At 32.1% G+C, this 63443-nt stretch overlaps 10 protein-coding genes and 1 pseudogene across 14 annotated transcripts; 9 read left to right on the forward strand and 2 right to left on the reverse strand.

Annotated features, from left to right (window-relative positions):
• The first annotated feature begins 5511 nt into the window (after positions 1-5511).
• On the forward strand, positions 5512-8150 carry LOC7474696 (SPX domain-containing protein 1). Its single transcript, XM_024603023.2, has 3 exons — positions 5512-5902; positions 7098-7224; positions 7316-8150. The coding sequence occupies exons 1-3, from the start codon at positions 5558-5560 to the stop codon at positions 7759-7761; spliced, it is 918 nt and encodes a 305-aa protein (XP_024458791.1). The 5' UTR covers positions 5512-5557; the 3' UTR covers positions 7762-8150.
• A 2552-nt stretch (positions 8151-10702) lies between these two features.
• Positions 10703-12449, forward strand: LOC7474697 (peroxidase 25). The gene is made up of 4 exons (XM_002308046.4): positions 10703-11092; positions 11190-11369; positions 11476-11638; positions 11911-12449. The coding sequence occupies exons 1-4, from the start codon at positions 10892-10894 to the stop codon at positions 12330-12332; spliced, it is 966 nt and encodes a 321-aa protein (XP_002308082.1). The 5' UTR covers positions 10703-10891; the 3' UTR covers positions 12333-12449.
• Positions 12450-14267: 1818 nt separating this feature from the next.
• LOC7474698 (heme oxygenase 1, chloroplastic) lies at positions 14268-17109 on the forward strand. Its single transcript, XM_002308047.4, has 4 exons — positions 14268-15016; positions 15831-16054; positions 16577-16684; positions 16843-17109. Exons 1-4 carry the CDS (start codon positions 14581-14583, stop codon positions 16930-16932), a joined length of 858 nt encoding a protein of 285 aa, XP_002308083.2. The 5' UTR covers positions 14268-14580; the 3' UTR covers positions 16933-17109.
• A 2489-nt stretch (positions 17110-19598) lies between these two features.
• On the forward strand, positions 19599-20791 carry LOC7474699 (embryo-specific protein ATS3A). The gene is made up of 3 exons (XM_002308048.4): positions 19599-19855; positions 19955-20062; positions 20331-20791. The coding sequence occupies exons 1-3, from the start codon at positions 19646-19648 to the stop codon at positions 20598-20600; spliced, it is 588 nt and encodes a 195-aa protein (XP_002308084.3). The 5' UTR covers positions 19599-19645; the 3' UTR covers positions 20601-20791.
• Positions 20792-23039: 2248 nt separating this feature from the next.
• On the forward strand, positions 23040-26039 carry LOC7474700 (uncharacterized). 2 transcript variants are annotated; one of them, XR_002982399.2, is made up of 8 exons: positions 23041-23251; positions 23351-23478; positions 23627-23687; positions 24283-24404; positions 25037-25107; positions 25178-25292; positions 25450-25590; positions 25806-26039. XR_002982399.2 is itself a non-coding variant. In XM_006381071.3 (7 exons), exons 1-7 carry the CDS (start codon positions 23203-23205, stop codon positions 25516-25518), a joined length of 615 nt encoding a protein of 204 aa, XP_006381133.1. In that variant the 5' UTR covers positions 23040-23202; the 3' UTR covers positions 25519-26039. The 2 variants fall into 2 exon arrangements, 1 of the variants encoding a protein (XP_006381133.1); XM_006381071.3 differs by having other exon boundaries at positions 23040-23251; positions 25450-26039.
• A 1248-nt stretch (positions 26040-27287) lies between these two features.
• On the forward strand, positions 27288-29825 carry LOC7474701 (2-alkenal reductase (NADP(+)-dependent)). Of its 4 annotated transcripts, none has more exons than XM_024603521.2 (8): positions 27288-27425; positions 27586-27873; positions 27960-28023; positions 28103-28368; positions 28461-28641; positions 28750-28916; positions 29002-29084; positions 29375-29825. In XM_024603521.2, exons 4-8 carry the CDS (start codon positions 28135-28137, stop codon positions 29751-29753), a joined length of 1044 nt encoding a protein of 347 aa, XP_024459289.1. In that variant the 5' UTR covers positions 27288-27425; positions 27586-27873; positions 27960-28023; positions 28103-28134; the 3' UTR covers positions 29754-29825. The 4 variants fall into 4 exon arrangements, with proteins under 4 accessions (XP_024459289.1, XP_024459292.1, XP_024459293.1 ...); XM_024603524.2 differs by having other exon boundaries at positions 28111-28368; XM_024603525.2 differs by having other exon boundaries at positions 28122-28368.
• Positions 29826-29937: 112 nt separating this feature from the next.
• Positions 29938-33369, forward strand: LOC7474702 (2-alkenal reductase (NADP(+)-dependent)-like; annotated as a pseudogene).
• A 1566-nt stretch (positions 33370-34935) lies between these two features.
• On the forward strand, positions 34936-35857 carry LOC7474703 (uncharacterized). Its single transcript, XM_002308052.4, has 2 exons — positions 34936-35267; positions 35414-35857. The coding sequence occupies exons 1-2, from the start codon at positions 35198-35200 to the stop codon at positions 35731-35733; spliced, it is 390 nt and encodes a 129-aa protein (XP_002308088.3). The 5' UTR covers positions 34936-35197; the 3' UTR covers positions 35734-35857.
• A 4850-nt stretch (positions 35858-40707) lies between these two features.
• Positions 40708-42063, reverse strand: LOC7485480 (phospholipase A2-alpha). The gene is made up of 4 exons (XM_002308953.4): positions 41787-42063; positions 41660-41702; positions 41301-41426; positions 40708-41038 (listed from the first exon to the last, which is right to left on the reverse strand). The coding sequence occupies exons 1-4, from the start codon at positions 41922-41924 to the stop codon at positions 40866-40868; spliced, it is 480 nt and encodes a 159-aa protein (XP_002308989.3). The 5' UTR covers positions 41925-42063; the 3' UTR covers positions 40708-40865.
• A 4082-nt stretch (positions 42064-46145) lies between these two features.
• LOC7485481 (galacturonokinase) lies at positions 46146-55140 on the reverse strand. Its single transcript, XM_024604777.2, has 14 exons — positions 54652-55140; positions 54266-54379; positions 54076-54147; positions 53226-53269; positions 52278-52428; positions 51047-51112; positions 50776-50855; positions 49907-50006; positions 49131-49291; positions 48045-48085; positions 47917-47945; positions 47256-47325; positions 47053-47142; positions 46146-46582 (listed from the first exon to the last, which is right to left on the reverse strand). Exons 1-14 carry the CDS (start codon positions 54682-54684, stop codon positions 46338-46340), a joined length of 1296 nt encoding a protein of 431 aa, XP_024460545.1. The 5' UTR covers positions 54685-55140; the 3' UTR covers positions 46146-46337.
• A 729-nt stretch (positions 55141-55869) lies between these two features.
• LOC7485482 (auxin-responsive protein SAUR23) lies at positions 55870-56319 on the forward strand. Its single transcript, XM_002308053.2, has one exon. The coding sequence runs from the start codon at positions 55870-55872 to the stop codon at positions 56317-56319; it is 450 nt and encodes a 149-aa protein (XP_002308089.1).
• The last annotated feature ends 7124 nt before the right edge of the window (positions 56320-63443 follow it).

Raw genomic sequence — 63443 nt, forward strand, 5'->3', positions numbered from 1 at the left:
TTTTTTGTTGAAGCCTTTATGATTTTTTTTCCTTCCATTTTAATTAAGTTTCATCAAAATAAATTAATTAAAAGTACATTAAGGATAAAATACAGTTCTATTTTTACTTAGTTTTCAAATAAAATTATAGCGTTCTTTTCATAATATTAGCTAACACTATTTTTGTACATCCTTTCATGATTATTTTTTGATTTTTTCTTAAAATTTATTTGTTGTGTTTCCTGCATATGTATTTTCTTATTATTATATAATTATATATAAAAAATAACCTCTAAAAAGTTCTTCACTACATAGCATGAGCAATTTATTATTCTTATATTTTTAATATATTTGCATCAAAATTATTAAAATGCTTTTTTTATTAAAAATTGTTTTTATGATTTTGATATTATTTTTTTTATAAAAGAATAAATATTCTAGTGATAAAAAATTCCCAAAAATCACATTAATAAGATAAAAATGTTTTAATTAAAGAGATACCATTTTTATCCTCATTTCATATTGTCCAAAATTATTCTAATTGCTTTTGGTTTTTATCAAATAAAGAACGTAGCACAAAAAAGCTATATTTTTTTTGTTGAGAAAAATATATTAATAAAAAGAAAGAACTACACCAGCAAAATACTTTATTTAAAATCAAATGACGCAATCAAAATTCATTATAATAAAGTAATTAAAATTATACCTAAGATATTGTTTCATTAGATACCATTCAATTGGGCATTTATTTAATTATAATGTCAGCAATTATAACATTTAAGATATTCTTACATTTTAGTTTAACATTTTATTTTTATCATATTTCAGTCCCTAAATATGAAAAAAAAAGAAAAAGTTATTGAAAAATGATTATAAAAAAAAAGATCGATTGGTCATATTTTGGCAACTAAAATATAGTCGAACTTGTTGTTAATGGGTTGGTTATAGAGAAGAAAATTCAAAAAATGTGGTTTCTCCCTTTGAACATGCAAAAAAAATAGATAATGATTTATTTGTTTGTTTGTTTTTTTGGTTTGACTTTGAGTTTTTAATTGATTAAATGGTGTTTTAGGCCTCAAAATGTATTTATATAGATTTCTAGGATATTTTTTTTATATCTAAATGTCCAGAAAATGACCAGAAAATGCAGAAATGGATGGCACATCGTTTGCCAAGCCAAACGACATTTCATCCATAAAAAAAAAAAAAAATAGAGTGTATGATTCTTTAAAATAAAAAAATCCTAGTGTGTGGACTTAGCTTGCTAGGACCAGTAATGTGTGATCTCTCCTTCTTCTTTTTTAATTGATTTGTTAATTAATATCACATCGGTTATTTATTTTTTATCATTTTTAAAATTGTTTAGTTTAACTTTTTTTTTAAAAAAAAAATTAATCTTTTTGTTTTTTTTTTATATAATTTTATAATATTCTTAAAAGATTATTTTAATTTATCTATGAATTTTTCTCATCTCAAATTTTAAATAAATTAGTTGTATTTGCACTATTTATTTATAAGAACAAAAATCATATATAGCTAACGAGTATAATTATTAACCCTAAAGATAAATAAAAGAAAATGTATAAAATGAAAATATAGCTGGGATAAAATATATGTCGTGCATCTATTTTTTGTTTCTTATAAAGAATATCAATTTTCTTTTTTAATCTTTAAATTATTATTAGCGACTATCTTTCCATTTCTTAAGTAAAAAAAATATGATTCTAGAAAAATGCCTTTAAAAGGTTGTCACCTTCTTTTTATTTTGTGTTATAAATTACTTGAAATTATCAAACCCGCAGCCTAATATGGATGTACCAACTAATATATATATTGGTAATTCAACGGAGAGCATATGTGTTTTGAATCATATAGTGAGAAGTATACCTATCTCAATTCCTGAATTTCAACTTCCATCTTTGACAGAATTTAAACCTAAAATCTTCTCTTGTAAATCTCAAATTTTCTAGAAAGATCACTTACGGGCAATCCATTGTGGACGATGGGTGATTGTGATGAACCGATTGATCTAAGGTATTTAATAAGCAGACAATCTGGTAAAGGAGTGCACTACTGAAAAGTGAAAACATGTAACTGGTCTGTCCTAAATCTCGTGATGAAACATTTTTTATTATTTTAATGTAATGATATTAAAAATAATTTTTAAAAAATAAAATTAATATTAGTTTAATATATTTCTAAATAAAAAATACTTTAAAAAAATAATTACTACCATACTTTTAAATATAATTTAAACAGCGGGGGATGCACATTCAACCCCCAATTATAAATTTCTAATCCAGGAATCATGGGAGCACAAAGGCACCAAAGAAAGAATATGCCATGCTTTCAGCTTTTTCCTCTTCTATTGGCATTTCCTAAGCTTTCAAAATACGTAATAAAAACGTAGTTATTTTTATTCGCTTCACTTTTACCAAGAGATTGATTACTATTAGTCCTATGCATCTAAAGGACTGCAATGAATTCATCTTGATATGGCCTCAAAGTTTGAATAAATAAAAAATTAAACTAATCATAGCATTATTTATTTAGTGTATCAAGTGCATGCATATATTTCATGTCATGTGACAAAAGGGTTTTATTTTATGCTTGTTTGAAATATCTTTCTTTTTATATAATAAAATTGAATCGCACTTGGGATAATTCTTTGAAGAATCTGAGTATTTCTTTATAAATTCCACAGAGAATAGGTGCCTCACTCTGACAACATGTGAGGATCAATGTTGGTCCAGAAGAAGAAAATATTTTTCAAAAATGAACTTTTCCCATTTGTGTGGGCTACTTCCAACCCATTTTGGATTTTCCTTAAAGGTGCAAACTTTCTTTTTCTTTGAGTTTCGATTGGTGTTGGGATTTAATTTTATATATATATATAAACTAAAAGATGCCAAGAGTAGATTCCAAGCCGGGAATATCCCATTAAGAGATCCGAATCCTCTAAAGGGCTAAACGGTCCAGGAACTTAAATTCCACATGTGGCCACATACACAGTCTTCAATTTTAACGTGTATAGAGAGTCCAGTTCATGCTCTGATTTCGGTTTGGCTGCTAAAGAAAAAACCCCATTTTTCCAAGTTATTAAACTCTAATCCAATCACTAATTTCTTGATTTATTAAATTTACATTTCACTAGCCAGGTTATAAAGGTAATTTAAATTTAAACTGAGATGAAACGTATTTAATATAGATATGCCACAATAGTTTTTGAACCTGAGGGCTGATTCGTGGTAAGTTCCGAGTAAAAAAATTAGATTGGTTAATTTTAGTTATTTAAATTTTTTATTTTATAAAAAAATAAAAATAATATCATTTTAAATAAAAAAATACAAGGTTAACGGGGTTTGACCAGGTCTTTCCAAACTGATTGAATTGCGGGTCAACTTGAGTTTTTGATCGAGTCATACCGAGTCAATTCTCTTTTTATTTTTATTGAAACCTGGCCCGGTCTATACCCCGGATCACGGAACAACCTGCCATTTCAGGTTGGATTTAAAAATAGTGATATGCCATTCATTTTAAAAATAGTAATATAATTTTTTTAAATTTAATTATAAATGTATTTTTTATGGCAATTTTTCTTCCAACCATTTCAATAATGCATCTCTTAAAATATAATAAATTCTTATAGCCAATTATCTCAACATTTGAAATAAAAAAAATAAAAACAAATAGCAAAAAACCTTAAAATAGACCAACCATTTAAGATTAAACACAATAGCATACAAGAAAAGTAAAGTCTATCTTGAAATATAATGTCGAACTTACCCTTCCAATTGGTTGAGATTTCCCCACTCTTTTCCACTAAAAAACATCTCATGTAATAGAAGGTGGCAGTTTGTAAGTGATCTGGGCCATGCATATTTTCGCTTTTATTTTATTTTATTTTTGAGCTTTTTAGAGAATATTATCTGTAGTTATTGATAGGGCATGGATATTCTTCAATCCCTTGGAATTATACCATGCGTCGTAAATGAGCAAAGGTCATTAGGCTTAGCTTGGGCACGGTTTCGGCTACTGGCTGGCTAGTAGCCAGCTGCTACAATTTTTTTTATATATATTATTATCTTTCTTCTTTTATCTTCAAAATGAATGATGCGACGAATGGCAGAGAAATGGAATTATTTATTTATTTTCAGCACTCACAAATTACAGTAGATTTTTATGGATTATATATAATCTCGTATATAGAAGAAGCATACATTTTGGACTTTGGAGCAAGCTCTTCACCAACTCAGCCACCCACGATCCATGGTTTACACAAAAGTCTCTGTAATGAAGGTTTAAGAAGAGAATATACTAATTTTTTGTGCGTGTCTGTGCACTCATCCCCCATTATAGTGGTCAAGAAGAATATTTATGTATATCTCATTAGTTTTTACATCTTCAAAATATTTTTTAAAAGTTTAAATATTTTTTTATTTTTTTAAATTAATTTTTTTAATATATTTAAATTATTTTGATATTCTGTATCAAAAATAATTTTAAAAAATAAAAAAAATATTATTTAAAAAATACTTCAAAAAATCACACCTAGTGGTTAGGTGTCACGACCAACCATGAAAAAAGATTGGTGATCAAAATTGAATTTGGGCAAAGCATAGAGTCCTATCTCGTGGAGCATGTCCGAAAACAGGGGTTCTTTAGGCCCTTTCCTGGACCCATAACTTTCACCCTCAATATAAGTACAACGATTATTTTGCAATTTGCATGAACCCATCATTTATTATTATTTTTTTGGGTTTCTTTGGTTTTTTTTGCATGTTTTTTAATATATATGAAAAAATTCACTCCATTTTTTTTTATTATTAAAAAGCAATTCTTTTATCAATAACATCAATCATTCACATTCCTGTTCTCTTTTAACAAATTCTTCATTTTTCAATTTTAACTATTGTCTCTTTTTTTCTTTTATTTTCACTCTTTTAATTAATTAATTCATTTTATTTTAAAGTAGTATTTAATTACTGTTTTGAGATTAAAAAAACAAAAATATTAAAGATACACAAAACATATCTCGTGTATCTTCTATTTTAAAATAATATAAATTTAATCTAGAATTATTTTAAAGATAAAATTATTTTATATTTATGTATGTTGGAGCGAGCACAAAATATTCTTACAAATAAAACTAATTAGATATAAATATGACATCCCTTAAAAAATCTAAAAATAAAGAAATATTAAAAGAAAATGATTAAAACTTATGGCATTCCATTACTTTCTATTGGAAATTACCAATTTGGAATCTTTTGAAAAATCCAGATTTAGCATTGGAAGAATCGGAACAATAAAGGATGAAGTGGGCCATTACTGAAACCTCAGGGACCAACACGTACTTTACACAACTAATAAAATAAACAATTAAATCTAGTGTTTCTGGATAAAGTATAAAACCAGAGATATACCTTTTCTAGAAAATAAATGTAAGCTCAAAATCGGATATTCCAATACTAACCTCTCGAATATTCTTCTCTTTACCGTTATATCTCCCCCCTCCCTCACTTTCTCTCATTCTCCCACTTTCTTTCTTATTTTCTCAGCAACCTCTTCTCTCAAAATGAAATTCGGAAAAAGCTTAAGCAATCAGATTGAAGAAACATTACCTGAATGGAGAGACAAGTTTCTCTCTTACAAAGAACTCAAGAAAAGATTGAAACTCATCGAACCAAACAACAACACAAGCAAGAACAATGGAGAATCCCGGCCAATGAAAAAACCGAGATTGTCTGCCGCCTCTGCTGATGCTGGTGGTGGTGATTGTACGGACGGTGGTGGAGCAGATAGCAAGGAAGTAAGTATGACAAGGGAAGAGATTGATTTTATTAAGCTGTTAGAAGACGAGCTCGAGAAGTTTAACAGTTTTTTTGTTGAGAAAGAAGAAGAGTACATCATCAGATTAAAGGTAACCTTTTATTTTATTTTTTCAATTTTCTTATATGATCTGTTTCGTTTCTGAGAAAACCTTTTATTTTCCGAGTGGATTAGAGAAAATTAAAACTGTTAATGAGGAATTAGTGAACACAACAGCGTTGAATAGTGAAATTCGTTAATGAAACGGTGTCGTTTTTAGCATGGGATCTGTTTATACTGTAACGTACAGTTAAAACCGTAAGTTGCCAGCTGTGGTGGTATCGACAACTGGCGCGCACCCCCTAAATGTGGAGTAGTGGTAGTCAGGGAATTGTGCTTTGGTATATTCTCTGTACCGTCTAATTAATCAACGCTACAAGTTGAAGCAAAAATATATATATATATTAGGACCCATTGGGTTTTTGCTAATGGATCGGATGTCAAGTTGTCAACATTAGTTTAACTAGTAGGAGGGTTACATAACTGTTATTGTTGGTACATAGACTGTGTAGAAATATTGAAGACAGTAGTGATCATTGAATTTTACTTGAAATGAATGTAATTATTAAAGGGTTTACACTTTACATGGTGAAGTGGGTGCATCATAGATGGGGTTCTTGATTTTGATGTGTTGTTGGTAAGAAAATATATTTCAACCAATGAATTCTTATGTTATAATTGTGATGATCAAAATTTGGAAGAATATATCACACTCTACTTATCATGTTGGTGAAGCTTTACACTTGTAGAGCTACATGGCCTGCAAGTGCTAGGAGATATTTTAATGCATTTGTAGCTTTTGATTTGCCCCTGGAAGTAACTTAAATAGTTGTTAATCTTGTCTTCTTGTGGTGATTATAATGACGAACATTTTTTTTCTTTTAATTACCTAATGTATAGATTTTGTGTTGGGCTAGACATTGATGTGAGAAGACATTTGTTTTTGCTAGATGTTCAAGCTATGACTTAGTGTAGAGATTTTAAACAGATTCCTTAGAGAGTCATAGTTGAGGAGTTCGAGGTTGGTTTTTCAAATCTGTGGACTGTATTTATTTAGGATGGTGGGTAGAGATTCTTAAGAATAATAAACTTGGGTTCGCTTTATACTTTGTTTAATCGCTTTGAATGATCACTTGAACAAGAAAGGAATAAGATGCTAAAGTGCCTCCTTAGGTTTTTGTGATCTGTTTTTGGACCTTATTTCAGTTAGCGAAGTAAAAATTGAAAAACTTGTGATTGTGATGCAGGAGTTGCAAGATAGTGTGGCAAAGGCAAAGAATTCCAATGAAGAGATGATAATAATTAGGAAGGAGATCGTAGATTTCCATGGAGAGATGGTTTTGCTGGAGAATTATAGTGCTCTGAACTATACAGGTACTAACATACTTCCTCTTGGCTGTTAAATTTGCTCATATCATATTGGCACAAAAATATATCATGGCTAATCTTTGCTTGCTTTCAACAGGATTGGTAAAAATACTGAAGAAATATGATAAAAGAACTGGTGCTCTCATTCGCTTGCCCTTCATCCAGAGGGTTTTGCGACAGCCTTTCTTCACCACTGATTTGCTCTACAAGCTTGTTAAAGAATGCGAGGCAATGCTAGACCGCCTTTTCCCATTGAGAGAACCACCATCTTCTTTTGAAGCAGCCGACGGGGATGACTCATGTGATCCTTCAACCTCTTCGACTACCACAAATGATAGTACAATCAGTTTCCCCAAGGAACTTGCAGAGATTGAACTTATGGAGAGTTCATATATGAAGAGCACAATATCAGCATTGCGGGTTCTGAAGGAAATTCGAAGCAAAAGTTCCACTGTTAGTGTTTTTTCATTGCCACCACTTCAAATGAGTGGTTTGGAAGATACTTGGAAAAAGGTTCCTATACTGGAACAAGAAGCCAAGTAGCAGCAGGATTTTGAGGAGGGATGCAGGACTGGCCTTGCCCCCCTCCATTTTGTAAAATTTCCTCTCTGTTTTTTTTTTCCCTTTCGTATTTTAAATCCCCTTTGAGTATAAAAAGAAACTGTAGTTTAGTAAAAAGCTCAAGCAACCATGTGTCCAAACTTCAGGAGATGGAAGATGGGAGGGCGGAATTCGATACAGGTGAGAGCTCCAGTTCTGAAGTTAAGCGAAGGAACGAACTCCTTTGCCAAAACACCAGTATATAGCCCCACAAACCACAAGTAGGACTAAAATCCCCAAGATAATGCTACGAGCTGTAATGCTTTAGTGGATGAGGCCAAAATGAGCTTCTCCATGAACATATATAAATATTAAGATCCACTGCTTTTTGACTTTCTGGTTTCTAGAGCATAATAGAGATCCATGCATTCGGATTTCGTTGTCCTTGAAGGTTCTGAGTCATGTGCATAAAGCCATAAACCGTCCACAGTTTTGAGCTTGCCTTGGAAATTGAAAGTACTAAATCATGGACGTAATGGATGAAAGCTTGTGGACCAATTTAGAGTGCGTTTAAACCTTAAAATCCAGAAGAGTTTGCCCAGGAGTGCTTTAGTTTTTTTTTTTTAATTATTTTTTAAGTTAATGTTTTTTATTTTATTTTTTAATATTTATTTAATTAAAAATTGTGCTTTGTTTTTTTTACGCTTTCTATAACCTTGGTTTTATTATTATTTTTTATTTAATTGAGTAACCTCATATCTTTTTATTTATTATTCTTTTTTAAGTCTATTTTTTTTAAATACAATTTATCCTTGAATTAAATAAAATTTATTTATTTAATTTATTGAGTATTGGTTGATACTTAATTCATTTTATTTTGCTTGATTTTTTTTTTTTATATGTTGCTCTAGTAATTCATGTGACTTTTTTTTATGTTGTCCAAAATTTTATGGTCGGATTTGAACCATTTCAGGAAGTTTTTTTTTTTTTTTTTTTTTTTTTTTTTTTTTTTTTTTTGAGTGATGTCTATAATATAGTGATAGTGGGTTATCAACATTTTTTTTTTCATTTAATATATAATATCAGTGACTCATTTATTTGCCATATATATATTTTTTTAATTCACCTGTTATCATCATTACTTGTAGTTTAAATTAAATTATTAGACTACTTATCAAATCCAATCTAGTTAATAACTCGTTATATATATATATATATATATATATATATATATATATATATATATATATATATATATATAGAGAGAGAGAGAGAGAGAGAGAGAGAGAGAGAGAGAGAGAGAGATGTTTGAAAAACAGAGCAGAGGTTGTGGGGTTGAGATTCTGGCCCAGCCTTGTGTTGAGGCTGCTTCAGCTACCTTTTTGGGTTTCTTTGGAAGCAGGTTCTGATGATCAGAGTTGGGCTGAGAGCCTTCTCCTTTGCTTGAGCAAAGTGTATTGGATTTAATGCATGCATGTAATGCTCCATTGGTTTTCGCTACACTTGATCAATCAAAATTCAAATATAATTCTGATTAGGTATGCACCTTTTTCTTTTCTTTTTTTCTTTTTCCTGAAAAAACCATTTTCTCCACGTTTTCCATCCTTTAATTTGTTGTCTTTTTGCCCATTAATTTTATTGTTACTATATGCTTGTACCTAAAGATTGGTTGGGATTAGTAAGTGATTTCCACGTCTTCAAGAACTGGAAATTTCGACTTTGCATCACAAATAATGTTGTTGATATATATATATATATATTCTGCCTCTAAAGGCATGTGAAAACTGCTGAAACCATGGATTAATTCATGGAATATAAATTTGTGGGATGATGGTAGGGTACCTTGCAAGCAAAAAATGGAAATTAGACTGCTGGCCACTAACCTCTCCCAACACCTTCTTGATCTACCCCCAAAAAAGTATTATCAGTTAATTGATGTGTCAATCCAAAGAAAACAATTACAAAGACAATGTGCTTTCCTAGATCATATTTATATTTGTCCAAGACAATAAAAAAACAAAGGAAAACCCTGTGGAGTCTCCCAAATGGTCAAGGATTCGATTAATCGAGCATGAATTAGACGCCCATTTTCGGAAGATTCGTCCAGGCAAAAATGTTTGAATTAATACCTTCGTTGCCAAACAAAGAAAACTCAATGACAAAATACTTACAAGCTGGATGTGCCAAACGTGAGAGTGAACCATGAACCTACTAGTTTAAAAACAATTAAAGAATTTCAACTTCTCATCAAGCTTTGGAAGGAATCAGACAAGTGAAAAGCAAAGACAGTTTTAAGTTTTGCTTTCTATTTTCAAGCAATCTTTTCGGTCTAAATATTTAAGCTATTAGATAAAGTCCCGAGAATAATTTTATATTAATCTCCTTTTAAGTGAAAGCTTTTTAAATTTAAAACCTGTAAAGATACGGACTATTTTTTATAATAAAATTTAAACTCGTGATCATTTAATTATTAAGATTCTAATATCATATTAAAAATCATCTCAACTCAAAAGTTTAAATCGTTAATGAGATTTTAAGAATAATTTTATACTAATCATGTATGAATTCTTAATAACAAATTAATTGGTTGTTTTTATGCATGTATTCGCTTAATAATCATATGCAAGTGCCAGTGGGAATGTCATGATAACACGAAAAAGGTTACCATTGCATGTAAGCTAACCAAAGCTCTCTACCTAATCCATGCAGACACATAATTTGTTCAATGTTGGAATTAAGCTCATGTGAATGCAAAGAAAGAATTATAGGAAAAGAAGGGTATATATATAATAAAGGTGAAAAATACCTACAAGACGCGTTAAAGAATATAAAAAGCAAAAGAATCAAAGATGAAAGATGAGCCCTGTAGCTCCTTCAAAAAATATACAATCACAAGTGAAATCCACCCCACTCCTAACAAACAAGGATGAAAAGGAGAGCAGCACCACTACTATTTCTTTGGTCCCACGCGTCTCCACTAACAAAAGAAGGTAGATCAGCAGCCCAAATTTCAATGAAATGGACGCCAAAGGAAGTGGATTGAAGCATCGAGCAATTATTAATTTGGCTATAAATACCATGTATAATGCAAATTCCGGTGGTAATTAATTAATAAGTGAGAAAGAGTAGAACAATGGAAGGATTATGGCTGGTTGTTTTGGTGATTTTTGTAATGGCTTTGTCTGTGCAAAGCCAATTGAAAACAGGGTTTTATTCTACTTCATGTTCGAAAGCTGAGGCCATTGTTAGGTCCACTGTTGAATCTTACTTCAAAAAAGATCCCACCATTGCAGCTGGATTGCTCAGGCTTCATTTTCATGACTGCTTTGTCCAGGTATATATATATATATATATATTCTCCACCTCCTTTAGCATGTTTGTATAATTGTCAATAATCTACACGGACTAAGAACATTAATGTTCTTTTACAGGGCTGCGATGGTTCAGTATTGATTGCGGGGTCTTCTGCCGAGAGAAATGCCTTGCCGAATCTTGGATTAAGAGGTTTTGAAGTAATTGATGATGCTAAATCACAGATTGAGGCCTTATGCCCTGGGGTGGTCTCATGTGCTGACATACTAGCTTTGGCTGCTCGTGATGCTGTGGACTTGGTAATTCAGATCCCTTCACCCTCAATTTCCAATACTTGAATGAAAGAGTTACATGAATTTGTATGCATGGTTTCCTTAAGGGTTGTGCTTATTGCAATATTTTCAGAGTGATGGTCCAAGTTGGTCAGTCCCAACAGGTAGAAGAGATGGCAGGGTCTCTTTATCATCCCAGGCCTCAAATTTACCTTCACCTCTAGACACCGTAGCTGCCCAGAAGCAAAAATTTTCTGATAAAGGCCTGGACGATCACGATCTCGTAACCCTCGTCGGTACGTATAAATAATCTTTTCTTTCCCATTCTAAGTTAATTCGCAGTACTAAGAGGTTGAGACTAAGCCAATCTCTTCGATCTGGTTCAAGACTTGCTACATATTCATGCCGAGGCCAGAGAACTCATGAAAGTCTTAGTTCTTGTAACCAAGTATGAGATTTAAAGAAAAAACGTATCTTCTTAACCATCAGGCTGGACTTCGGTTTCAAGAAATAATTTTACTGCCGCATGTTTTGTAGCATATTGTTATGGTGCTTGTTTATGTTTCAGGGGCACATACCATTGGCCAAACACACTGTCAATTCATTCGATATCGCCTATACAACTTCACAACAACAGGCAACTCAGACCCGACAATAAACCAATCATTCCTATCACAACTTCAAGCTCTATGTCCCAAAAATGGCGATGGCACAAAACCAGTTCCATTAGACAAAGATAGCCAGACAGATTTTGATACAAGCTTCTTCAAGAACGTACGTGATGGCAATGGAGTTTTGGAGTCGGACCAGAGACTTTGGGATGACGCTGCAACACGTGATGTTGTGAAAAAATATGCTGGCACCATAAGAGGATTACTGGGACTTAGGTTTGATATTGAGTTTAGGCAAGCTATGGTTAAAATGAGTAGCATTGAAGTGAAAACTGGGACTGATGGAGAGATAAGAAAAGTCTGTTCAAAGTTCAATTAATCAATCAAAGGAGTGCTGTGACCTAAACAATTATACACAAAATCAGTGTAACATATACTAGTACTGTATTAAACTGTGAAAATCTAGTAAGAAAAATAATTTTACTTCTTGGTCCAATGAACTGCTTTAAATTGTAGATAAAGGTGTTGGACGTGATTCAGATTTCAATTGCTTTGAACTGCTTTGATAGTAATATTTAATACTTTAATAATTATTTTTTTCAACAGTAAAAAATATGTTGAAAGAGATTGCACTATAATTACTTTTATCCTATAATATTAATTCCGAATCATATCAAAATTGAAGAGTTAGTGAACTATTCAACTCAATAATTATTTAGATTGAAAAAGAAAGAAATGATTAGTGTTTGATCCAAATAGAAAAATATTAGATATGCTTGGGCCGAAGACTAGACCCACCCGCTTGACCTTTTTTTTAAGGGGTAGATAACATGTCCTTTTTTTTTCTTTTGAAAAAAATAAATGTTGTTTTCAAGCTCAGATTCTGATAATTTGAGGTGATTAAAAAATCAAGTTGCGATGTTTCGAGTTTTAAATCTCATTTTTAATTTATTTTGACACAAAACATTTAAGAAACACCTTAGAAACTCCAATAAAGTAACCTCTTAACACAAAACATTACTCTAAAATGGTTTTAAAATACAATTAAAGACTCTTCTCAAGCTCAATTAATCTTTTCAAGCAAGAATGAGGTAAAAAAATCACTATCATTAAACTCCTCTCCTTGAATGGAAATCTTTGATACCAAATTTAACCATTTTAATTGCCAGAATCATAATAATGGATAACTTTGATTCTCTTATGTCATTCTCTAATAATTTTTTCTCTCATCACTTGATTTATAGACTAAAAATTAAAAAAAAATTAGGTTAAAATAAAAATTATCATGAATTTAGGGTTAAACATGTATTTTCTATGTAGTTTACAACTAATTTAAAAATGTTTATCATAATTGTAAATCTAATTTTATTTAATTAGGTTATAAAAGGATTTATTGAAAAAGAGAAAAAGAGTTTGAAAACTAAAAAAAAAGGGTCAACATTCTCCAATATAATAAAGAGCTGTTATGGGTGGGCAGGAAAAATAATTTGTGTTGGTTCTCCAATTCTCCACGGCACGGAGCGCAAACAGCCACAAACAAAAGAGGCCCAAATTCGTTGCTAACCTCAAAACTCGAAGTCTCAAATTAACAATGGGAAAGTGTATTTTGGGTCTTATAGTTTCAGAGACTTTCTCTTTCAATCTCTATTGTTTCAAATTGTCCTGATTTTAACTTTGCACTCTCGAGAAGTTTTAATATTGCCATTTGTTGTTGAATACCTAACGAATCCTCTTTTATTTATTTATTTATTTTAATATAACCCCCTATGCTGAAGTAGTAGCATGTCATCACACACATATAAAATGATTTAGCTTTCCTTTTAATCAAGAGTTTTTTGGGGAAACAAAATCATAAAATGTCCTTTTCTCTCTCTAAATTCCAGGACTAAATGCAATTCTAATTAGAAAATAATTTACAACACTCTTTTCACTATTGGTTTTAATTATCACATTTATTTATTCATGAATAATAATAATACCTATTTATGATCTGGTTTTAATGAAAATACTTATTTTTTATTTGATGTTGTATCTGAACAATAATTAAATAAAAAAAGTGAAACTAAAAACAAAAACATTAGAAGAGCAACACATTAGACTGTTAATTAGACATGTTCTTATGAATTTAAATATTATCTATATTAGATTATTTACTATAAAATATCAAAAACAAAAAAAATCCTTACATTATAAAATTGATGTTAGAAACATTAAAAAAATAGGAGTGAAAGTGAAATATTGCTAAAGCTATAGGTCCCAAAACACACTTTACCGCAGACCATATCTATCAGCACAGGTCCAACAGCATAAAACTCCATAGATGCGCACAACTACAAGGAAAGCTGGAAAGGAGAGGAAACCCATACTCCACTATACAATTCTCCCATTTTTTTTCTTATTCACATAGCCTAGACTCACTCAAATACACAGACAGACAGACAGAGACTACTGTATCCGTGTCTATCCCTTTGTCTTCAAGAGTACTCAAACCTCCATTTGAAGCCAACACACCTTTCTTTTATTGCCCTCTCTTAAACTTTCTTTAATCAAAGAAGGTGCCGTGTACTCTTTCTTTCTTCATAAAATTTACTAACTTTACTGTCAAATTCCAATATTTATTGGCAAACATGGCTTCTCTGATTCCAATCTCTAAAACCCAGTTTTTATTTAACAAGCCCCACCTCAAATCCTCATCTCCTTGTCTTGAAACTTTTTTTCAATCAAGTTTGGTGTCAAAAAGGTTGTCTTTTCAATTTAAAGTTCCATTCTTTGATAGAATGCCTTTGAAAGCTGCTACTGTTGTGTCTGCTACAACAGCTGAGAAGCCTAAGAAGAGGTATCCAGGTGAGGCAAAAGGGTTTGTGGAGGAGATGAGGTTTGTGGCTATGAAGTTGCATACAAGGGAGCAAGCAAAGGAAGGAGAGAAGGAGGTGAAAGAGAAAGAAGAAGAGGCTGTGCGTAAATGGGAGCCTACTATTGACGGGTACCTGAAGTTTTTGGTTGATAGCAAGTTGGTTTATGATACACTTGAAGGGATTGTGGAAAAAGCTGTTTTTCCTTTTTGTAAGTTTGATTCTTTTTTTAAGGTTTTTATTTATGAATTTCTTGATATCCTTTTGTTAGTTTGATTTTGTTTTGGATGATTTGTTTGCCTGTCTTTTAATATTGTTTATGTTTGTCCCTGAGGTGTGGGAATGGTTATCTCGTTTGGTTCAGTGATTGTTATTGAATTGCTTGAAGGATTGTGTTACTGTAGTCTTTTGATTTAGCTTTTATTTGTCTGCACTAGTAATTTTTGCTAGGCAGTATGGAATTCAGAGTTATTGTTGGCAAATCAGCCCTCTATTATGGAAGTTTGACTTTCAATTTGTAATTCATAAATTGCCCTTATGAGGGGTGGGGTATGTTTCTGCTAAAAGTGAGGTTCGGCTTAGTTATGGTAAAGCATAGACTCTCATTTAAGTTTAAGGCTTTGGTTCTAGTGGTTGAGTGCTCCTTTTGCAATGTGGAATAGAAGAACAGCCATATTGCAGGGTTCCTAATCCAACACCCCCACTACTTTCATCTCGAATTGTCCTTATGGAACTTAGAAAGTGAGACTGATGGAAATCTATGTCTGTTGTGGTTAATGATCATAATAATGAACAAAAGTTGGACATGCTTTTACATTTACCACTCCATGTCTGTAAAATGCATGGGGAGGAATCGTTTTGGTGGTGTTTTGGTTTTATTGTTTTATATCAATGCATCCCCAAGTTCCCTTTTGCACTCTTTGTAGCTTGTGCACATTTTTGTAGACCATGGTGTACAATATGTGTAATGACTTTCACATATGAGAGAGCTTAAACTCTAAATCTGGTTTTATCTTTTCCCTTAGATGCTGAGTTCAGAAACACTGGATTGGAAAGATCTGAAAAGTTGGCAAAAGATTTGGAGTGGTTCAAAGAGAAAGGGTATACCATTCCGGAACCTTCTTCTCCTGGTGTTACCTATTCACAGATCCTGCAGGAATTGTCAGAGAAGGATCCTCAAGCATTTATTTGTCACTTCTACAATATATATTTTGCCCACTCTGCTGGTGGTCGAATGATTGGGAGGAAGGTAAGCAAATATTATTAACTTGAAAATGTGCCAAAAATATTTTTCATGCTACATGATATGCGTTTACATGGATGGAGCTGTATTTATAGCTTCATGGTTAGCTGATATTTGGTACTATTTGATGTTTGGGCATGGGCGTGAGGGAATTTTGAAGCCTCTTTTCTTTTTCCTCGAGAGTATTTATCTGTATACTGATTTCTCTGCGACCTAAGCTTTATTTTCTTATGTACCAGAATCCATCTAAGAGATAATTTTTGTTAACACAACAGGATAGCAGTTTTGTAATGAATTAGGAATGTGCTTTTCCTCTTGTCAATTATGGTCTGGTTTGCATAAAGGTTGTCTGGCAGTAGCTATGTGGATATAACCCAGTGCGGTGCCTGATACAGGCACTGGTAACATTTTTCAATGAGCTCAACCTTTTGATTTTTCAGATGTGTCTTGAAATGCAGCTAGATAATATCAATAATATTTTCGTTTGTGAGGTGCTATATTCACTTTTACCATTTTGTTTTGCATCAGGTTGCTGAGCAGTTACTTGAGAAAAAGGAGTTAGAATTCTATAAATGGGATGGTGACCTTTCCCAGCTGTTGCAGAATGTCAGGGACAAATTGAATAAAGTTGCGGAGGTATTTCTTGCTATTCTTGCAAAATTTCCCTGTTAATCTCATTTCATTGCTAATTTCAACCTGGTATCATTAATATGACTCACTTTACTTCTATGAACATTCTGTTATGAGTTCTACAACCTCGTAACTATAATGTGTTAATTGTTGGGATTGCTCAGAGCTGGACCAGAGAGGAGAAGAACCACTGTTTAGAAGAAACAGAGAAATCATTCAAGCATTCAGGGGAGATTCTTCGCCTGATATTATAGTGATGTTATAATTGCTTGACATACTTGTAGTCTTGTGTAAAGGCGCAAGCCTCAAGTATTTGTGCATACGATGAAGTCTTTTCTTTTTCCATTGTAACTTTACTATCAATGAAATCATGTAACTTATGTTGTACTTTATTCAATATAATAAATTCAATCACCTTAACTTTGGCCAAAGCGTAGTGTTGAAACGCAGGAGATCATTTTTGAACTCTCTGGCATTGGGCTACGTTCCCTCACTTTTGAAATTTTGTTACAGAAGAATTCTTTGAAGTGTGGATGGTGTTCATGTTAAAAAAATGGTAGAAGTGATTGATTATCAGATTGTGGAGTAGATGCTCGGGCAATGAATTTTGAGATAGTTGGATTCTGCCGCTGAAAACGGGTCCCGAACCTTGAATGTCATGGGAATGAGATGGTGATGGCATCATGTTGAAGCTGGTCTTATGACCTTTGCACTGCGAGTGTGCCAAGTTACTGAAGCAGGTCTATGCCCTTAGACCATTTCGACCTACCAGTTAGGTGACCTGTAGCACAAATCGGTTTAAATATTTTTTTAACCATGAAAAAAATGCTAAGGTAACATAAATGTTTTTAAGATATCGTAAAAAAAAAAAACTCAACACTTTGATTGAGTTTAATCAATTTAGTTAATTTAATAATACAAATAAAAAAAAATATAATGATAATAAATAAACTGACAAAGAAAAAAACTTAACCTTAGTTTAACTAAGTTAGCATGTCAAATCTATGACATGATCATGATACTAGAGTAACCCTGTTGAAACCAAATCAAATAAGATTTTGATGTTTAATTATCAAACAACTCAATATTGAAGAGAAAAACTGAAAAAAAAAACAATAAAAAAACCTGAGTTAACCACCTAAGCCGTCGACCATAGATATAGAATTGAGATAACACCATATAAAGAAAAATACAAAAAAAAAAAAAAGCATGATAACAAATTCTCAATAAATGCTGAAGAATAAAATTGATAAAAAAAATTAATTTATAAAAAAATTTAAAAAAGATCAAAGTCAACTTATGTTAACTTTCAAAATCCGTGATTTTGGTCATGAGCCCAAGACTAATCTCATGGAAAGAAAAAAAAAATTAACGAAGCAAAATTCTCAATCAAATAAATGTCAAGTGATGAAATTGAAAAATAATAATAATAAAAAGGATCCAAAATCAAATAAATAGCAGTAAAAAGAATGATGATCAAATTTCACATAAAAATAAATTGAAATCAAATATTGAGGAACGAAATTGAAAACAAAATTCAATTAAGAAAAGAAAAAAAACAACAATCGAAAGAATAAGGACCAAACTTAATATAAAAGTTAAATGAAACCAAATGACGAGGGACAAAATTAAAGAAAAAAATCAATAAAAAAAGATAAAAAATAAAATAAATAGTAATAAAAAGAATGAATACCAAATTGAATGAAAAAAATGATAGAATACCTTTATACATTGGCACGTTAGTGCGGAACTCGAGAAGAAAAGAGAGAAGAAATGAGAAGAAAAAATATCCAGTAGATTCCAATTGTTGTGTCGTTGTGTACACATGCCTAACAACCAAGAAGAGCATGTTAGGACACTTCAACTGAACCATGGAAGGTGGCATTTTACTATCTTATGATGCCCCACGCATTGTTTGAAGAAGGCGGAGGCTCTCCACACGCCGACACATATGTTGCACGAGCTAGCCACTTTTGATTTTTAGATTATATTTTATATTTATTAAAATATCAAATTGCTCCTCAATCAATTTGATTATAACTGAAAACTATGATGGAAATACGAACAATCTCCTAGATGCTAGTTTAAATTTTTTTTTAAGAGTAATTTAGTCATTGTATTGTGCTTTAAAATTTTAAAAAGATTGATTTGTCCGTGATTAATCTGATAATAACTAATAAACCTTGTAAAAAGATTGTATTACCTTTAATAGTCAGTTGAATGTTTTTTTAAAAAAAATACAAAATAATCATTTCATTATTTTAATTCATAATATGTCGAGTATCTGTTTATAGTGAAATTCCAACCTCTTTTAGGTTTTTATTAATGTTGCTGATGTCTAAGACGAAGAACAATTTGTTGAACTAAACATGTGACCACCCAATTTCACGTTTCATTGCAGGCTGAGCATGAGAGTGTGAGAATAATGCATTTGGACTCTATAATATATAGTCATTGTCTGCTTCCCTTCACTATTGTGCCTAACAAATCACTCGAATCCTCTGGTTTCTACTAGTTTCGTGCCTGTGCCTCGCTGCGGGGTTAATTACTACATCTAGATGGAAAAAAGATGACCTCCTATATACAGTGCAAGCTCACTAACAACTACCGCGCGCCAATATATCTTCAATTTGTTTTTTTTTTTTTTTTGGATGATATTGAGATATTTCATAAACTTCATGATCAAATTGAACTTTACAAACCTGATGGAAATGATTGTAGGAGGAAATGGAAGATATAGGATATAATTAAAGTAAATCAAAAGTTTTAGATGAAAGTAAGAAAACACATAAATTTTGAGGGAATAAATTGAAATTTATCCATGAGTTATTATTAAGTAGCCGTGTACGAGTTGGAAATTCAACAAGAAACTCAAAAATGTACCAGGCGTAGACCTAGCACATTCTTTTCATTGCTGTCTATTGTTTAGTAACTTCATGAATCAGTATCCTTCTCATCTCCATATATATGGTAGGAGAGATATTAAATGAAGCAACTCTCTCTCTCTCTCTCTGGCTCTCTCTCTCTCTGAAAGAGAGCCGGACAAAAATGGTCAAACAAATCTCATTGTTTTGGCTCATCTTTGTCTTCTCCTCCATAACATTCTCACATGCTAGATCTCTCTCTCTCACCTTGCAGCCCCATGCTCCGAAATCCTTCAATCCCAAAAATATTCAGGTATGGAGCAATCGAAATTAGCAGTTCTTTTGACATGATTTTTTATCCACGTTATTCAGAAAGCTTGTATAATTGCTTATTTTTCCTTCTTTTTTTCAGGCTGCAAAGAGCTGTCCATACACACTTGTTATAAAGACCAGCTGCACCTCTACAACTTACACCAGAGACAAAATCAGTCTAGCTTTTGGTGATTCCTATGGCAACGAGGTTAGTATGCAACCTAGTTTAGTTCTACATAAGATCTAATATATCCTGGGTCTGGATTCATGTTTGCTTAGTTGCTAATGAGCTGTAAGAAAATGTAAAGAAACCAGCAGCGCAAGAACAGAACATCTCTAGCCTAATCAGATTTTCATTGCTACGTACAGATCTTGACACCAAAATCTAAAATGAACCCATGAAAGGAAAATAAATTCTAGTTAAAGGGTCTGATCCGATTTAAAAAACTGATTAATAGATTGATTGATTCTTTTAGGTCTATATGAAGAGGCTTGACGATCCATCTTCAGGAACATTTGAGAGGTGTTTAACAGATACATTCCAGATAAATGGACCATGTGTTTATGATATCTGCTATCTATACATGCTTAGAACAGGATATGATGGCTGGAAACCTGAGAGCGTGAAGATCTACGGTCCATACACCAAGACTGTTAAATTCAACTACAACAAATTCCTTCCGAATGGGGTTTGGTATGGGTTTAATGTCTGTGTTCGTGCATCTCTGTCAACGGCAATTATGTAGACGACAATATGATCATGATGATGATTGTTGTTGTGTTTTGTTAAACACATTATGATAATAACTAATAATGGGCTTGTCATGTAGTTGAGGATTGACCTAGTTACCAAGACCTTGTTGATCATGGTTATTCTTGAGGGTTTATTTTCATGTAATCCTCTAATAAAAGCACCGAGAACCTGATTTTTAGTAAATTGAAGAAATTCATTTAATTATAGTGCTTGGACTCTTTTCGAGCAGCCTTGTGACATGAAGATAATAAAATAATTTATCATTTTTTAAGATTATTATATATAATTAGCATTTTTTTAAATACTCTTTAAATCTCAGTATGCTTGCCAGAAAATGGTGTTTTTATTTACAGTTAAAAGTTAAAACTAGTTACATGACCACGTTACGATTTCAATTTAATTTCTAACAAAAGATTTAGTGTCATGAAATATTTTAATTGAGAAGTAAAAAGATTATATTTATACTTAATACATATAGTGAATTAAAAAATATATAAACTGATAAATCATAAAAAAAAAATATAAACACTAATTAAAAACAAAAATGAAAAGTTAAAATTTATAATAAGAAGTAAAAAATAAATACATATCTAAATATTTTATAATTATATAGACTACATAGAATCAAATCACGCTGGTTAATTAATGGTAAAATAGGTGTAATAAACTATGAAATAGAAGAAAGAACGAAGGCAACGAGACTAGATTCTTATCCTTAACTGGAAAACAGGGAAGGAAAGTCCTTCGAAGAGCAGAAATTTGCATTGAGGGAAGGCCATTGCCATTGATTTTCCGGGTGCAAAACTGCTAACACCAGAGATATTCTTTAAGTTAAATATAGTTTTTATTTATTCTACAATAATTAAAATAAATATTCAAAAGTGTTCAAATGATTTAAATTCTGAAAGAAAGATTTACCTCTTTATTCAAAATTCTCATTTCTTATTTAGGCATTTTTCCTGTTTTTACAAAACACTAATTTTTTTTGTATCAACAACATGGTTTTTTGAATAAAAACTTAGAGTAATTAAAATAATTATTCATAAAAATTCAAATAATTTAAATTCATGAGAAAAAAATATTTTTTTAGTCAAAATCATATTTTTATTATTATTATAAGCATATTGTTTGAATAAAAGATTATCATGATGTTTCAACAAAATAAATATAAAAAATCATGTCTTGATAGTTTTATATAACTAGATGGAAAAATAAAAAAATAATTAATTCATGAAAACTATGTAAAAATTCACCATAAAAATATATATTTTATTATAAATTAATATTCAAGTGCAATTTTTTTAATTACATATTAGATTCATATATAATTATTCCTGATATAATCCACTAATTTTTTAAATATCATTGTAATTATTTATCAAAGAGAATTTTATTTTAAAAATATATAAAAAACATTTATGAGTGGAGTGAATGAAGTTCATGTGTACTTGTTCTTCAAAGAATGACCCAGACAAACCTCGTTTTTTTTTGTTTTTTATGTTAAATGAGTGGATGATATGTCATTGATCAATATTGTGTAATAAAATAAATGACACATCATTTACTTAGAAAGATGACATGTCGTGTCTACTATAATGTATTCCGGTTATTTTTAATGATCGAGAAATTTAAATCCTAGTTATAACCAACATTTTAACTTGTTTTCATTTAAAGCACCTTAATATCTCCCTTTTAAATTTCAAAACACTTTCAAATTAGTCTAAATATAAAAAATCAAATGAAATAATCAAAGAACTTTTCGGACCTAATTATTTTAATGCCAATACATTAAAATCTAAAACTATAAGGATAAAAATAAAAAAAAACTTTTAGGACAAAATTGAACTTTTATGAATACTTCGAAGGCCAAATTAAACTGTTAAAGATTAAACGTAGAGAAATAGTACAATTCACATTTATTTGTGTCTTGGCATAAACAACAATAAAACATCAAGATCTTTATAATAACTAAAAAATATTAACTAGTTGTTTGTCAATATCTTAATTTTGTCAACTGACAAATATCAAATCTAATACAAATGAATATTAAGGGCATGCATTTGTGAAAATCATCAATGGATTGGCTACGTTGTGGAGGAAAAAAGAAGAAGTGTAACTCTGATATCGTATTTAAAAAGTAATAATTTTTTTGAATGTCTTAAATTTGATCTTAGTTGAGATATAAACTATTTTAGAATATCTTGATTCCTTAAAAAAAAAAAAAGAGTAAGAAAATAGCAAGAGCATTTGTTAAAACGGCTTGAATTAATTTTTAGAAATTCGGGTGTCTCTTTCTGAAAAAATGGCTGGAAAATGTTTTCCGTTAAAACAAGTTTCTTTTCTCTGTTGGCGCTTGTTTTAGTTATTTGGTGGTTGTAAGGAGCCCAAGTGTATATCATCAGATAACGCCTCACATGTAAGAAATAGTTTCCTTTCATTTCACTCCAATGCCCTTCCTATCCATGCCTAGGTAGTAGTTGGCACTTGGCACTTCGTTAACCAAGTGCATTAACGTCATTATAATATTTTCTAACACCAGTTTTACAGCAATTGTTTCTTACAATTTCAAAATCCCCTGTTTTCTCCTTGAAAAAATGATGGCTAGTGCTCCGCTGTCGACCTTGTGCCTTCTCCCTTCGCAAAGTAAGAACCTTTATCCTTAAATCCATTGAAAAACGCCTCTGGGTTTTTGAATTATAAGCTGGTTGTCTCGAATCTTTCATTTTTATTCTTGTTTAACAGATAGGGAAGTGAATGGATATGTGATGAACCTGAGGAGTTCATTCTATGGCAAAGTGATAGCTAATCAAATTCATATAAAGAAGGAAACTGGAAGTATACGGAGAGACCCTTTTGTTGCTGCTTCAGTGGTTTGTGATTATACTATCGAAATTTTCTATGTTTGATTCATTAGCTCCTTGGTAATTTAATGGGTGTGTTTCTTGGATATGGGTTACTTTCATTTAGATAAATTATTGTTTTTCAGATGTTTACCATGGTTTTATTTTTTTGACACAGCTTGGAAGGAGAAAGACTGTTGTTCCTGAGCCTGATTACAGAATCCCAGTTGTCTTACTTGGTACGTATATAAGCACTTGATTTTGTGCGCATAGAGTATGTTGCTTGTGAAAATTATTTCATCAGGGGAATGGCTTGGAGGATTTGAGAAGCATTGTGGTATTAACAATTAGGATTCCACATTGAACTGACCTAGGAATTTTGCAAGTGGGGTATTTTGATCCCGGTTTCTCTTTTTAGTTAATGGTGAATAAGATGGAAAGTAACCAGACCAAGCAGTATAGACAGTAGTGGCATTTCACATGATGAATTGTATGTGCATGGATGTTAATCTTGTGGTCTTTGGATGAAAGGTTTGCTTGGACCAATTAGAGTCTGCATACCGAAACTTGCATTCATGCCTATTAACTAGCCTTATCTTTATTTTTTCTTGATTGGGTCAACTTGGATTTGACTTTTGTTCTGTTGATGCTCCATGCCCAAGGGTGATTGGATTTTCAAAGGTTTTTGTAATGCCTGCATTTGTGTAATTAAAAAGATAAATATGAATTAGTAAAAGTTGTTCACTGTCTCTCCTAGTTTCTCATCGTCTGAAACTCTGAGGTTTCTTTGACAAGTAAAGTCTTATATATGATGTGATATTTCTGTTCAAACAGGTTTAGCTGGCGGGTTAGCATATACAAATAATCTATTGCCAGCTGCGCCTGCTGGTCTCCTTGGCTTGCTACTATTGTTCCAGACTACTAGAGTGAAATTTGTTTTTGACGACAAAGCTCTGGTTTGTTGACTTACTTGTACTAATAGTTATTTCTCCAAAAGTTAAGAAACAAAGAGATGAATCCGTGTTAATTTGGTATCTCTATTATAATCTCTTCACATCTCGTTCATTACACTTGGTCAACAGCAATGACATGTACTTTGAACAACCCTTTTTTTTAATGACCGAGTTAAGTGAGTTCTATAAGTTATAGGTTTTGATTGAGGCGATTTCAGATTAGTGATAATACATGCGTGCATGTGTTTGTTGGGGTAGCACTTTCGCTTTCCCATTGAAATTGTTTGTAAGTAGTTGTGCAAAAGGATTAATGACGCTTATATTTGAAATCTATTTCTACTGAATTCATTTGTTATGAAACTCAAATCAAGTGTAAGAAGTTTGCTGCTGTGAGTTTTTGAATGAATTGAGGAATAATTCTTGCTATCTTGGCATACTTAAATGGAAATGCACTTAGCTTCTTCTAAGAAATTTGATTCGTGTGGAACTCAATGAATATTTTTTTTTTCCAACTTGCAGTCAATGTCAACTCATATCTTTTATGCATTGTATGCTGTTGTTGTTGATTTTTCATTTAGCTGGCATCTCTAGACTTCGTTGTGCTTTACAAGGACGTGATATTTGTGGTCATATAGGAGGTAAAAGTAGGTGAGCAGCTTCAGGAATCAGGTGAAAATGTCTTTGTGGGCGGAAAAAACCGTTGGAAGTAAGTCTCTCTGTGCTTCCTACAAATTTGAAGGATCAATGAAGCCTACTCACCCCTCAGTTTACTACAGATATTCGACATTTGTGAACTGGGAACTGTGGTGGCCAAATTTCCCGATTCTGGTGTACTTTAAAGAGACACAGACGAAACCTGAAGGACAAGTGCACTTCTTCCCAGTAATTTTTGTAAGTATATCATAGAAAATAAACATCAGAGCTCCAATGCATCTAGTTGCTTCTCCATAAGGGGAGTTAATTGGATCAGGTCCATACAATGTTCATAGCAGCTTATTACGTTTCGGTGTCCAAAATTTTTGATCAATGCTGTTTCTTTTATAAATAGAATGGTAAGCAACTCTACGACGTTATGGTGGAGAGAGCTGGTCCTTCAAAAACTAGTGGACCAAAATAATCATAAGGCTCGAGCTTCAAGGTTAAACCATCCAGCAATTAGTTTGACATTTGGTGCTGTAGTATCAACAAGGTATGCCAGAGTTTTCCAGTGCTTCTGCTGTTACTTCAAGTAGCTGCAACTGTATCTGGCTATTAGGTTAATGAACTCCATGTATAATTATAGAAATCAGAGCAAGAAATTATAGAATGATGGAAATATGTATATATGTGGATGAGTTGCTTAAATTATTACTCTACGATGTGAAGTCCCTCTCTCCCTCATGTCCATGTCGATTTCTGTTGCAGGAAACAGATGCTGCTCCTACTGATTGATTCTTGGCTGTGTAGAAACATGTCTGTATTTTGCAAGTCAGTAGAATTTTGCTAGATGTACATGGGTTTCATCAATAGTGGATGAAAAAATATTATATTAAAGTTTGCTATGAAATTTGTACAAGCAGGTTAATGATGTTGAGTTGCTAATGTAGACTGATAAATACTAAATATTATGAGTAATTGAATATCGATTAAATTCTATAATATTGCATGCGTATCAAGAAATAATCTTGGAAGCTATCTCTTCTCAAAGGATTGACAAGTTATTTAGTCTCTTCGACAAATAGGTCCTTGTAATGGAGAAAAAAGGTTTTTGATCAAGATATCGGCATGTAATATCGAAAGTATTGGAAAACTTACTAATGTGTAAAAATAAATGGTACATCCATATATATGATGTAAAAAAAATTACCTGAATTATTACATATAAGATAATTAAGTATAAGTATATTTAAAAATACGGGATATTACATTGAACCAAATTAAAAGGACTCGATTATCTCTCAATAAAGTAAACCTAAACTCTAGATTTTTTTTTAGGAAAATCAAAGCATAAAAAAGAGAAGAAAACACTAAAAACAAGGTGGAAAAAAATGTGTAAAGATCTAAAAATTCAAGTTAGAAACTCTTCTTTCATCTTCTTTTTAAAGTTAATTTTAAAAGCTAAAAAATTAAAGAATTAATTCTCATATTTATCAATTTTTAATTAACCAATATAAATCAAGAATTAAATATAGAAAAACTAAAGATTTTTTTAATAGAAAAACCAAGAGTTTTTTTAGCTTAATTTTTTATTTATTTATAATTTATTTAAATTATGTTAATTAAATAAATTTTCAACATTTTATAGTTGGGAAATTGTTGTAATGTTGGGTGTTAGAGTAGGGTATATTTGAAAGAGTGAGGAAATTATGGTTGGCGCATGTCTGATAATGGTGGGCTTTTTATTTTCCCTCGGTCAAATCCCCCAAGTTTATCCTTCTTTAGCTTACGTGACTTATTTGTTAATCTTTTTGGCATAATTTGTTGAAGTAATTATATGGAATAATTTGTTGTAGACTATTTATACTTTGGTGAATAGTATAATTAATTCCATATACTATTTCTATGGAATTAATTATACTATTTATTTCCAAAAAAAAGAAGAAGAAGAAGCACAGAATGCCTTATTTCTGTCATGAGATAGAAGGCAAAATCTTGCGGGTAGGACTCCACTTGTATACTAGCAGCATATATAAGTCTCTGATTTGCATTGCTGACGAAATTTTGAATTTTTTTTTTGAGATTTAATTTTTTTTATGTTTTTAAATTGTAATTTTTTTAAAATGAAAAATATATATTAAAATTTTTTTTTTTAAAAAACAATTATTATCCGACTTGTAAACACATCATAATCCTGTCCAGGTCAGAGGCAGCTGGCAATGAAAATCTGACCCCACCCATCACAAGTCTTTCAAAATAACAAGTTTCGAAAACCAGAATACGACCGAATGAGTATGTTCACCATCGCCCTTGACTCATTCAAGGAATTATGCGATGAGTGAGTTAGCGTCCGCATGAAACTTGCGTGGAAGATGGTAGCAGGCCAAGGTTAATTTCTTTATTCCTTTCCTTTTCACCATGGAAAATGACATCAAATTAATATGATAATACAGAATCTTTCTCGTTTGAATTCTAGGTTAATTGCTCTTTATTAATTATCTCTAGAAATCATCGAGCACAGATCAACTTGAACTCATTTTATATTCAGTTTAAAACGAAGACAAGGGTTGGACATCACCAAGTCAAGGGCTTTTTGAGGACGGAATCTTTGAGAGAAAATCATAACCTTTCTTCTTGTATGGAGCCGCATCCCTCAACCAAAATAAATATCACAGTAGCCAGGCCGGTGTAGTATCTTCCTTGATTAAAAATTCAAGCTATCGAATCGCCCTGTCAACTTCAGTTATGGCTATTTTATTCATTTTTATAAGTTTTGAAAAGAAAAAAAATTATTTCAGGGCAGGTCTCATCCGAGTTTAACCAGTTATGAATTCATGTAGGTTTCAATATCCTTTTTTTTTTTTATCGAAAGAAAATTCGATCCGCTTTAATAACTACCATAAATACTACCACTTATGATAGGAGAAACAACAGTCATCTGATTTTTGTCTAGAACTACGTACTGGCAGCAAACATTCCGGGCCAGGTAACCTTTAGAAATTGGCCTTTTGTTGGCTTCTCTTGATTCTTCTTTTCTCTGTGTTAAACTCTATCACTGATTTTAGATTCTTAGACTCGCCACAGCAGGAGCATTGAGATGGAAGTGAACAACAGGTATATCACAATAACGAAACACATACAGGGTTCGGCAAAGGAGTCTGATTTCGAGCTCAAGGTTGCACCTCTTGGATTATCGGTGGAGCCTGGTTCCAATGACATTATTGTGAAGAATCTGTGTGTGTCAATTGATCCTTACCAGCTTAATCGCATGAAGAGTTACAGCTCCTCACAGAAAACAGTACAAGCTGCAGATGGTATCTCTCCCGGTCAGGTACGTACATCAATTTACAATGGTTTCAGAATGAATATCCTTGTTGGAGATTATTCAGATGGAGCAGTGAGTTATTTCTTTCTCCTTGCCAGCCTATTGATGCTCTTGGAGTAGCCAAGGTTTTGGTTTCTGACAATCCTGAATTTGTGAAAGATGACTTGGTTGTGGGGTTTGTTCACTGGGGAGAATATAGTGTAGTAAAAGGAGGAGGCATGTTAAGGAAGGTGGACCCAAAAACTGAACTACCGTTATCATATCATGCTGGAATTCTAGGTAATCAATCACCTGTCTTCATTTTTTGGAAAAATCAGAAATCACCAGCATAGTAATGATCATCAAGAACATTTGTTTGATTTGTTCACTGATCTTTTCATGCTACAGGATTAAGTGGACTAACAGCCTATGCTGGGCTGTTTGAAATATGCAAGCCCAAGAAGGGAGACAAAGTGTTTGTATCTGCTGCTTGTGGATCAGTTGGAAATTTGGTGGGCCAGTATGCAAAACTTTCTGGTTGCTATGTAGTTGGATGTGCTGGTAGCAGAGACAAGGTTAGGAATCTGGTTTAGTTTTGTATTTCAATCTGAAGATTTTTCGTGCTGGGATTAAAATCTTATGTTAGCATCATCTATTTAGGTAGCATTGCTAAAGGAGAAGCTTGGTTTTGATGATGCTTTCAACTACAAGGAAGAAACTGATTTGAATTCCGCTCTCACAAGGTTAGAAACATCAAAATCAATATTTCAGGTTATGATGTCAACGAAAAAGGAAAAAGCTTCAGCTCATGAAAATCACTCAATGCGAAAACTATAACAAGTAAAAATTGGAAGTTGAACGTTGAGCATGTTCTACGTTGCTGCAGAGCATTCCATGTCTAATATGGACACTTCGACACTCCAAATACATGAAAACATACAAGAAAATTTGAAAAATAGTCAAGTTTGACTATTTTTGCTTTTTCCTGATAAATTATTTGAGCTTGCTTGTTGATTCCACATTAATTCCACAGGTACTTTCCTGATGGGATTGATATATATTTTGACAATGTTGGAGCTGACATGCTAGAAGCTGCTGTTGCTAATTTGAATCCCTTTGGTAGAGTAGCTGCATGTGGAACAATTGCTGAGTATTCAGAAACTGCAAAACGAGCAGCACCAAATATGATAGATGTTATATACAAGAGGATTAAAATCCAAGGATTTTTAGCCATGGATCACAAGAGCCTGCATTCAGATTTTCTTTCGACAACGACTGAATACATTCAAAATGGCAAGATTAAGGTGCAAGAGGACATTTCTATTGGTGTAGAAAGCATCCCCTTAGCTTTCATAGGACTATTCAGAGGTGATAATGTTGGAAAGAAGATTGTTAAAATTGCAGATGAGTGATTAGGAAGAGAAAACTCATTTTGTTTTTATGATCAATAAACTACAAAGAATATTGCGACATTGTTGATCAAATTAATTGTTGTCTTTTTTTCTCTCCTGTGAGATGAACGATATTTTGAGTATTAATTTTTTGGGATAATTACAAAAAATCTCCTAAGGTTTCATCACGTTTTTACTGCAAACGATGATCATTGCTGGAACTGGGTTTTCCAATCGCAATTTCTGGCATTACTTCCTTCCCTCGTCTTTATCACTTTTCCCAAATTTTCTTGAGAGGGGTGGGGTTAATTTTGACTTGAGTGAATTTGGTGTTTTCCACATGGTGTTGGAGAAAGGAAACTATGGTTACAAAAAGGCCTCATGCAAGGGGGAAAATGCAAGAGAAAGTTACAAAAATGACACTGCACAGTATCTCTCTTTTAGTTTTTTGTGATGATATAGTCATGAGTGGTTCAAGTGGTCACCGTCTCTGATGTTATGTTGAAAAGTAGAGCAGAAAAAAGTCATCACTCGACTTAATCAACTCTGTTGCAGTGACCAAGGATTTTTGGAAAGCACAGCAGGAACACTAAAATGGAAGTGAGCAGCAGGTATATAACAATAAAGACTCACGTACAGGGCTCAGCTTATGAGTCTGACTTCGAGCTCAAAGTGGCATCACTTGGACTGTCGGCGGAGCCTGGTTCTGATGAGATTATTCTAAGAAACCTATTTGTATCAATAGATCCTGCCCAGATTAACCGCATGAAGAGTTACAGCTCCTCACAGAAATCAAGTAAAAACTGAATCTGGCATCATTCCTGGTGAGGTATATCATCAGTTTATTATCACAGTGCAACTTGATGCTGCAAAGCAGCCCTCCCTGCTGCCTCCTTTCTATCACCAAGCAAGCCTAACTTGCTTGTCATCTTGTCTTTATTATCATCACTTAATGGATGCCCTTTTTTTGCTGTTATCTAGAAAAAGAAATTTATTTAGTTAGAAAATAAATTGTAGAATTAAGGTGTTGTTTTGTAATTGGTTGTTGTTACAACATATTTTCGAAAAATAGCTATTAGAAATGTTAAATAGCTTTTATGAAATATATAGCTGTAATAAAATTAATTATGAGAGTTTAAAAAAACTGCAGTGTCAGTTTAAAGATAAAAATAAACTATTATAGAAGATAAAAAGTTTAAAAAATATAAGCAAAATTATATCTTTTTAATATAAAATAAAAATATTTTGAAATAACCTCTCAAACTTTATTTTTACAATAGGCAGAGGGTTCGCATACTATAATTTAATGCTAAGGAAGCTAGACCCAACAGCATATTGGGCTTTTTGAAATATGTAAGCCCAGGAAGGGAGAAAGGTTGTTTGGATCTGCTGCTTGTGGATCAGTTGGAAATTTGGTGGGTCAGTATGCAAAAACATCGGGCTGCTATGTGGTAGGAAGTGCTGGAAGCAATGATAAGGTCAGTGTCTGGGTACTTTTGTCACGTACTGTAAGTTTATTTTTGTAGTTTTAAAGTGTTTTTAAAATAAATTTATTTGTTTTTTTAAAAAAACTATTATTTTTTAAGTTTTGAGTTGTTTTGACATGTCAAAAATAAATTATAAAAAATAAAAATATTATTTTAATAAATTTTCAAATAAAAAAATAATTATTATAATACGAAACGTTCTCTTAATGTTATACGATGGGGAAAAAAAAAAAAAAAGGTCTCACCTTAGCTTCGCATGCAGGTAGCATTGCTAAAGGAGAAGCTTGGTTTTGATGATGCATTCAACTACAAAGAAGAAACTGATTTGAAATCCACACTCCAAAGGTAAGTAAGGGTTGGACTGTAAACATTAAGCTTATATATGATGTAGGGGTGTTTAGAAGTATGATAATAGTTGTTTTTTAAAATGTTTTTATTTAAAAATATATTAAAATAATATTTTTTTTTATTTTTTTAAAAATTATTTTTAATATCAGCACATCAAAACGATTTGAAAACACTCAAAAATTAATTTGAAGTAAAAAAAATTAAAATTTTTCAATATTTTAAAACTAAAAAACAAACATGCTCATGAACTAAAAAAAAGAGAGAAGATTTAAGTTATTGTCAAATAACAATCTCAACTCAATAGTTTAAGCTGTTAGGTGAGGTTTCAGGATATGATTTATATAATTTTCTAACACACCTCTTCAAGACCGCTTAGTAATCAAGGTTTTGATATCATGTTAAAGAACCATCTCAACCCAATAACTTAAGTTAAGATCTCAAGATATAATTTATATAATTTTTTATCAACTTTCAAAATAATAAAATGAAAAAGGGTAACCAATAACAATTAAATGAAAGATGACGGCATTACTCACAAAATTCAATTTGATCAAATTGTAATTGATGGTCAAAGATTTATATTAAGTTGATTGAATAGTATGATTTAGTTGACCAAAAATAGTAAATCATAAAATAAAGCAAACACATAGTTTTAAATGATTCCAATATTAACGTCGACAAGGAAAATGGATAAATCATGAATAAAAATTCACTAATCAACATTATATTATAGACAGCAAAAAAAAACCTTAGAAATGAGCTTTTGTGTCAAAGAATCATCTCAATTCAATAGCTTAAGCTGTTAGATGAGGTACTAGGATATGATTTATATTATTCTCTAACACACCCCCTTAAGTGAAAGCCATTTGGACTTGAAACTTGCACAGACCCACATTACCTTGTGCTTAATTTTTTATCAAATAAATGGAGATGGTGAGATTCGAACTCGTGACCGCTTGATCATCAAGACTCTGATACCATGTTAAAGAACCATATCAACCCAATAACTTAAGCTGTTAGTTGAGATCCCAAGATATGATTTATATTATTCTCTAACACACTCCCTCAAGTGAAAGCCTTTTCGGCTTGAAACTTGCACAAGTCCACATTACATTGTGATTGATTTTTATCAAATAAATAGGGGGTGATAAAATTCGAACTCGTGACTACTTGGTTATCAAAACTCTGATACCATGTCAAAGAACCAGGATTTATTTTATATTATTTTCTAACATACTCCTTCAAGTGAGTTTTTGGACTTGAAACTTGTATAGACCCACATTACTTTGAAAGTGTATTTTGACCTCTAGTTAGCTATGTTATCAGCATTATATTATAGAGCTTTAAATCAGCTTTTCAAGTTAAGCTATATCTATATATATATATATAAAAAGGATTTATTTTTTTCCCATGTGACTGCTTTTTTATTCCCACACATCACAGGTACTTCCCTGACGGAATCGATATATATTTTGACAACGTTGGGGCAGAAATGCTAGAAGCAGCAGTTGCTAAAGCTCGGTAGAGTAGCAGCATGCGGGGTAATTGCTGAGTATACAGATGGTGGAAAACGAGCAGCACCGAATATGATAGACATAATCTACAAGAGGATTAAAATCCAAACTGATCACTCGAACCTTCATTCAGATTTTATAACTACAACAATTGATTATATCCGTAGTGGGAAGATTAAGGTGTTAGAGGACATATCTGTTGGTCTGGAGACCATCCCTTCAGCTTTCACTGGACTATTTCACGGTCATAATGTTGGGAAGAAGATTGTAAGAATTGCAGATGAGTGATTGGGAAGGGATAGAAGCCTCTTTCTTTCTTTCTTTCTTTTTGAACAATGATTTGCTATGATTATTTCCTTAATATTGTTGTTATTAAATGGGCATCATTACCGTTAGCAATATTAGGGTTTTGAGAATATTAACATGATTTATTACGTTGGTGAAGTTCAAATCATTGGTTTGAATTATAAAGATTATTTCTCTATAAGGAATGTAAAACCATTAATATAAAAAAATCAATATATGTGGTTTAGGTTTTACAAACATGATGATGGATTATGTTATCGAAGAATTATTTCCTACCGTTCAAAAATGGTAGAAATTCTCGTTGCCCAACACATGGCAATCTTTTGAATTATCCAAATGCTACTATAAGTACAATCATTAATCTTTACTTAAGAAATAAATCTTCTTATAGACTAATTATTGTATTATAGAATCAAAGATTTTAATTGACTAAATTTAAAAAAATTAATTAATTGTATCTACGCATAACATGTTAGAAAATAATATAAATTATATCTTGGAATCTCACCTAATAGATTAAGTTTTTGGGTTGAAATAGTTTTTTGATATGGTATCAGAATCTTGATAACTAAGCGGTCACGAGTTCGAATCTTATTATCTTCATTTATTTGATATGTAAGTATATGTAAATTTCAAGTTCAAAAAGTTTTTATTTAAAAAAATATATTAAAGAATAATATAAATCATATCTTGAATCCTACCTAATAATTTAAGATTCTGAGTTGAGATGGTTTTTTTGATATAATATATATCTTTAAAAGGTTTCTGTGGGCTAACGAAGAAGGAATTCCTACTGTCCAAGAGAATAAAAAATCAACGTTCTGTGTCATCCTAATTAGCTCGATGAGAGCCGAATCTAAGTAAACTATATATTTTAATATATCTAAAATATTGTTTCTTTATTTTAATTTCTCATGGTTCCATGAATAGAGAAGTCCCTTTTCATTAAAGGCAGTCAAAATAATCCTTACAAGCCAACCCCATCTCGTTTGACAATCCTATTCAAGGTAGATGGATGAATGTAACGGCAGCTCATTTATTATTAGACAACGTAAGCTTGTTAGCCTGTGATTCTTTTTCTTGGCTATTTGATCCACACCTTAAAATTGTTTCTATTTTAGTCCCTTGTGCTTCTTTTTTATCTCGATTAGCACCACTCTATTAAGGTTCAATTTCCATCCATTAACAGATTTAGCAGAGCCTCGTGCATAAACCAATAAAACAGTGGCTCCTTTCCTTTAAATGACTGATCACAACATAACTTGGCCATCGCCGATCGATAGACGGAACCCTGAAAAAGGAGTGACATTCCAAAGAAATAGATAGAACATAGGAACCAATTATCAGAAGTTTAAAGTATTAGGGACCAAGTTGTTGACTAAAGGCTGCAACCATTTTTCTTTCTTTGGTTCGTTTTTCAAAAACAGTATGCATTTACAATGGTGTGCTCTTACAGTTTTTGCGCCAAACGTTGCCAAAGAAAGTACTCTAGCCATCATTTATTGAGAAGCAGCCAAAAGGGAAAAAAAGAGAGTTAAAATTGGAAGTTAACAAGGCAAGGCAAAGGGAGATGTTCCATGTCTCTTCATGGGCTATATATATAAAATGCATAGAGGATGAGACGCCTGGCACGGTCATCAAGAAACGTGTTATGGATTTCGGTGCACTTTTTGCCGCGTGTGCTTTTAACCTCCCCCTCCTCCTCCTCCTGATCCTCCTGGATTGAGTATTATACGAGTGGAACGCTGTTTAACCCCTGCTGCTTTCGGAGCTCTGTTAGTGAGAGGTACGTATAGCACAAGAGACTAATATGAATTGGTGGCATAAGATGAGGAAAGCTTGGTTTGCTATCTCTTCAAGAGTCAAGTTTCATAAAGCTGGTTTGTTTTGGCTTCTTATCATGGTTTATTTCCTTTTACTGCACCAGAGTCTTGTCCATTGTAGATGGAAATGTAACTTGCTTGAACCCATGATTGTAGTCTAATAGGAGAATTGATGTTGATGTCATTGTTTTATGATTAAGCAGGTTCAGGAGGTGGCAGGGGTGGTGCGACTAGTCGGAGTGCTAGTGGTTTGTTGAAGTTGCAAGATGACGTACAAATGTGTGGGTATAAAGATGTGGAAGTGATGTGGAATATGTTTATTGAATCCAATCGACAGCAAATGGCAGCAGCAGAAGTGACTTCAACTTCAAAACCCACCAGCAAGCAAAACCAAGGGCCTTCTTCTTTGAGGTCTTTCTTTTGGTGTAACAACTCTACAACTACCACTACAGCTTCGTTTACTTCATTAAATCAAGTTCTAATTACCACAGCAGAAAAGGATACAGAAATAATTGAGGGGTAGGGTACATATGTTTAGTTTAGTTTTTGCTCATCGAGAAAAGGGAAATGGGGTATATGCTTTCTGTAACATTTGTGCTCACAGGAATACAGTTCACCAGAATTATAAAAATTACAGTATTTTACAACCTCTCAAGTTTTCTTCTTTGGTTACATATTCTTAAGTTTATAGGTAAATTCTTGGACCTTGGCTATCTATATATGTAGTACCATCAACATTTTCTTCAACTAAGAACAGGAATATTTTGCACGTCCATGATGAGAAAGCACTTGCCATTCAGAATCAGACTGGGGGTTGAGTTCTGAACCTAAAACCTTGCAGGGATGACAAGTGTAAAAAGAAAGTTGCTAACTTTTAGAAAATGGAGAACTTGGGGATTGAACTCAGTTGAGCACGCACATTTCCAGTAAGATTAATTATTAGTGATTTTGAGGTTGGCATGTCGTGCTGATATCTGTGAAGAGTCGTAGCTCTTGGATCTGGTGAGTGAAACTTTTGTCCTTAGAAATTTTGAACACTACGGTCAATGGAATGCTGACCCCTCAACTTTCTCTATCTGGATAATCCAGACTGTAAAACTTTGGTTTAAGCCCTTGTGGTATGTTTTCAACTGAATTCCTAAGACTTCTGCTACTTACTATGCACAGTATCCTGGTGAAAATCCGGTTCAACCTTTTATCAAGTAAATTCACTAGTTGGTAAGATATTATCCATCAAAAAGCAATTAAAAGAAACATGTTTTGATAGTTTCAACATGATCATCAGTATTTAAAGGAAAAGGGATGGTACTTGCATTGCTAGTTATCATTTGTAGGCAAATCGCCTGAAATTGAATTAAAGCATCAGGAAAGAGCATAAAACAAAAGACAAGTCTTAAGAACTGAGTTCAAGGAACCTTTGTGCCATGGGATGCTTGGCTTCTGATAATTCATCAGGAGGCAAACCACATCAGCAATCCTCTGAGTTTGTTTGACGCTTTGAGAGACCATAATAACTGGCAGCCTTTGATGTTTCTTTAATTTCAGAAGAACATCCTCTATGTTTTGTGTTGATAGTGAATCCAATGCACTGGTTGGCTCATCCAGCAGCAAAACCTTTTAAAACACAGAAGAACAGCATTTATTGGCCACTTAAATGCAGACATGGAATAGCAGAGGATTCGATGCATGAAAACTTGATGCAAAGGAATTCATTCAAATCGCCAAGATTTTCTGTACATTTCAATAGGCATTACCTCTGGTTCATTCGCTAGAGTCCTAGCAAGTGCAACTCTTTGAGCTTGCCCGACAGATAACTCATTAAATTCAAAGTTAGTAGATTAGTATCTTTTAAATTTGAATTTGTTTGAATTTCTTTTCTATTTAAGTGTTAGTTAAGTAGAATTTTGAGATTATAGAAAAACTTAATGGGATTTTTTAAGTGTTCAGAAACTATTTTTATATATTTTTTAATTAAGTCTTTGTAGTTAATTCCTTTTAATTCAATAAAACCTGAATTATTAGATTTGTTACATAATCTTTTTGTAAAAGGAAGAATCAAGGTCCGCAAGCGAGAGCAACTTGTAAGCCTCATCGTCGGTAAGCTTCTTCCCCTTCAATTGTGGTCCATATCTTATGTTATCTACAACTGTGCCTGACAGATCCGATAGCGTTTCTTATAGGTACCAGACATATATCCGTCTAGTATCGCCATCTGCCGTTATCTGCTGTTGCTGCTACAACTGGGATTTCAAGTGGGAAGATGCTGCACCCAATCCCAAAGGAAGAGTCAATATTGTAATCTCCAAGAAGCATGGCAGTAGGCATGCAGTGGTGGTTAAATGCATCACAGTGAAATACTTACTGGTATGCTTAAGAATTAATTATAAAACTGCAGCAATTAGGCATTCTACCATCATAATATTACATAGAAGTAGACAAGAGCACAGAAAAGCAGATTATAGCTACTTCAAATTTCAGAAAACAACAATCAGTGTCTTGCCTGCCAAATGCCAATCAACATTGATGGCATGCTACTTGAACTGTAGAAGACTCTCTAAGGATTCCGAAATCGAAACGGCCTAAAACTTCCTAAGCTGTAAATTGTAATCTACAAAGAGCTCTTTGCCTTTGTAGGGCTAGATTTCAAAAAAAAAAAAAGAGTAAGCAATAACATGCCACCCTCTGTGATGATCTATGTTTGGCTATTAACACAATCACCCCCACCAATCATTAGAAGAAAAAAAATGAATAACTTAAAACAATTATTATTAAACATTAACAAGCATATTATACAGTTTTTGATTGATAAGCCAATGGGTCAAAACATAATTGAAACTCTATGTCACAGGTCTTGCAAAGAGGAGATGAGTAACAGGGGAAGAAGGAATCAAGACATTTGGATTATATGACTGTTTAAGGAATCGTAGGGCTATCTCAAAAAAACACTGATTTACTCATGTAAAACACACCGTTTACCAAGTTGTTGTTTTTATGAAGTTAGGAGAACTGTCACATGTTGGCTTAAGCATAGGGTACTCTTAGCTACTCTTAGTTAGCATATTTGGTGTTATATGTAACCGATTGTCAGCTATAATGAAGTAGAAATGATGAATTAATAGATTCTCTCTCGCTCACACGCACACACCCTCTCTCTCTCTTTTTCCCTCTTCATCTCTTTCCCTCCTGCTCCTTTCCAAACCTCTGACCTGCATTATTATTCCATTGAAATCCATTGTTGGAATCAGGGCATTAACCTATCAGCCAAGAAAATACTCTTGGATACTATCCTCGGAAGGTGATACATAGCTCAAACCTGTACAACGGTGATTAACATGTAAAACTCGTGATTCAGATTATAAGACTATAATAACTCTATAGAATGCAAATCGAGATAAATTTAAAAGCCTAATTATAATCAACCAAATATTAAAAAAATAATAATAATAATTTAAAGAAAAATAAATAAATAGCAACCTATGTACACCTATGTAAACAGGACAAACCCACAACCTAAATCATGAGAACTAGATTACCTCATAGAATATAAATAAATAAATAATGCAAAGGCAGTCCTTAACAAACCCATTGTCGAAGTACAAAATTGGAAAAAAATAATTTTAAGAAAAGCAATGAAAAAAAAACAACCCAAGTTAATCTGGATTAATAACCAAACTAGTACATAGGTTATGAGACTGAAATAACATTACAGAAAACAAACTGAAAACAAAAAACTATGCTTTTTTTAAATAAATAAAAGTTAATCTATATAAAAATAATTTATCCCACCATAATAAAAAAAAAACCTTTATTGGTTTATAATTTTTTAAAAAATATAAACTCTTTGATTTTATTTAAAAAGGGTTGTTTGTCGAAAACTAGAGCACGAGTATTTGATGCTCAAAAACTACTTTCTCAACTCATTTTTAACTTAAAACACCTATAAGACATTTCATGGACCTTAATAAACTCATTCAAAACATCAAATAACTCAAAAACTGATTTAAAAATCCAAAATCAAATTGAATCCATAAAACTTCTTGAACTCAGATCTACTTCATTAGGCGATGAGAAAGATAAAGAACACCTAGGTAAGACTTCCCTCATTGAATGAGACCTTTTGATGAAACTAAGATTAACTATTTTTATGGCTTAAATCAGTGTCAACTAGAACTTTCTTTTTCTGTCACTAAAATTCAGCATCTTTCTCTCCTCTCTCAAATTAAAAACTAAAATAATGAAGTTTTGAACCAAAATTAAAATTTTCAAAACCAAATGGACCACAAAAAAGAAATTAGTAAATATGAGGATGAAAGTAAACTTTTTATGCAAACTTGGAAGTTACCACCTACTTTTCTCACCTTTTATAATTTGATTCTTCACCTTTCAATCCTAACCTTTTTTAACAAATCAAAGTCAATTGGCCATCAATTTAGCCACAAAAGGACTTAATTGAGGAGGAAAAAAATTCAATGATTAAAATGAAAATTTCTCATTTTTAAGAAAACGTATATTTATTTGTGTGAATGAAAAAAAAAAGAGTGTTAATTTTTTTTTATATAACCATCTTACTTAACTAATATAGATTTCTTTATTTACTTATCAGAAGTTAGGCTTTACAAATAAGCAAATACTTAAAAGTTATAAAACTTGTATCAATGTCGAATCTTGATTTCGTGTTTTATTAATTACAATTTATTTTCCAAATAAAGTAATGGTATTTTATACGAGTGCAGTTGTGCAGTCGCTCAAATAGTGTTTGGGCAGATCTGAGATTAGTCCCTCAACTTATATAGTGAGCTTCAATTGAATTCTCAAAAGAACAAAAAAAATAAGAACTTCAATTGGATCTCTAAAGTTTAGATATTATCAATTATACCCTTTTGTTTAAAATCGACAAAATGTTTAACAAACAATACCAAAAACCTTCAAATATACTAAAATAGCATCGTTTTTATTGCATATATAAAATTTAAACTTCAGATGGGATGCATGAACAAATCTGGATTGAGGGGTATAATTGAGAGTGACAAATACTTGGAGGACTCTTCTGATAGTTTATTTTTGTAAGGACTCATTTGATATATGGATAACTTTGTAAGGACTCAACTAGCACTAATGTCCCCCTTTCTTCTAAGAAGTCTTGAATTTAAATCTCTTTTATGTAATAAAAAAAATATTATAAAACTAATTTCAGATTTCCCTCCTCTTTTCTTTCTGAAGGAGATAAAGCACCCAAAAATAAACTAATTCTAGAAAAAGAACAGAATACTTAATTATTTTCCGAAATAAAAAAACAATACTCCAAGCGACTTTGGATTCGTGAATTTGAAAAGAGGGGCCTGAAGTTTATAAGGTTTGCAGCTTGAATTAGTTTTCAATTAATTTCTACTTTTTGTCTGCAGGTAATGGACAAATAATTTTTATAATTAAGAGATAAAAAAAAGTTAGATGTCATGGCCACCCGTGAGAGAACAAGTCAATTGAGAAAGCAGACAAATGGGACATGAAATAAACGGGCGATTAACATGCCTAATGGCTCTTTTAAGTTTGCATGCACAGCTTCAAGCAGTATGTAAGGAAAGGAAACGCCAAATTTATTTTGTTTTTTTTTTAAATAGAAATGAAAAGACAGCAGGAATATTGATTCTGTACGTCTTATGGCTTATGAAGTGCTCTTCCGGCAAGCAAAGCAGCTTCCATGACTACAGATATAACATGAATAACTTCATCAGCCCTGCATTTGTTTCCCTTGAACGTCCGAGCACCTGTTTTGAAATTGCTCATACAACTGATGAAGTTTTGGCTACACTCTTGACTTAGATAGCTATCTGCAATATTGCACCATCAACACACAAAAACAAAAACATTATTAGTTCTACAGTGACAAGCAACACAAAACAGCAAATCTCCTATCAGTTACACACACAGGCAACCAGTTTTAACTTATTTTCTATATACTTCCATCGACACTAATCACCATGTTATCCCAGTTACTAAATCACAACTACTAGCCAAAAAGTTGTAGCTAAACTTTGCTGTATACCAAAATATTCCTGCTAAATAAATCAGATATCATGGAAGAGCACTTACTGTTCTTTGATTGGATACAGGCATCATGCTTCATGCAACAAGCATCAAGGCCATCACAAGGCTTCTCTCCTGGGCATCCACTGTATAGAAGCCCACAATACTTGCCATATCTCAAAAATGGAGGCACTGCCATTCACATAAGTCAACGAAAGTTTGACCATAGAACAAAACGTATAAAACCCAAGTATATATTGATCACCATTCTAGTTAAAACACAATGAAATGTATAACTAAACACGAACACAAAAAAAAATCTGGATAATTCTAAAATGCTCATGAAGTGATTGTGTCTGTCCAATTTTAGAGTTCCACCTTTGGGCGGAACCAGTAACTTCTTGGAAAGAAAAGAATTTGCATACCTGAGCAGAACTCTGACTCACATTTCCTACTACAATCTTTGCCCTAATTAGGAAAACAAAGAAATTTTCAAATATTTATTACAATGAGGCTTATGTAATAGTTTGAGAGATGATCGAACGACCAAACCAGGGAGATAGCAGAATCAGCTGTTTGAACTCCAATGTTGAGTGCTTGGACATAAAAAGATGAAAAGGGAAGGACAAGTAGGGAACAAGAAACGAGAAGAGCTAACTTCAATGAATAGAACTGGTGCTCCTTAGCCATTGTTTTTAGGACTGAAAAAAATGAAGCTTGGTTGTGCTTAAAAGGCAGAGAATAATATATGGGCAGAATAAGGAAGAAACGTAGAAGATTAAGATTAAAATATATTGAGAAACTGAAGAAAGTAAAGGATCAGCTTGTCTTGTAATGGCTCGTGATACGCTCTTGGAGTATTGTTCATGTTCACACTTCTGATCGAAGTGAGATGGTTTATAATTGGAACAAATGGAGGATTGGTTGTAGGGTCCATCTCCAGTGAACTTGCTCTTTCAACTAACTCTCCTCCAAAATGGTAAAAATTGTGTTTTTGATTGTTTCTTTCACGTTATATTCTAAAATTTATTTGTATAAATTAATTGAGCAAGTGCAAGGATGAAGTCAAATTATCAAATATGTGTAAGAGTCCACATTAAGGATGATTTTAAACAAATATATTGGTCACTCATCTAATCTACATATTCACAATTTAGATTAGATAATTAATTATAATTTGTGGGCCCGCACTTTGTCCATAACACTTTTTTAATATAAAAAAAAAGGCATTTATTGCAACATGTTTTTTAAAAAATATTTATAGAATATAACTATGGACATAAAACCCATAAATTCCAGATAAAGGGGTATTTGTAAGAGCTCTGCCACTTGTTATTTTTAAAAAAGCTAGGATAGCTTCCATGCTTTACAGCCATTGATGCTGAATTTCTTAAGCCTTCCAAAGAGAATGAGGATAAATTTTCACATGTTAACTCCACCTTCCGACAAATCCAAACCATGAATCTTTGCACAAGTTGTCAGGTTCAAGTTGTTTGCAGCTGTAGCCAGCTGAGAACCTAACATTTCCATTTGCACTCCAAAATGATTAATTTTACAATATAGAATTAATAAAATACCTTCATTGTTCAATAAAATACATAAAAAAATCTTTGAACTGAAAAAACATTAAAAAATAGAACAAAAAAGAATGAAATTGATGACCGAAAAATTAAAATACAAAATCACTACTCCAATTAACAGCGAAATGCGAGAAGTTGCATAGTTAAAAAAGTTATAGAATAAACACCATGCCTTTTAGTTTCTTGTATATGTAAAGCTAAGGTCAAGTCGGGCTTAACCTAATCCCAAAATAGATAAGAAATAATTTTAAGAAACATTTTTATATTCCATTATAAAAACAAATCTAAAACTCCCTGTGGAATTATTGTGTATCTACTCATGGATTAGTTTTAATTGGAACGATGTAATGAAGAATTACCATTGTTTTAACTATATGTTGAAAGTAATTTGATCTTTTTTATTACGATATAAGTTTTATTTTTAAATTATATGGGGATAGATTAGTCTTTTTATTTTATTTTTTTACAAAGTAAAATAACTTAATTACCCTTGAAATAAAAAAAAAATACATTCAAGAACTTTGTAGTCTTTTTATTTTTATAACAATAAAAATATTTAATTACTCTTAAAAGCAAAATCTACAAAACTATCTTCCATTGACTTTTTCATCCTGGTTTTTTGGTTGTTATTAAGTTGACGTAGAGATATTTTGATATTTTAATAAATATTAAATATTATATAAGAAACATTTGTTGGTGCGTGCACAGCACGCGGAACTAAATGAAAAACGCGTGTGATGTTATCTTGTAACCAAACATCGCCTTCCGCAGGGGCGCTTAAATTGTCTTAATGGTCCTTATATGATCGTGTAGAGTGTGTGGCCAACGAGCTTCTGTTTTGACAATAATGAGTTTTTTTCTCTCTCTCTCTCCTCCTTAATTTTTGCACCTCACCCTTTAAAATTTCAAAACAGCCATTTATTTTGTTTTTCTGTTAGATTTGATCTTGACTCTTTTGATAATTATTTGTTTTATTCTAAAGAATTTATAAAATTAGATTTCTTTTCAATTTCATACCCATTCAATTTTCTCATCTTTCAAATTTAGTTATTATTCTTTTGGTTGTTATTTGTTTTACTTGAGATAATTATTTAATTTGATTTTTTTTATAATTTCATCATTCTTAAGTTTTTTTTCCTTTCAGATTTGATCCTTATTTTATTATTCTTTTTTTTTCTTACTTTGAAAAAAATTTAAATTAATTTTTTTTATTTCATCCTTCAACATTAAATTAGTTGGGAATTGAGCTTCTTGATTGAGCTCAGGTCTCAAAATTTTACAAGTTACAAGTTTTAGAGATTAACTCAGGTTTAGGAGGTTCGCCCGAGTTTTTTTATTTTTTTAAACTTATTTTTTCAGTTTCATCCTTTAACATTCATTCAATTAGAGATTGGATTCCATTATTTTTATTTATTTGCTTTCTATGAAATTTTTCATTGTTTTAAAACCTGATCTGATCTGACATGTTGACCCGTGACCCGAGTGACTTAGGCTAGAGGCCAGGTTGTGTTTTAACAAAAATAAGGAAATATTAGCTCATACCTGGTCAAAAATCTAGGTTGACCCACGACTCAGTCAACCTAGGAAAAATCGAGTCAAAACTCAATCAAAACTCGTTGATTTTTTTTTAATTTCTCAAAATGATACCATTTTTACTTTTTTATAAAATAAAAAAAAATTAGTTGATCTAGGTTAGCTCGGATCAATCCACCTGACTTGTAACCCAAACTTACCCCGAGTCAGGTTAAATAACTATGGAATTTTTCACTAATTTTTTTTGTTTATTATTTGTACAGGAAGCCCATAAACATTGAGCATTTGGGTTGTTTGAAAACTAATATTGGATTTTCTTTGAGATACTGAGAGTAGTTAGTTGAATTAAGACTCAAAACTGAGACTTCAAACCATCATTGGAAATGTTGAAAGCAAAGCCCAACACAAGTCCATCCCAATAATCCAACGATTATTTGTCTAATCCACTAACTAAGAGGTTGTTTACTATCATTTCCTTTTTTTCTGTTTTTTTTTTCGGTATTTTATTTTTTTTAAGTTGTTTTTTAAGAAATTGAAATTTTATTTGGTTAGTTTGTTTTTTATTCTAGTGTTGTTTTTTTTAGAAAATGTAGGTAGTCTTGACTGATTTCCTAGCAACCTGAACCCTAGGGGCTCGGACCTAGTCTCTAATGAAACCTGGGTTTCCCAAACCCGGTCCTGGACTGCACCCTGGTAGCCCTACATCAAGTCTCGGTTCGAACCCAGGAATGATTTAAGCTCATTTTTCAAAAACTGATTTATTCCAAAAACACGTTTTTATATTATAAAAAACTAGTTTTGAAAATCAATTTTTTGGCTTCGTAAGTTTCCAAAATTAGTTGTTCATTGGTAAAGCTTAAGATCTTATATTCTTGAGGTCTCATATTCAATATTTTTTCCAGTGCTTTATTCAATATATATCTCCAATATATTATATAGAGTGTGGGGTTTATAAATCTCAAGGTTTGGGGTTCAGGACACCCACAAAAAATTATTGATACTCGGATTAGTGTTTTAATTATAATTAATAATAATAATAATAATTGGTGTGTAAAAAAAAAAGGATTAGACGAAAAATGCAAATAAAATTGGGGTGTAATAAGGCAAGGGAAGCTAAAATCTTGATCCTTCAATTATATATTTCTTCCAAGAATTATCTCTAATTAACTAAAATTATATTTTATATAATATCCATAATTCAAGTATGAAATAATATTCTTAGTTTAATTTTAAAACAAATTAAGAAAATGGAATTAATGAACATTACTCTACTACATTACCGTGAGGATGATATTCACGAGGCATGATTTCAGTCATCAAGGATTCGATGTTTAATAATTTCTTGATGCCAAAGCTTGGCATATTTTTTTCAGCAAATGTTCACCTTGGCAATAAAGGAACGTCCACAGAATTCTTCGCATGGAAAAGAAATTATCAGGTGAGTCTAGAAAAGCGATGGGACATTGATGATTTCTCTGTTTTGAATCCTTCTCAAACTAGTCAGATTATTCACTGCATCTCCAGCACATAATGGTGTGTGATGTCATGCTAAAAAGTGCAAAAGCGACTGATATGCTTCACCTGTGGTGAGCCTCACACATGCCTCCTGCTAGAAGTATCAGTACCCCTCTGATATGCAAGCAACCATGATATGGAAATGCTTTAATTTCTTAAATTCCAAGCTTTCTGCAATAATGCCTGGCTTCAGCTAATTACCCACCGACCACCATCAGCATTTTCAGCACTCTAAACACACATTATGGACTAAATAAAATATCTATGTATTCACCCAAAACAATAAAGAAAAATGAAATGCTTATATTGGGTGGCAGAACACACTCAATAGCTGTTGCAATCAACATGCAATACTGCAACCTGGTACATTAAAGGAGAAGGATCCAAATAACGAATTGTATAAATGAAACAAAGTTGCATGCTAACAATGAAGAAATGGAAGCATGGAATTAAATTGCCAAAAAACAAACTCGGGTCATATTACGCGAGCACAGTCACCTGCGTCGCATATCAATGCAGCCTTCTCTGTGAAGATTTGACTAGCATGTTTAGGTTGGGCTTTCTGATATTCTTCCGTGACAAAAGTAACAGCTTCTTCTGCTAGATTAGCATCTACAAATGCAAGACAACAACCTCTAAATCCAGCACCACTGAAACGGGTTCCATATACACCAGGTGCCCTCAGAAGAATCTCATACAGTTGTTGCAGTGGCTCACAACCTAAACAAAGTGTGAATTGTAATGAGTGGAATTCAATTTGCTAAGTTATACTACTTCAATATTAAAACTTCGGATCATTAACTAAGATAGATTCTTTTCATTTCCTTTGACCAATCTAATTTAGGAGTCAAGGTACCCTCAAAGGTCAAGGAATCCTTTCTTAATAAAACCAACACTAGTGATTTTAACCCTTCAGGATAGAAGACATTTTTTTTTCCTGCTATATGAGTTAATGCTTAAAAGTTATTCCAACCTAAAAGGCCAGTTCTGACAAACTGCTCTCAACAATGCATCTAGAAAGTTAAACGCATGACTTGGATAATTAAAAATAAATAAATAAATGATTCAGTTTGATAATATTCTTATTACCAAACAATTCCTTCCTTTTTTTCATTTTTTGTTCAGAAAAAAGGTGGCTTTGGGATTGGCAGACAAGACATCTAAAACCCAAAAATTATTTCAGGTCATACCACATTCATAGTTCTGAATAGAACTTAAACCAGAGGCTGAGATGAGCTTTCCAAATTCTTCCAAGTTGCCAGAAGCCCAAGCTTCAAGACCTGAGATATTTATTAGGTTAACTAGCCATGATTTAGCACAAAATTAAAAGGTGAATATGAAAAAAGGAATATGCTTGCTATGAATTTATGAAAGCAAGTCGATGGAGCAGTGCCTTTCATAACCCGCATATTCTCTGAGAAATAGTGTTCTGCCCTTTTCGCTAGATTGGGTTCTAATAAGCCCTGCAGATACAGAGAACACAGATTAGACACAAATCTATCTATAAACTGTTAAATACTGGATTACTTTTTGTAAGAATGTATTAGTCTCTTCCTATACATTGATTATCAAGACCAAAAAAAAGGGAACTACATGCACGTGAAAAAAATTATGATGAAATATGTAAACATATTGATAACTGGAAGGAATCACCAAAACAGCTAATGTAAAAAGGAGGCAGATATCTGAATTTCATTTATCACATCTGATCAAAATTTGTACATGTTTTATTCAAAATTAAACTATAAAATGGAAAAGGGTCATTTTTAACCTAAATGTTCTTTTCCTTTCAGCACCTAAATGTGTGATGGTAAATTCATTTTCATCTTACCCCTCCACACTTTTGCTAGGTCATTTTATTTCAGCTGTATCAAATATGAACCAATCGAGTAAAATGCAACATTCTAGAAAACATGGAAAAAATTGGAACCAGATGAATTGGAGCAACTGCACTTACACTTGTGTGATAAAACATGCTTTAAAATCATTATCTTTGACAACTTGATTAATGGAAAAAATTTATGCACAAAAATAGTCAACTCTAATTCAATTACCTTGTGAGTCTCATATGCCTCTGGATCAACTGTTAGAAAAAAGAGGATGGTAATCAAAGTTACAATGCAAGAAAATAAAGAAGAATCGAATTCAAAATGGAAAAAAGAAAAAGAGTCAAGATGCTAGCCATTGCATAGACGAGGCTCCAGGTTGTCATTTCCAGAGGCTCTGTTGATCAGATAACAATAACACAAAAACAATAAGCATGAAAGAAGAGGAATTGCATGTTCTTATCATCTTGTTAAATTCATATTTAACATGGTAAAAAAAAAAAAAAAACCTTTACAGGAAATTGGGAGGTCGTGTTTTATGAATTTCAACATAACCTGGTGAGCAAGAGACTGAACTCTTTGGGAAAAGTGACTAGTTAATCCTTGAACATATATGTTAGACAGAAAGAAAAGTTATTTTTCTTGATAATGTAAAGGTAATCAAGAAGTGTTTGCAGTAAAGGAACGAAGGAAACTGTATAACAATAATAATCAATTAGGAGATACCATGTCAACTAGATTTCAAGAAGTCGATGTCAAACACAAGCATTCCTACTAGATCTCATTTGCAGGTAAAGTCATGTCATAACTGCTTGAATTGAAGAACCATCCCAAAAGATATGGTAGGTGTTTTCATATAGGCACCAGAATAGCAAAAGAAATTACTAAAATATGAATAAAACAAGTCCTAAACAAAACTACTTTTAGGAAATCAAACTAAAAATTCCTAAATAATAGAATTCCTAATAACTAAATACTTCAAGTTTTTGTTCCTCAACAACAAATTGACTTGATACATAGATGGTCCTCCTACATAGGAACCAAACGCAACTAATAAATATAAAATAATACAGTCAAATTAATTAATAAACTAATTTAGCAACTAAAAAAGGAACAATTTTGAATCCCAGATCGGAGCTGCTTTAGCCACTAAAGGGGGAAATGGGAAAAAAATCACAAATAGGATACAGAGTAAAAAATTAAAAATCCCAAAAGAAATAACTTAATTTGTATATTTGTCCTGAAAGAAATTTTCTATGTATTGTGTTTACTAGTCCTCTATCATTCATTTTCTTCTTTTTCCCTTGTATTGTGTTACTAGTCCTCCAGCATCATGGTCTTGGAGGGTTTGAAACAGGGTATGCAAATCACCTTACGCATGATCAAAATGTAGAGACAATATTAAAAGAGCCATTTAATCTCAGAAGCGAAAAGAATCATACTTGAGAAGAATTCTAGCAGCCTCATGACACTCTACCACACGAAGATTATATCCAGGGCTGTTAGTCAGGGCATTCCTCAAGCCTGAGAATGCCAATAATATTTTGTAGGATTTCTGGAAGTTGCTTTGCTTCGGTGAAGGAACAAGCTTGTGTTCTTTAGTCTATCAATTGAACAAGACAAATGCTACACTGTGTTGGTATCAAATAAAGAAAGAGCGCAAAATGACATTTTTTCAAAGAAAGCAGCTAGCAATGTGCTTTTGCAAATTCAGGTAAACTAATTAATGACATTAGTTAGTCATAAACAAAATCTGCAAAGAATAATTGTTGCAACAGAGGCAAAATAATCATTCAAGAAAAATGTCCATCTCCAGAAAATAATATGGGATTCAGTGACTGTAGAGGTTCTCAAAACACCAAACTAAAATAGCAAGACATATTGATGAAACCTTAAGGAGGATGAATTTGAGTTCAGATCTATTATATAAATTGTTTTAGGATTCATTTTAACTACATAGAAATGCACCACATGATCATTTACACAAGGCACTTGCTGTGGTAAACAAGACCTGGTTCAAATTACAACTACCATTTGCTATTATCAAGGTGGTATGAAGCCATGAAATTAAATGATGCTCAACTTATAACAAGCCCATCAGATAAACTGGGAAAATGTAGTTAAAATCACAGAAATAAAATTTCATTCTGCAATCTGAAAATTTAGAGGGCATGTTGCTTAAAGATATAGAATACAGGCACATGGATCCAATCATTACCTTGCAGTTCATGTGTGTAAGGAAACCATGGCTTGAAAGCAATATTGCCGATTGATCCAATATGCCATTTTTCAGACCCAAATATTCATTTTCAATCAACCTGCAAATTCAGAATAGTAAGACTTGTAGAGGCCTAAAACTTTGAAATAACTGAGGTACTTCGATAGCTCAGAGAATCTATTGCATCTAAATCAAAGCAGCCAAGTTAGTATGAAGTAAGCAACAATCAGTACTTGACAAACATTCATTCATATCAAGAAGGATAGGGATATTCCTACATTTAGGAGGTATACACAAGGATATAGCAGGCAGAGGGCCGCACACGCCCATGGAAGAGATGCTTCTTTCAGGAAGTTAAAGGGTCCTGGTCTAGAGCTGTTTCGTAGAATGCAACATCAACTATCAAGCCAAAATTCTTAAAAGATGCTGCATGGTATACAGTGACAGTCGTTTATTTTTCTCAATGCTATTTCTCTGGTTATAGAAATAGTTTCTTAAATTATATTCATCACTCTTTTTCCCCCAGATATGATAATGAAAATACTAGGATACTATGACAAATGAAAGATACACAAACGAGCCACGAGAATCTTGGAAAAAAGTATGGATAAAGATGATGGTGCAAAATTTTGGACCTCATAGTGCCTAATCCAATCAAAACTGAAGGAGAGGGCCACTAAAAAGCACACTAAAAAGCAACTAAAGTTTTCTCTACTTTGATTAGCTGGCCGAGTTATAATGAGATGTCAAGTCAAGGTAGATGTCAATTGGTTCACCAAATTCAAAGTTCATTAAGGCTATGCTCCAGTCAGCAATAAGACATGCATGCAAGAAATCAACAAGCAGATATTAGTATTAAAGAAACCTACCTATCATATTCAATATTTTCAGTAGGAGTCATGGTCAAGTTATTTGCAGTTTCAAAAGCCAGCAGGTATGCAACTCCAGCCTGTCAAATATACCAATACAGATATATCATGAGCAAAAACTGGGAAGTTCTTGACAGGGATAGGGAAGAAGAAGATAAAGCCTCAAAATGCTAGTGTTAGATAATACATTGCAGGAAGAGGAAGAAAAGATAACATGGGGAAGGTATAGAAGCAGCTGGCATCAAAGGCAAAGAATTAAAACCACACTTACAGCGGCAGAAGAGCTAAGGCCTGAACTGTCAAGACCTTCAGAACCACATATGTATCCTGTGATGCCCTGCGGTGTTTTAGAAGTCATTTTGTGTTAATGAAATATATAAAATCTTACAAATAAAAAAAGGCACATCTCCCTGCATTTTAGCCTGTACTAATGGCCAAGTCAGAATGTTTATATAAAACAAGTATTTTGTTCAGAGTATTTTATTGGGAACAAAAGGAAATAAATTACAAAATGAAGAATAAGACGCCCCCAGAAAAGCATTAAAGTAAAAGAGCTAGCTGATACTGCTGAATGTTTGCGAATGTAACTCCTGTAGAAATACTGGAAGAGAACACCACAATGAGGCCAATAAATGACCCCCTATCATTTTAAACAAGCTGTCCATGAAAATTCCTCTCTGTACACATAGACCAAATCACACTTCAAATATTGCACAACTTCAAAGAACATTGCAACTTCCAATTTGTTAATGTTTAATAGTAGAAAATGATTTTCCCCTAAAATTAGTATGCTTCACAAAAGGAATTTTCTGATCTTTATATTATTCAACCATTTTCATATCCCTTCTTTTTTCTTTTATTATGCCTCCTGCCATTTCCCCTTCAATCCTTGGTTTACCTATCCTCTTCTGGATGGTTGGTTCACTGAGGAGGCCTGGAAAGGTCTTCATTTCATGAAAGCTCTTTGAGGAATTCTGGGCTTATCTGGAAGGAGTGAGAGAATTTACAGAAAGGTGGTGAGAGTAGAGGTGTTAAACAGGATAGTCAGCAATCAATAGCTCAAGGTCATTTCTTTAAGATTTTAATATTAGCTGTCATTTTCAAATCCAAAACAAACAAAGAACTCCTCTAAACTTTACCACTACGTTCAAGAAAAGAAAAGCTAACAGCAAAAAAAAAAAAACAACGAAATGCACTGCCTTAATCTTCTTTTCAACAAGAACAAAAGCAGCAGCAACATTAATAATAATAATAATAATAATGGGGGGGGGGGGGGGCACAAAAAAGAAATCCTCGTATGAAATTATAAATCCATCTAGGAGATGATTATCCATATTCTTGAGAAAAAGATGGCTATTGATAGAGCCTCATATTCCAAGAGAATGTCATGATTCTCTGCTAAACTATGTAAAACAGAGTTAGCTTGGACAATGTGAATACCCTAGAAACCTCATTCGGAATTTGATGGAAGTTAATGGAGCACGAAAGCAAAATATTCAAACCTGAGTAAGAGAGATCCCCCTGCTCTGTAGTGCATAGACAGCTCCTCTTGCAAAATTTCCCCAGTTACCTGCTTCCTGTAGTTTTGGGGAATCAGTTGCATGGGACTCTCCTTTTTTCCTAATGGGTCTGGGTTGCTGAACTTCATCAACGCTGTAAACCCAAGGCATGATACAAGATATAAATCATTCAGTGTAAGGCTACTATGAAGTGCAATGAGATGCAATTAAAAATCCACCTTGCCCTGTGATTGAAAATTTTGCAAGTACTTGGATGAACACACGCATATAAAGTCATAAACTACAATTTCTAACCATAATTGTTTTTTACATTCAATTAAATTTGAATGGCAAAGGCAGTTTGATGATTTCACCATATTACTCTGGTAGCCCTGGAGTACATTATAAACTCACAAAAGATGTTCATACACTAGCAGTATTGAGTGAAAGAATAAGTCAAATGTATATTGTCACTGAATCACATGATGCAAACTAAAGACAAACACACATTCTGTTGCTTTTGATGGTCTGATGGTGGAGAGGTCCCCTTGGGAATGATAGATGGAAAGGCACTTTCTTCTCTTTAAGGAGATGGATTCCTCTTGTATGTGTTTATCTAGCACTCCCTTATACTACACCATGCATGTCAAGTACATTGAAGTACCATCATAGATATTTCCATATATCTGTCAGAAATTTACGTTGTGGAGAAGCAAATGAAAATTTGTAAACCAATTTCATTCTTGAACATGTACAAACTTTTTTACTCTCATCTAGCTTGGAAGTGTTGAGCTAACTCTTTTCATAGGCAAAATATGTTTGAATCAAGGACATGTGTCATGCGAATGGCAAAAATCTGATGTTAAATGGTAAATTAAGAAGCTTTAGCTACTGCAACGGGCTATAGATGCATCGGAAAATGAAAAGTGATTACAAGAATGATAACCACACCTGAACCTTACTTCTCCTTTGAACTGTCCTGAACGCAGTATAACCTACACCAAGTGTTGCAAGGACAGTAAGAGCAGCTAAGGAAAAGGAATGTGATGATAATTGCATGGGCAAAGCATCAAAACACTTCTGAAGCTTTCAGATGGAGAAATTGATAATGTTGTCCCAATTTGATAAGCTAGATCCAATCACAACAAACTTAAGAAAGCAAAATGCTGTGTCATCCCACCTTAATCTAATCATTTAACTAAGAACAATTCAAGTCACAGGCTCCCCCATTACCATGATCTTATTTAGACATCATATTTTCCCTTAGGTTACTCATCATCAATAGCCAAAAGCAATATTCTTTGGCAACTGAGGGAACAAAACTAAAATTTTCTACTCTGATCTCAACAATTATTGAGTTGAGATTTGTGCATGTAAAGACTCAAATATTGCAAGACCCTACAAACAAGGCACAGAATCTACAGTGGTACAGGTTAAAAAACCACGGCCTGCTGCTCTAATCAGTCCCCCTAACACTTGGTGGCTTGAACTCTCAACCACAACATAAGCCCATTTGGAAACACATTTGCATCTTGGTCTTATGACCCGTGATACGAAAAACTATCATGTTATTGAAGGATTTAAAACCTTTATTGCCAAATGCCTAGGTGATCTTTGGAACTCTGCACCCCATACTATTTACAAAATCATCACAGGAAATGTTAATCCTAGATCCTGTCGTTATGATCTACTGCATTCCAAAATAAATGCCATAGAGAGATACAATTTCCCGACTCGATCCCCAATCAACCTTCACTAGTTCATAAAGTCATAGACTGAGAATGCCATCGGAAGATTTTACCTCAGTATCATCAGAAGGAATAAACCCCAGAAGAATTCCTTTATTTATTGTCATAGCCGAAACAGTTCCACCCTGCAAGCATTGAATTGCAAAACAAACTTCAATCTTTTCCAGTATTGATAAAACTTATTGAAGTTGATTTTCAATCGCAACACCGTGAAAATATTAAGAACAGTATATTAAACAGAACCTGATGATCAATGTGAGCACCAAGTGGACAAATCCGATAAGGAGAGACCACAACTCTCACTTCTTCAGGACCTCTTCCAGCCATTGCAGAAACAATCTCCTTTATTTCGTTTAGCTGCAAAACAAAAACATTCAAATAAATCAAAAAATACAACAAAAAACAAATGAAAGTTGGAATGAGTGAAAAGCCAGCATCTTTCAGTCAAAAAATGCCACCCCATAAAAACCATTGTCTCAAATCAAGATTTCAATTACATAAAAATAAATCCCATAAAAAAATCCGATTGGATCAAGCTAAATTATCAAAAAAAAAAAAACTTCAGACAAATTTAAGCAACCCCATCAAGAAATAACACACGTTGTAACAAAAAAAATCAAGAATTTTACCTCATTTTCTATAGGCCAAGAAACCCCACTCATTGTTTTCGAGTTTTTTCAGGTTACTTACTCAGAGATAATTTCTTTTTTTATTATTATTTGGGTTGCCAAAATACGACAGAGAGATAGCCTGAACAAGTATCGACGAAATGACTTGCATCCACACGGTTTAATACCTTTCGTTTTTTGAGGAAAAGTGAAAATTTAAGGACGAAAAATAACTTTAATTGGTGGCAGAGGTGACTATATTACAAACAAAAATTAAAGCATCGCTAAGCTTTGATGTAATCAAATGGAAGCAATTTGAAGTGTCATTGACACCAAAGCACGTAATCAATAATAAATGACTAATCGTATCAACCGCATTTTGCAAGATTGATAGCCAACAACATTTGACCTTTTACCCTCTCTTTTTTCTCTACTTTGCATAAAAGCTAACAAGGACATCATGAGTTCGTTGCCCTTGACATGAAATCACTTCAAGGAGAATCCACCCTTCAAGCATTAGAAAAGTTGAACATGATTTTTCCTTATCTCCCAATTTGTACATTTGAGCAAAAAGATGATCTCTGCTAACTTTGCAATGCGGAAAAGTGACTAGACATCTATCTAACGTGAAATTATGAAGAACAAGCTTCTTTCTTCAACTTTTATTTTCAATACTTTTTTAGATGACTATACAAGTGCAAGGATGAGCTTAATTAGTTCAGGAATACAAGGACTAAATGAATATTTCTTAGATGGTACAAAATCTCCTTTTCCAATTGATTTTAACCCTATTTCTTTCAGACCTTGGGCAGGCTCCACTCACCATGGAGACTTTTCGTGACCCTTGTGCTTTTTTTTTGACAATCATGCTTCTGATTTAATTTCAGAATCAATCCAAATCTACCTTATTAATTTATTTAAAATCAAATTAACTCAGCTTCCAAACAAAATAAATATTCCACTATATACCAGTAAATAATATATAAATAAAGAGCGAAATACCAAACTCCTTTTTCGAGGATTTGACTAATCAAGCCCTACAAAACATCTTAAGAAAATTAAGAAAAAACAAATTAAGAAGGGCAAATCAGCCATAGAAATTAAAGCCAAGTCCTGTTAAATTTATACCAGTGAGCATTTCACTCGTCTCTGGCACTCTCTTTTTCCACTTCGAACACTAACTACTCTCTCTTTTATCTATCACACCAACCCTCTCCCTCATTGGCAAATCCAACGACAATGAAGGTAAACAAGATCTGTCAGATTGTCAGGTTCAAGTTATTCATTCACCGTTGGAAGCTAAGGAGTCTTGGAACCCTGAGAAGAAGCCATCAAAAATCAGGGGCTTTAACCAAGAAAACACCACCAGCTGGGTATCTTGCAGTTTATGTTGGGATGCAAGAAAAGAGGTTCTTGATACCTACAAGGTTTCTAAACATGCCTGTTTTTGTAGGTTTGTTAAAGAAAACAGAAGAGGAGTTTGGGTTTAAATGTAATGGAGGGCTTGTTTTACTTTGTGAGGTTGAGTTTTTTGAAGAGGTTTTAAGGTTGTTAGATAAAGACGAGACTAGATTTGCTAGGTTTGGTTTGGAGGATTATTTCAAGATTGTTTCTTGTGAAGTGGGTTTTGATTCTTGCAAGGAAACAACTTATGTTTTTACTCCATTGTTAGAGAAAGCTAGGGTATGACATTGTGAAGGTCCTTTTTTTAGACGAGGATCTCATTTTTATTTTTCCAAAATTAGGGAGTTTTTTGAGCTATGACCATCCTTGTGCCCATCTTTCAAACAGTGTTTGATGGGTTTCAATGAGATGTTGTTGAAGCTTTTTCCTTCCTCACTAATGTCTGGGGTTTTTCTAGCTAGTAGGCTTCTATTTGTTTTGATGATGCCAAAGCTTATCTCTTAGGATTTTGTGGGCATTGATTTGTTAAGAGTGATGTCCTTGCTCATGATAATGATGATGATTTATATTAATAAAATTTTCATGTGATTAATTGTGATTGTTGCTTCTTCTTCTTTTCTTAATTTTCAGTTGCTGATATTTTACTTTTTTTTTCATATATAGTATTTTTGAATTTAGAGATTCGAAAGTTGATTGCTGTGACCTTGTGAGACTTTAATCGATAATCCAATGCCTCTGTTGGTATATTTTTTATGTTAAGAATCTTGTTCCCTCTCAGTCCCACTCTTAATTATTATAAAGAAATTAGTGATTTTTTTGAGATATTAGGTCGCTGTAATTTTCACAAATTTTATTTTTATATTAAATTTTATTTTTTTTATTTTTTAATTATTTTTTTATTTGAAAAGAGAGATTTACTCGTTGAATTCTAGTCTAAAGAGAAAAAGTTGTTGTTAATGATGATTTTAATAATTAAAATAATTTTTTTATATATTAAATGGTTCTATATGATAAGAAAGGTTATGATGAGGTGTTTTTGTACCTTGAAAACATCTAAAAAACAAATATAATCTTGGGAAAATTTTTGGGTTTCGGGTTGATTTTAAGTTTTGGGCTAGTTTTTTTTTGTTTTTAGAGGTCATTGATTGGTTGAACAAGGTTTATATGGTGTTCTGAGTCAAAATAAATTGAAAATTGATTTTTTAGTAAAAAAAACCTTGTTTTTCAGGCCACATCAATGGCTGGATTTTAGGCTTATCGGACGACGAGTCATTTTTTTTTATATTTGAAAATGGTTGGGGTAGACGATGCGTCATCCTCCTCATTAAATTAAATTAAAAAAAGGCTTGTGGGCGGGCTGTAGCTTCATGGGGGCAAGCGCTAGGACTAGCTTATCAGGTCCCGCAATGTCTGGCCTAATTCTTTTCTTTTAAAAAAAAGATGGATTTTTTTTAATTGATATCTTATTTTATATGAATTCTTAAAACTAATTTTTTGGTATATGATTTCATTAATACCTATTTTTCTGTGATTGTTTTTGTTTATTTAGCCTTTTTTAGGTTGTGATTATTTTTTTATAATAGTTGGTGTGTTTAATTTTAAAAATGTTGGTAAGATTTATCTGTGAGTTTTTTTATATATATAGATTGAATTTGTATTTTTAAAAAATTGATTTTTTATAAGATTTTTAATATGTATAACTTTGCATAGTATTTTTTTTCTTTTATTTTGTTCATGCAATTTGATAAGTTAACAGGGATTAGAATTTATTTTTGTTTTTTTTTTAATTTCATTATTCGACCTTGTTTTTTAGTTTTTATTATTGTTGTCTCATATTTTTATCATATTATTAAATTAATTAAGATTTAGTCCTGTTATCGAATTTGTCTTACTTCTTTAAAAAAACATAAGTATTTATAAATAGTGTACAAATAAGATCATTGAGAAGTTTTATGAATATTGTGTGTATGTATAATTTTAGAAAGCGTTCATTTTTTGTATTAAATTTTTTTTATTTGATATCAATATCTTATTTTCTAATCATGTTATTAAATTAACCGAGTTTATTGATCTTATCTAACTCAATGTCTAGAATCTTAATATTTTTTTTTGAAAAATATTTACATCATTTTAATATTTTTTTCTATAATGAAAAAAAAAGACCTCCAGTAGCCACCTATTAGTTTCTATTATACTATAATAGGTGATGCAATTAATTTTGAAAGGTTTCTTGCTTTCTTTTGAGTAGATAGTTGTTGATTGAATGATTATTTCTATACCAATTTTGTTGCGATTTCTGTACTCCTTTTGTCTTCATTAGATTGATTGGTTTTGTACCTGAAATGGTACTGATTTCATTGAGATTCATAGGGAGAATAAACCAATTTGCAAAGATTTTAAGAAATCTTTCATTTTCCATTCCAAGCACAATCTGGCTATAAAGCTCAATCTCCAAATTGCTGGTAAAGAAAACAGTATGGTGGCATACGTTCAAGAGACCCCAATCAGATTTGCGAAACTACTACTAAATTGATTAGAAAACAACAATCCTTTGAAACTAAAAATAATGAAAAACCTTTAAGGCTTTGAGTCAAACTCAAGAGATTTCAAGATTTGATCTGTTGGGATGCCACATAGTTTCTAGTTGCTTGAATATTGTTTTTTACATTAAAAAAAATCGATCAAATCCTCAGCATAGCGCAAACTAGTAAACTATTAATATATCTTTCATTGTCACCAAAAAAAGAAGAGGAAAAGTCACAAAAAATAATAGAGAAAAGAAAAGGTCTTTCATTGTCCACATTTCAGTAATTAAAAATTGTTTTTGGTGTAGATGAGTTTCATTGGACGAGAAAAGTTATATTTGAAATTTTTTTACCCTTTATATTACTGGAAAAACTAGATTAGGTTGAGGAGATAGATTTTTTCAGGTTAATTATATGTTTTTGAAATGAAATATGGATTTTTCGGACTGATAGATAGGGTTTTTGAAAGTCTAGAAGAGTTTTTAGGCTAAAATAAATTGAAAAAATGGATTTTTGTTATAGAAAACTATTTGCTCAATTTTTCATCCACCTCTCCGGTGGTTAGTTTCTGAAAAAGCAGATGATGTGTCATTTGTAATTTTTTTCAAAACAATTCATTGGTTCAATAAAAAAAAGCCCTGTAAGCGTGGCCCATTGTATTTTTATGCCCTAAACATTGGGGCACCCAACCCAGGTACTTGCTAGCATGTCTATTTTTATTATTTTTTGGTTAAATATAAATTTCTTTATAAAATACAAAGTTACAAAACACAAATAAGTTAATGATTTATATTACGAGATCAAATATCTTAATGTTTATCTATCTCTTAACTTTTAGTTTAGTCTTTTGTTATCGTTAACAATTTTTTATTTATTTATTTGCCCATATAATTTTCAATTTATTTAATTAGGTATATACATCAGTTTTTTGATATATGATTAAGTTTTTTTCTTCATAGAAAAAAACATATGCACATTCTTTTAAAAAACAATAGTTCGGCCCACAACAAAGCACAAGCCAATTAACTAGTCCTAATCTAATCCTAAACCTATATACTCATTCTCAAAAGATATAAATTTTATCAATTTGATCCAAATGATTCAAAGAAAGATTAGCGAAAATAATGATGAACATTAATAGAATAGTACTAAATGATTGATAATATTTTAAAACAATTAGGATCAAATTGATAAAAGTTATAAGTTTGGGACGCGACTAAGAATTTGTATATTGATTTAGGACCAAATAAAGAGGTTTTCCTAAAAGAAATTCATTTTAGTGTTCTACTAGTCAACTTGGCCATTCAAAAGCAACTTGGCCAACTCTTAAAAAAAATCGGAGGATAAAATTGATAACAAAGGATAAAATTGACCTAACTCCTTGTCTAGCCTGACTTTAAAACTAAATTGTGTAGAAGTTGCATTGACATGAACCAATTAACTTGGTCTTCCAATGGCAACCCGGTTGATCTGTAAAAAACATTGAGAACAAAAATTACAAAAAAAAGGATGAAAATGAAAAAAAAAACCTCTCAATCCGTCTCTTTGCCTAACTCGGGTTTAAGATTAAATCGTGTGAAAGTTGGTCTGATATGATCTACTCAACTTGGCTAGTTCAAAGATAACCCAAACAACTATTAAAGAAAATCTAAGGATAAAATTGAGAAGAAAATAAGACAAAAAGAAAAAAAAAAGGCACCTCCTTCATTATGCACCCCCACTTCTTTTAGTATAGAGTAGACTAGATTTATAGTCTGTGCTCTACCGTGGGTTGGACAAAAACTTTTTCAACGCCAAAATGAATGCTAAGAGAAAAGAGATTTGAGTCATTGGTTCAATTAATTATTTAAATAATATGATTAAAAAATTACATCAACAATAAATAAACAAAAAAATAACAATGAAAAAAAGGTTAAAAGAACTTGATTTGAGTCAAACCAGATTATAAAACAACTCAGTGATGAAGGAAAAAATTAAAGAAAAAAAAAGAGACAATAAAAAAAAACCTTGGTTCAATCGAGTTAAGCCGTAAACTTTGCGACCATGGATATGAGATTGAGATAATCTCATAGAAAAAAATGCAGGAAAAAAAGTTTGGATACCAATTCCTAACAAGTCAAATGAGAACTTGATAACTCCACAAATAGAAAAAGGAAAAGGAAAAAAGATGAATCTCAATTTCTAGAAAATAAAATGTTGAAAGATGAAAATTAAAAAAAATATATAATTTAAAAAGATAAAAAAAAAACTCAATCTGAACCCACTCGGGTCAAGATGAAAAATCTCTAACGTAGTCGTGATACTAGGGTGAATTTGTTTGAAACAAAATTGAATAATATCATGAAACTCAATTATCGAACAACTTAATGTTGAAGGACAAAAAAAAACAGAAATTTAATTTAAAAAAGCAATGGAAAACAATATGAGTCAACTTGGGTTAACTTGCAAACCCCACGACCATAGAAATTATGAAACCTTTAAACCGAGTTTAATCAAGAAACTTAATTCTCAACCAATTTAATTTTGAAGGATGAAGTCGTGAAAAATATCAATTTTAAAAATTTGTCAAAGAAAAAAAAATAGCAATAAAACTAATAGGGATCAAATTTGATAGAAAAAAAAGCCCTTGAAGGGTACAATTGTAAACGAAAAAATGATCAAGATAACCTAATAGAAAGGAAATGAAAAAAGAAGCATGAAGACCAATTAATAATAAATAAATCTTAAAGGATGAAATTAAAATAATTTAATTTTAAAAAAGGTCCCAAAAAAATCAATTCGTATTAACTTTTGAAACCGGTGACTTTAGTCATTAATATGGGACTAATCCCATAGAATAAAAATCGTAAAATATAATACAACAAAGCTTTAAGAAAAAAGGGTAAAAAAAACATTAGATTTTAAAAAGAAAAAAAAACCAAGTCAATTTGGGCTAACTTCCTAAACCTTGTCTAATCTTTAAAACTCATAACCAGTGAAGTTCTTGAACCGGGTTCAATCAAGAAACTTAATTCCCAACCAATTAATTTTGAAGGATGAGATCTTGAAAAATAAAATCCAATTTAAAAAACTTGTCAAAGAAAAGAAGATAACAATAACAAGAAAAAGGATCAACTTTTAAAGTATAAAAATTGAAAGGGTGTGAAATTGAAAAAAAATGTAATTCTATAACTTATTAAAAATAAAAATTAAATAATAAAAAATGGAGATCAAATTTAAAAGATTAAAAATTAAAAAGGGATGAGATTGAAAAATATTTGTAATCTCATGACTTATTCAAAATATAAAAAATAATAATAAAAAGGAAATGAATCGAATGTGAAGGGGAAATACATTGAGGGGCTTTTCTGATTTTTTAAATGGACTGACATGAAATTTGAGGGTAGAGAGAGAGAGAAAAAAAAAATAATCGTCAGCGCCAAATCTAATGCACATTAGGAGCATCAGGACCTTTCAAATACCATCTCGAAAAATAGCGTTTGATGGCCGCACAACTCCTCACTCGCCACCCGAACGGTGTGGGGACCGCCCACGTATCACCACGTGCGTAAGTGTTTTTAAATTATATTTAATAAATATAATTTGAAGCAATGTCCCTGAATATCTTTAAAATTTACAATAAAACCAATATCAAATGATAAAAAAAATCATTGGGTGAGAATATTGTTGATTTTATCTTTAAGAGCATCAAAACAATTATATTATTTTAAAAAAATAAAAATGAAAAAATATCCGAGAGTAGGCATTAAATTATTTTATTTTAGGGTTAAGTTAATAATTTTAATGTAAAAAAATATAAAATTACAGATCTAATCTCATATAATTTAATAAATAATGATACTGTACTGTAATTAAACTATGGAATGTCCCCTCTACATTTGTGAAGGTGGTCATGAGTCATCAGATTCCCACTGTTGTCAGTTGTAATGGATTTGTGGCACGGGAGAATCTTCTGTCACGTGGCAGGTTTAGTTGTACAAACCTTACACTTCTGTACTTTCTTCCCATAACACTAATAAATATACATGTTGCCTTTTTTGTTTCCTTTGCATTGTCCTGTCCGGTGGTTATGTGTTTTGATTTTTTTTAAATAATTTTAAATTATTTTTTATATATATTTTAATTATTTGAATGTGTTGATATCAAAAATAAATTTTAAAAAATAATAAAAATATTATTCTAATATATTTCTAAACAAAAATATTATAAAAAATATCACTCACCTACCAAACAATTAATAAATAACACAACTAATTAGAATACTTTGGGAACGCGGTGCAAACCGGGTTCCCAAAAAATTCAATTTTTTTTGGTTAAAATTTAATATATTTTGTATGTTTTAGATCGTTTTGATGTGCTGATGTCAAAAATAATTTTTAAAAAATAAAAAAAATCATTGACATGCATTTCGGCACAAAAAGTTATTTGAAAAGCAACTACAACCATACTGTTAAATACTCTCTAAATATGTAACAAATTACATTATTTCTAGTAATATACTTAAATTGTACAACTAAAAATAACGCAGCCTTTCAAAATATTAAAAAACAAAATTAAAGAGTTACGCTCGCAGCCCTTGCAGATACATCTGGGCCAGAACTTGACACAAATGAATTAGAATTTGCTTCAGTGGAGGAGAGGACGGATAGTAAGAAACAAACAAGAGCACGTTAACTTTCTAGAAGACTCTGATTTTGCTCAAAAAATAAAAATACAAAATAGTATAAAGTTTTTGTTCTAAAATAGATTCAAATACCGGCCCAACAAAATGGCCCATAAGATTCATTGAGATCATCAATTCAACAGACAATATTGAAGTATTTACTCCCAAAGCCTGGATTGAAATCAGCATAGCCAAAGCCTTTAAAATAATTGGTTTGGTGG

Source organism: Populus trichocarpa, chromosome 6 (assembly GCF_000002775.5).
Source record: "Populus trichocarpa isolate Nisqually-1 chromosome 6, P.trichocarpa_v4.1, whole genome shotgun sequence".
Lineage (NCBI taxonomy): Eukaryota > Viridiplantae > Streptophyta > Magnoliopsida > Malpighiales > Salicaceae > Populus > Populus trichocarpa.

Excerpts from the sequence above, each read along its gene's own strand:
- LOC7474696 (XM_024603023.2), top strand. The coding sequence starts at position 5,558 with ATGAAATTCGGAAAAAGCTTAAGCAATCAGATTGAAGAAACATTACCT. Across the intron at positions 5,903-7,097 it reads AGTACATCATCAGATTAAAG|GAGTTGCAAGATAGTGTGGC; the intron begins GTAACCTTTTAT and ends ATTGTGATGCAG. Across the intron at positions 7,225-7,315 it reads TAGTGCTCTGAACTATACAG|GATTGGTAAAAATACTGAAG; the intron begins GTACTAACATAC and ends TGCTTTCAACAG.
- LOC7474697 (XM_002308046.4), top strand. The coding sequence starts at position 10,892 with ATGGAAGGATTATGGCTGGTTGTTTTGGTGATTTTTGTAATGGCTTTG. Across the intron at positions 11,093-11,189 it reads TTCATGACTGCTTTGTCCAG|GGCTGCGATGGTTCAGTATT; the intron begins GTATATATATAT and ends GTTCTTTTACAG. Across the intron at positions 11,639-11,910 it reads CGATCTCGTAACCCTCGTCG|GGGCACATACCATTGGCCAA; the intron begins GTACGTATAAAT and ends TTTATGTTTCAG.
- LOC7474698 (XM_002308047.4), top strand. The coding sequence starts at position 14,581 with ATGGCTTCTCTGATTCCAATCTCTAAAACCCAGTTTTTATTTAACAAG. Across the intron at positions 15,017-15,830 it reads AAAAGCTGTTTTTCCTTTTT|ATGCTGAGTTCAGAAACACT; the intron begins GTAAGTTTGATT and ends CTTTTCCCTTAG. Across the intron at positions 16,685-16,842 it reads AATTGAATAAAGTTGCGGAG|AGCTGGACCAGAGAGGAGAA; the intron begins GTATTTCTTGCT and ends GGGATTGCTCAG.
- LOC7474699 (XM_002308048.4), top strand. The coding sequence starts at position 19,646 with ATGGTAGGAGAGATATTAAATGAAGCAACTCTCTCTCTCTCTCTCTGG. Across the intron at positions 19,856-19,954 it reads TCAATCCCAAAAATATTCAG|GCTGCAAAGAGCTGTCCATA; the intron begins GTATGGAGCAAT and ends TCTTTTTTTCAG. Across the intron at positions 20,063-20,330 it reads GTGATTCCTATGGCAACGAG|GTCTATATGAAGAGGCTTGA; the intron begins GTTAGTATGCAA and ends TGATTCTTTTAG.
- LOC7474700 (XM_006381071.3), top strand. The coding sequence starts at position 23,203 with ATGATGGCTAGTGCTCCGCTGTCGACCTTGTGCCTTCTCCCTTCGCAA. Across the intron at positions 24,405-25,036 it reads TTTTTGACGACAAAGCTCTG|GAGGTAAAAGTAGGTGAGCA; the intron begins GTTTGTTGACTT and ends GTGGTCATATAG. Across the intron at positions 25,108-25,177 it reads GGCGGAAAAAACCGTTGGAA|ATATTCGACATTTGTGAACT; the intron begins GTAAGTCTCTCT and ends AGTTTACTACAG.
- LOC7474701 (XM_024603521.2), top strand. The coding sequence starts at position 28,135 with ATGGAAGTGAACAACAGGTATATCACAATAACGAAACACATACAGGGT. Across the intron at positions 28,642-28,749 it reads ATATCATGCTGGAATTCTAG|GATTAAGTGGACTAACAGCC; the intron begins GTAATCAATCAC and ends TTCATGCTACAG. Across the intron at positions 28,917-29,001 it reads GTGCTGGTAGCAGAGACAAG|GTAGCATTGCTAAAGGAGAA; the intron begins GTTAGGAATCTG and ends TCATCTATTTAG.
- LOC7474703 (XM_002308052.4), top strand. The coding sequence starts at position 35,198 with ATGAATTGGTGGCATAAGATGAGGAAAGCTTGGTTTGCTATCTCTTCA. Across the intron at positions 35,268-35,413 it reads AGTCAAGTTTCATAAAGCTG|GTTCAGGAGGTGGCAGGGGT; the intron begins GTTTGTTTTGGC and ends ATGATTAAGCAG.
- LOC7485480 (XM_002308953.4), bottom strand. The coding sequence starts at position 41,924 with ATGGCTAAGGAGCACCAGTTCTATTCATTGAAGTTAGCTCTTCTCGTT. Across the intron at positions 41,427-41,659 it reads TGAGTCAGAGTTCTGCTCAG|TGCCTCCATTTTTGAGATAT; the intron begins GTATGCAAATTC and ends TGTGAATGGCAG. Across the intron at positions 41,039-41,300 it reads CTGTATCCAATCAAAGAACA|ATAGCTATCTAAGTCAAGAG; the intron begins GTAAGTGCTCTT and ends GCAATATTGCAG.
- LOC7485481 (XM_024604777.2), bottom strand. The coding sequence starts at position 54,684 with ATGAGTGGGGTTTCTTGGCCTATAGAAAATGAG. Across the intron at positions 54,148-54,265 it reads GTGCTCACATTGATCATCAG|GGTGGAACTGTTTCGGCTAT; the intron begins GTTCTGTTTAAT and ends CAATGCTTGCAG. Across the intron at positions 46,583-47,052 it reads TATTCAGAACTATGAATGTG|GTTGTGAGCCACTGCAACAA; the intron begins GTATGACCTGAA and ends CACTTTGTTTAG.
- LOC7485482 (XM_002308053.2), top strand. The coding sequence starts at position 55,870 with ATGAAGGTAAACAAGATCTGTCAGATTGTCAGGTTCAAGTTATTCATT.